Consider the following 72,089-nt stretch of genomic DNA (forward strand, 5'->3'; position numbering starts at 1 on the left):
ATTTGATAGGAGAAAGGAAATTCACCTGGGGATCACGTCAGTCACCCTGCAGATAGGGGTCCAGGGAAGTAAATAGTGTAAGAAAAATAGCCAGGGAATTGTTATGGCTAAGCTTATATAGGCCCTAGGGCTGATAGCCTAGTACCAACTTTTGAACCTATGAACCTTATGGCTACCATTGATTTAATTTGGTAGATATTTTCTTTACCACCATGTTTCAAGAGATCCACATCGTGCTTCATATATTGCTTCAGTGAAGTTGCCATTTTTCTCTGGTGTGACATTATGATGATTCAACATCTGGCCATGTACAGACATCTTACAATAAAATATAATAAACGTGAGAATGTTCATACATACCAAATAACTATTGCAGTATTTTTCTATATTAGGTCTTAAAATAGAGGCAGTTTCTATATTGTATGTATCTTTCTATGGAATAATGCACACTACCCTGCATTACAAGGTTTAGTAAGCAATGTTCCAATATTATTACACAGGTCTAATACAAATATAACTAAAATGTTTATAATATTGTGTCATGTCAACATGGATGTGAAAGTGATAAGCAGGCTTTATTTTTTCTTAAATGTATTTAATAAGTGGTCTGTTACCATTCTTAAAATAGTCATAAAATAAGACAGTCCTCAAAAAGCAAACAAACAAAACAAAAAAAGAATACACATCTTATGTTGTCCATATGTTAGGGACAGTTTGCATGTTAGACAATCGAAAAAAAATATCAGAGGCTTTACTTCAAATAACTTTAATTAAATGCATTCCTATTCCCCAATATATATTTCAAATGGTTTATTATACTTCTTTCTATTTTCAATTAAACACATGTATGTAAATTCATTTAGTGTAGATTGAAAAATCAAATGCCTGACAATGAGAATATCAAATATTTAAATCTTAATGAAATAATCTAAAGACTGGCATTTAAAAAAAAAGCAATAGACCCATTTCTTAATATAGTATATTCCACTCTCTTTTAACATGTACAGCAGTCTGTTATTGTTTATATTTAGCATCAAGTTAACATAAAATGAGAAAGATGTCCTTCCAATACACGGTTTCATCCAAAGTGGAATATGAAGTATTATACAATGGTAACATGTTAACATTCAAAAACGCATACACTGATTGATCAGCCCAACCAACATGCCCATTGAAAATCTAGCATATACCAATAGAAAAAAAGTCTGGTCACCTGGACTTTCTTCTATTAATGTATGGCAAGGCTTTGCAGTTTTTTTGAGCTAAGAAGTTGAGAGGTACATACAGAGGGCAGAGACAGTACAAGGAAAATCAAATATATTATGCAAAACTAATGAAATGTACCTGATTTTTATTTTATTTTTTTTTCTGAATCCCTCTGCCTGGATTTTATAGTTTGTTTGTTTTTCTTTCAAAAAAAAAAAAACAAAAGAAGAAGAAGCAACAGAGATCTTCCTTTCTCCATTGCTTGCCTTCTAAAGCACTGATGTACTGCATAAGCATGGAAACATACGTTCCATGCACATGTGCAGTACATCAACAAAAAGGAAGAATATAGAAGCAACATGGAAGAACGCCACAATACCCATTATACGAAGACATTATTTAAGAAAGTTAGTCATTGTATAATAGCAATAACCAATGAGTAGCTGTGGTATATTGAAGATTTACCCATGATTGGCTTTGTTTAATTATTCCAGATTCCCTGATGTAATTAAACTACACCAAACATGGGTAAATCTTCAATATACCACACTCACTCATCGGTTATTGCTCTAGTAATTAATCCACAGATTGCATATAAAGAAATTAAAAAAAAGAAAAAAAAAAGAAGTGCTCCAATCAAAGTATATATTAATAGAGTTCATTGTCAGTTTTATTCTTTCACGTTATTCGAATAGTATAGCCCTGTTTTATTACACCAAATTCACATTTGTGGACAAAGCCAACAATAGTACACAAATCATTGCAGGTTAAAAGTCATAGTATCAATACAGAACTTGGCTGTGAAAATAAAGACATCATGGAAACTTATCTAAAGTCTAGTTTTCACCATTTGCAACGGGGGTGAGTATTCATAATTCAGTAAAAATGCCCAATATCAACAAAAATTATAGGGTTATAGTTCAGCAAAATAAGATTTGTATTAATTGTTGCAAAGTTATATAACCATTAAGATTAATTTAGTTCCATATCAAAATATTTAGTCCACTGTTTTCCACTATTGATTTCATGGGCATATTCCAGTTAGAGTTATAGATACTACTGCTATTTTATTTGTGAAATTCCAAAATATTACTCATACAAGCATGATTTAAATACAAAGTAAATGTCCAATGCATTACAACTGATACACTTTTAACATATTTGCCTTTTAATATGATGGTGGACAAACAATGGGCAGGATTCACGAAGCCTCCGTGTAAGAGTTACAAGGCTTACACGGAGGCTGCAGTTAAACGGTGTGACGTCAGCATGTCATGCATATGCATGAGGGCATGCTGAATCACACCTAAGGCTTACACGGTCCGTGGAAGACAGTAGGGGGCATGTCCGTAGGCTGAGCCCTGCAAACGGACACGCCCCCAGAAGAGTAAAAGTGCCTAAAGTAAACCCCCACGACAGAGTCCATGGAAATGTGAATAAACACAACACAACACATGCCCCCACAGACTATGAACATAAAATTATATAAATGAACATGTTATATTTTTTTTAAATTGTAAAGATGTTTGCCCGTGAGTGCGCTCGTTTGCGCGGGCGTGCCTATAGCTTAGCCACAGTTAGCAGTAAGTGGAAAAGCATATAAGAACTAACTATGCAAATTAAGCCAAAAAGCAATAGTGTAGCAGTAGAGACATTGGCTGAAGAACAGGCAGTCATGGTTTGAGCCCCCAAAACATCAATTTTTATTTGTAGTGAAATAAGCACGAAACAAGTCCCTGACATATATGCACACATATAAAATTATATTTTATGTAAAATGTAATGAAATGGGCCATTTATTTTGAAGAAATGTGAGATAAAATAATAAAAGATTAAAACAAACTAATGAAAATAAACTGACTCTCTGCAGCAAACATGGATCCTGGTTCCACAACAAATCGGCCAGTAGCACAAGTCAGAGTACGTAAAATTGTTTATTTAAGTGTACGAAAAAATAAAATCCACTTTTCGTCAGGAATAATCTCCCAACTTCCTCAGAACAAACATGGGCATAATGACACCACGTATCTTATATAGTTAATTAACTTAGCACATGATGCACAAGTTAATTAGTCCATGGACTTAAAGTAATACTAACATGAACGCTGAACCGTACAATGAACAGTGAAAATTAAAATACAAATATACAAACAAATAAATCCCAGCTTCGTAATTTAAATATAATAAAAGATTTTTAAAAATTTTTTTAAAAAGCTATTAACAACTATTCTTAACATTTTTCTATACATTTTATTAAATACTAATTCATAAACTGACAATATAAGTAAACCTTCTAACAACTTACCAACAATTATTTCATATGTACTATAGAAATCTATATGAAATCTATAAAATACATATACATGAAAAGATATATATGTGTGGAAAGGTATATATATACCTATTTGTGAAAAAATATGTAAATATAAATATAAATATATATATATATATATATATAAATATAAATATATATATATATATATATATATAATAAATATAGTAATAATAAATACAGTTATGAATAACTATATAACTATTATTTAATTATCTATCCATTTATTTATTTATTAATCTATTTCTTTATCTATTTAATTCAGCTCATATCAAATCGCTGCTCAAGTAGTAATTATTACAAATGTCCTTGATCAATTGTTCAATGATGGAAGAGGTGGTGCTGAGTCACTAAAATTGGAAAGAATAGAATTACTTTGGCAACTTAGAGTGAATGCCTGCCAATACCCTGATCTTAACGAAATGTGTTCGATTATGTGTATTCTTAGACTGAAAAATTTAAATAGATAAGAAAAGAAGTGAGAATAGATGTTTTGTACATCAGGGAATAATTTTCTGGCATTATTTTAAAGTATACCAGAATATGCTCATATTAGTTGTGTCATTAGAAAAGGGGAGTTTATATTTTCACTTAATAATTGCTGGTTATACATATATATATATATATATATATATATATATATATATATATATATATATATATATATATATATTTTCCCTGTAGAGTTTATCATTTGTAATAACTATATAAGATACGTGTTGTCATTATGCCCATGTTTGTTCTGAGGAAGTTGGGAGATTATTCCTGACGAAAAGTGGATTTTATTTTTTCGTACACTTAAATAAACAATTTTACGTACTCTGACTTGTGCTACTGGCCGATTTGTTGTGGAACCAGGATCCGTGTTTGCTGCAGAGAGTCAAAATAATAAAAGATGCCAGATGTGCCTATAGCTGAGCTAGATTTTAACAAGTTGAGTGCATCTGCCCGTAGGTGAACAGTGGTTTAACAGGTGTAAAATGAGTGCCCGAAGGTGAGCAGTGGTATAACAGGTGCAAAATGAGTGCCCGTAGGTGAGCAGTGGTTCAACAGGTGCAAAATGAGTGCCCGTAGGTGAGCAGTGGTTTAACATGCTGAAACTGTGTGCCCCTAGCTGAGCTGAGCATAATATGTGTGCTGACAGCCAAATGAAGCATAAACCAGTGTAACCCGTTTGCGCGGAGCTGCGCACCGCGCCAACAAGCTAACCGACGGGCAACGTTGAGCAAGCTGTAACAAAACTGCCTTTACACAGACACACCTCCTAGACTGTCTAGACAGTCATAAAATATAAAAAGCAATGGCCAGATTCGAACCCAGAATACCATGCACCATAGTCAAGGTACTGAACCACTAAGCCATGACAGCTGTACTTAGAAATGCAGTAATAGCAAATATATAGGAATGAATAGAAAGAGGAGCATGACAAAGCAGGTTTTGTGAAGCTGATACAATTCCAAAATGGCCAATCACAGATAAGTGTGAGAAAGATGGCATATATAAGCCCCATAGGTGGGAATACACAGCATAACCGATTGTAGAACTAACTTGCAGCCAGAATGTCAGGAGTAGGTGAGGGTAGTTGCTTTCGAGCACAGAGGTGGGGCATTGAGGAGTCCAAATATATGGTTTGGCTCCTTGTCCACAATCCTGAGGCCCAACTCATGCAGGGCCAGTTTCTGTGGGGAGCATATAGGGCTGTGGCGTGGGACTGGTTGGCTCATGATCTTACCAGTGCCACAGGGATTCCAAGGACTGGTGAGCAGGTCCGTCACCACCTTGCGGACCTGAAGAGATGGAAGCAGGACCAACTGAACTTTTGGATCCAGGAGGCCCGGCAAATGCCCAACGCCCCACTACTGAGTAAGTTACATCCAATTATGTATGTAAGAAATTAACCTAGCTGATATTATGGAGATGTGTATTCCAATATTACTTTATTTATATTACAGCTGCAGGTGTCCATTCTGCGAACCGCAGAGCCTATGGCGATAGGCTGGTGCGTTGCCACCAGGCAGGTCAGTAATCCTCTCCCTGTAACTGTAAATAAATATAAAAGTATGACAGTTAGCAAAAGAGTGCAGTGTAGTCACTAAGTAATAAAATGTGCAAGTAATAGTGTAAGAGTGTTTGCAAGTATTGCTTGATTACAAAAGTGTGTTGCAGTCTGTAATCCAAACAGAAAAATGAAAATGTCTAAAATAAAGTCTGAAATAAAGATGTCCCACCTGTAATATAATAGTACACAACCTGCAGCAGGCTGAAAAGTACAGCTGCAGAAGATGAGCAAAACACATGTGTGAAATATATCCCTGTTGAAATACTGAAACATGACAGAAGTGAGACTGTTGGAAAGGATTGTAATAACTACAGGTAAAACATGTCAATAAAGCCTAGAAGTAAGTACCATCCTGAATTGTAAAAATAAAACAAGTGAGAGAGTGTGAGGAAGAGTTATGAATCCACCAATAAAGTAGTAATAACTCTTGAATAAAGTATACTGCAGTCAGTACAGAATGAAATGAATGTGACAAGCAGAACCAAACTGTGAAATGTGTTCAAAATGTTCCTGCAGCTGGAATGTGTATCCCAAAATCTGGATATGTTGCTCTCAGTCTGCAATATGCAGATAGTATGATTGTCTGAAATACCAAACATCCACAGTTGTCTATAGCTATATAAAGCAAATGTAGCAGGATGATGTAGCTGAACAGAGCCAGATATGAACGTGTATGAATAAAAATGAAAATGAATATTGATGTAGTAGTAACATTCCTATCACCAACTGGAAGTAGTTATCACACAGGAAACTGGTAGAACTGTAGTGTGTATATATCTGCAGCTATTAGAAATGTACAGCATATGTATTGGTATTTGAAGGTGTTAATTATATTTTCTTCACCCTACCCTATAACCACATATAATCCATTCCACGTGAAATTGGTAAGTGCAATCACAATTAACACCCCTGGACATTTGTCCTGTTGGGTCATACATATTTGCATGTACGTTGATGCATCTGCCCTGTTCATACATCCAAACCTGATGGCCTGTTGCCATCAATCAACCCTGCATGTTGTTGGACTGTGTATTGCTGTTCAAATTATGCATGTGTAATGCTCGCTGTTCAATGGTGTGAATATCTGGGTGTTTGGTTAATGGGAATACTAATGCATGCTGTTACAACTAATTGTGAATGTTATTGTATGTTACTAACCCAAACTCTCATGACATAATGCAAAATATAGGATGACAGGGAAGGCGGGTTCCAGCGGACCCACCTATCCCACCTCAGCTGGCGAGTGCACCTGGCATTAGTGCCCAGTCCGGACCCTCCTCCGGTGGCCCTGTGCCACCTGCGGGTGGAAGCACTGCAGGGGATGGGGCTCGTCCCCCATCTGTAAGTGTGGCCAGAGGAGAACCACCACTCACCCTCTGTAGCGTCCAGACTGTGGTGCGTAGGGAGATCCAGGAAGCTGTTCTTGGGTCCCTACGCCAGCTTGAGGCACAGGTGGCACAACTAACAGGCATGCCTGCTGCCTGGCCTACACAGCCCCCAGCACAGCCCCGTCCTGGGCAGTGAAGGCACAGTGGCAGCTGCCCATGGGTGGGGATATCAGTTCCACTGTTGCCATCTGTGGGCTCATGGGCTCTGAATATCCAAACATCCATCCCCGTCAATTGTGTAACCCCCCCACATGTGTCATACACTGCCCCTGTATGCGTCTTGTATGTCTTGTCTGTTGACCTACCCAACCTACCTCCCCAGCTATACCGACTTCCATTACCTGACATACCACTCTCACCTGAAAAAAAAAAAAAAAAAGGGCACTCTGTACCCACAAAAAAATTATGCCCCATACATAGCTGCCCATTTCGCACACATGCCTGCTGGACATGGAAAGTGTCAATTACAATTGGCTGTACAACAAGTATTATTATTGTCCTTACACCTCTCTCAGGGGTGGAAGGTTTCAAATCTCACACCAAATTACAAACATATGCACAGCTGTTGCTGATGAAGAAATGGGCAGCTATGGGCCTTACCTACATCCCTCCTGCAAAACCCAAGCTTGTTTCCCTACTGTCTTACCTCTTTGTGACCCCTTTTTCACCACTTTCCTGTCTCCCCATTTTCATTTCTTTCAAAGAAAATAGCGCAGGTGTGCGCAAGAGTAAGCACTTTTAAGCAGTTGTAAGCGGGTGTGCACGGAGCTGAACGCCAGTGCGCATGTGTGAGCTCTGCGCAAACCAGCGCTAACCCGGTTACAACTGCTTAAAAGTGCCTTAGTCACTCTGAATGACAAGTCCTGTAGTCTGTTCAAAAGCAAAATAAAATCCCACTTTCTGTCCCGAACCCAGGGCCTTGGAAACACTAGTCTGCATGACTTACCACTAAGCCATGACTGTCATATAAGAACATTGTGCTACAATAAATATATCATGTAATAGTAGGAATGAATGTAAAGGGAATATAGGATGTGTAGTACACAAAGCATGTCATGTATATTTACTGTCAAATCTAGTGAATTTCTATAATAGTAGTGTGCAAACAGAAACAGCCATGCTAGTTGGTAGCTAGTAGGTAATAATGTCACTGTAGCACCTTGCAAGCCACACACATACTCACAGCAGGATAATCACTGCCCATACCTTGCAACCTCTTACAGGAACACATCCGAACCAAGTAGTAAAATATGTGGAGCAAAGGGCCAAAATGTTACAACAAACTTAGACAGTTCAGAGAGTAACAGGTTCCGCATTTTGTTGGATGTTTGGAAGGGTATGAAGTCTGAAACTTAAATGTTTGTCACTATATTCTGACTTGAGCCCAGAGTGATTTGCCAGAAAGAGCTGTTCATGAGATATTGACCAAAATATGAGGCAGTAATGTGGACAACCTGCAAATATCTGCACACTTGAGAGGTCTGACACTGCCATATTTGAATAGTTAAGAGCCTAGACATAGCAACAGTGACTGAGTTACAGGGATGCCCCACAGACTCCATGTGAAATGTACAAACGGTAGGCAGAAAGGTGTTACAACACATGCAATGGTAACTATGAAGTCCTGAAAGTATGCACCACTTGCACGGCAGAAATAGTGTAGTAATACATATGCTCATGCAATCCCACAGTCACAACTGCAGAATACCAGACAATTTAATGGGTGTACCCCACTGATATGTACCAGTCCATGAGGCAGATAACAGATGCACCTGAGAGTCTCTGGGGCCTGGTCAGCAGCATACTCAAATACCCTAATAGATGTCAAGGCCCACACCATGGCCAGACCACACTGCATGCAGTAACACCCTAGCAGATATAGCAAGCATTCCAAGGTGTGAATGTACATGGAAAATAGGAAAGCCACAGCAACACACTACAGTCAAGACACCTAGCAGGCATACAAGTAGTGACAGTAAAGGGCAAATACTGAAGCCATAGCAACAAAGTGCAAGAGCCACTGCTATACACCAGTTACACCACATGTCCCACAGGAAAGCGCACACACCCACATTAACAGTAGTAGTAGTCTTAGGTGTCAGTGTACATACACACTTAGAACAGGAAACTGGAGAAATGAATGGAGAAATGTTAATCTACAACACAGCCAGAAATATGAGAGAGATACTAACCTTTACACTCACAGAACAGTGTCCACAGCATACCAGCATGGTCCCTGCCCTTAAAATCTGAAAGGGCTATGCCTATCTCACATACCTTTTTATAGCACTGTCCTGAAATCACAGTGAGAACTGCAATCAGTACACAACTGGCTGCATGCAATTAGCAAATGCTGGCTAACAATTGGTGCAGAGGCCATCACATGGACATATGCAGATACCTACAAAAGCATGCTGTACTCCCAGTCCACACATGCAATACTTTCATTGCACCCTGTGGAGGTAGGGAGAGACAGAGAGAGAGAGAGAGAGAGAGAGACAGAGAAAAAAATTAAACATACACAAACAAAACTGGTCAGCAACAACCACCTGAAAGCTGACAACTGGCAAGTGGAGCAGCAGGACACAAAACCAGACGGCAACACAAGCAGCTGTGACAAAAATAGGTAATGTAAAGTAATACTATAAAAGTCTACATACTGTGAACCCTCCATATGTGTCACTGGTCTGTATCCATATGTATATGAAGATGTGCAAAGGGCAGGGGACATACAGCAACTATCAGTGAAGGCTGTACATACATTTGTATGTGAGAGCATCTATGTGCACATATCAATGTAGGTTGAATGTAGGTTGTAGTGCAATGTACAAAGTAGGTTTCACAGTTATGTATGTTTAGCAGTATGTTAGTGTGTGCATACAGTTTTGTAAACAAACATGTTGATATACCTATCTATCATATGGATACGTATGTATGTCAATATATGTATGTATATATATATATATATATATATATATATATATATATATATATATATATATAATATGCATATATGTATACATACATAGAGAGAGATGTAGGAATACATAGACAGATGTAGATAGAATGTGTACAAACATATATATGTAATACACACATACAGATATAGATATATGTAGATACATATACATAGACAGACAGATCTGACTATCTACAGGTATGACTGTACATGACAATCTCACACTCCCCCTGTCCCAACCCCTCTGTCACTCTCACCCCATCTCTATCACACCCCCCTCTCCATATCTATAGCAATATATGTACATCAATATATATATGTGTATATGTATACAGACATATATATATATATATATATATATATATATATATATATATATATATATATATATATATATACATATATATATATATATATATATATATATATATATATATAGAGAGAGAGAGAGAGAGATGTATATATATTCTGAGTGAGGCACATGTGTACAGATGTACTGCAACAGGTGCCTGGTGACAAAGGCATGGAGTGAACACCAGTGTCAAAACTGGAGTACCATACCCCATTTCAAATCACCTACACCACTAACCACCAGATATGTGATTGGCTGCCCACCACTGCATGTGTCAGGGGTGAACAGGGTCATAAATGTGTACAATAGTCCCCCCAATGATATTCACAGTGGCAGACTATTCCTGGAATACCTGCACATGGTATGTGTCACCAGACATGGTGTGTCAGCTACGGACACGTAGGTCAGTGTACCCCTCCACACCACATAATGGCTGCCATGGTATGTACCTCACATGACAGCTACAGATATGGAGAAGGACACAGTGACATGTACAACATTGTGACAATGCTCTCAAACACATTACCAATGCACAGTGACTGACAACACCACAGAGTACACACATACTACCCACATAGAGGTTACAACTCCTGGATTTACATACTTAAGTCACACCCATGACAGATGTCCAACAACCATAGTAACACCTCACACCATCCACAACCTAAATGACTGCTGTGTGTCGTCCGTGACACTGTAATAGAGAGCACATGGTGGAGGTACAGGTTCCTACCCACAGATAAGACATACCCTGCAATATACCACACAGCGTTAAGAAGCAAGACTCCCCATGAGTACATGTCACACATACCCCTGCTGAATGTTAGTCAGATAGGTAATATGCCATATGAGTCACCCTGTGTAACTGTGTGACAGCAGCAGGTACCATCACATCACATGTGTCACAATGGTCAGGATAGCAGAACAGTATGCTGCTGTAGTCCCAGGGGCAATAGCATATTGTATTGTATTGTATTGTAATGTATTGTATTGTGTTGTATTGTAGTGGTATGTAGACATGCCTCCTTTGTGTAGTGGAACCACTGCTGCTGTGCGCCAGTGTACAGGTACATATCCTGTAGTCAGGCTGGTGTTACATAGCACTTCTATATGTATGTTTAGCTCCTCTTGGAGTTCATGTAGCATGCAACCGGGGATACCATCAGGTCCCATTCATGTTGTGTATCATGCTTTCCTGAGGGCGGCTCTCACCTGGACAACTGTGATGACAGGGAGGTTACAGTCAGCTGGGATAACTATGTCTTATTTTGTGGGAGAGGGAGGGGGGAAACCTGTACTGAACCTGTCTGCCACAATGTTGCCAATATCTGTGGGTTCAGGGAATTATTTGTTGTTGTGTACTAACTATGAGCATAGTGGAGGGCTTCTGACCAGGTTGCTAACATAACTGAAGAAGGCCTTGTGGTTATCTGTAGTGTCCCTGTTGATTTCCCTCTAAAAGTTGCCCATGGATGTTTGCATGTGAGAAAATAGCTCCTTACTAGTGCTGATCAGACATGCCTTCCCTTTATGGAATTATGCTCTGTCTTGCAGTAGCTTCCATCTTTTGTTATACAATCTGTCTATGGCTGGGGTCCACCAGACAGGATGCTGTCCCTTTGTGGAGAGTGTCTTGCTCTTAAATGGGATTGCATGATCCATGCATTCTTGGAGATGTCCATAGAAATAATTTGTGAAGGGGTCAGCATTGTGGGTTGTGTCTTCCACTGGCCCAGTGGGCTGAAAGGATACCATGTCACTGTTACAAAGGGTAACGTTTGCATTTGAAATGTTATTCACTATAGTCGTTTGTGCTGGTGGTGGAGGTGGGATATGTATATCCAGGGCAATTAGTTTGTGGTCAGCTCACAGTAGTTGTTGATGTACCCCATACAGTACCTCGATACAAACCCCCAGAGCGAGGAGGTGCTTTGGACCTGAATCAGTGTTCTGACTGCTGGGGTTTGGTAGTATGTCATATGGAGTGTGCCATGTACTGTTGCACAGTTGATGGCTGAGCACTGATACCTGGCCATTTACATGTGTATCTACCAATAGACAGACAGATGCTATATATGTGAGATATGTTGTATCACAACAGTCAAGTAGCATGTGTAATATGTGTGCCAAATTCTGCTGACATATTTAGCTGATATCCTGTTATTTCCTTTTACAGGACTATGGCTCACCAGCGCAATCCAGCTTACTCAGCAGCTGAGGATGAGGAGATACACCAGAGCCTGGTGTGGGATTATGCAATACTCTTTTCCCGCACCAGCCAGAATCAGCAGGAGAGGGCTGCACTGTGGCAAGACCTGGTCCGTCGGGTAAATAACATAGGCATGCATAATAGGACATATGAGCAGGTACGACATCACTGCAGTGATTTAATCAGAAATGTCCGTCAGCATGCGTCGGATATCCACAGGCAACAGGTTGCCACAGGTGGTGGGGTGGCTACACATCCCCCACTCACCAGACTGGAGGGACTACTCATAAGTGTTGTGGCTCCAGCCTGCCAACAACAACAGCAGCAGCAGACATGCATTATGATGGAGGCTGGAGCCACACAGCAGCAAGACTACGAGCGTGCAGGTAATATGCCATATGTATAGTTGACTGTTGTGTACACTGGTAGTTAATGCATGTGTGAGGTGTGTCCTTGGTTTATAGCTGTCATCATAGTATTTAATGTGCAAGTGTGATATTCTCAATATCAGCAGCTGACCTGTGAAAGGTGACTGTTGTACTACTGACCTGTATCATACTCAGTAACAATGGCACAGTTGTGCCCACTGACATTAGTTTCCTCACTTCTGCAGGTCCCTCCGGTGTAACAGCAATGCAGCCTATCCATGCTGGTGAGTGTGTATTAACAATACCTTTAATAGTCTTGATAGTAATAGTAATATTAGGCTCACTGAGTAGTGCTCTGTGTATGCATGCAGGTGTGTCTGTGTCTGTGTGTTGATATCTCGCATACTGAGTAGTGTGCAACTGTGTGCAACTGTGTGCATGTGTGCATGTGTGCAACTGTGTGCATGTGTGCAACTGTGTGCATGTGTGCATGTGTGCACCTGTGCATGTGTGCATGTGTGCACGTGTGCATGTGTGCATGTGTGCATGTGTGGACCTGTGCATGTGTGGATGTGTGCATCACTGGTAATATTGTGTAGACATTGTAAACTGTGTTTCCTGTTTCCCTTCCACAGGTTCTGGTGCTGCTCTGGTGTCATGCAGCAGGGAACCTGAATCAGGTGCCATGGGTACTGATAATGATGAGATCTGTGTAATGGCACAGGAAGGTATGCCAGGGTCCATCATTGGTCAGCCAATTGACAGTACACAGCTGTCAACCCCATCAATGCGCACAGTTATCCTGCCAATACACCCTTTGTCACCAATGTCCCTAGGTGATGGACAGGATACAGTGGGCATTGACCAGGGTAATGTGGTATCTGTAGCACATGCATCCCCACACAGCAGCCATGGGCATGGCCCTGAGATGGTACCACACAGACAGATGTCCAGGGGTTCTCGAGGGATCATCCGTGGGCGTACTGCCCCTGTCAGAAATGCCCACAGAGGTCTTACAACCTCAGCTATGTTTTGGGCTGTCATGCAGGCACAGTCACATATGGAATGGTACACCAGAAAGGGTCTGAAGGAGCTGACAGCATGTCACACAGCCATGACTGACAGTATGCGTGACATTGCGGCTGCCATCCGTAATTTCACCGATGTCATAGACAGACGTTGTGGGGACATATTAGACCGGTTCCACAACTACATGTCCATGAGCCAGGGCGATGGTGGACGGTTGAGGCGTCGACATGGGTGTATGCCAGCAACAGCAGCAGCTGGCAGTTGTCGGTGACGACAACAGGGCCGCGGCCACCCCCATAGTGCCAGCAGCAGCCCCAGCAATGCTGGGTCTGTGCTGTCATCAGACCGCCCCAGGAGACCACGTGCACATGGCTCTGGCCAGGCCCGACAGGGATCTGTGTCCAGTCAATGAACACCTGCTTCTGATGACAGTACCCAGTCTGGGTTGGTACTGGATATGGTCCGTAGCACCCCTGCAAGGCACAGGTACCGTGTCCGTGGCCAGAGACACTGATCTGTATGACCTGGCAGGTACAGTCTGTGGCTGTCCACAAACACCAGTATATGGCAGCCATGAGGTGGAACTATGTGCATCCATACACACATGTGAATTGACAACACCTAGGGCAACTGCATACACGCACACACTGCATCAATATTGCCCCACCTTGTACTGCTGTCCCTCACCAACACACATACACATACATGTCAATTGGTGGTATTGATGGCTGACTCAGGCATACCAAGTTCACACCCTGTGCATATGATGAAACTCTGCCACCTCCTGCAATCTGTAACATCAGTGCAGGTACAGGTTAACATGTTGCTGATGCACAGGGTGACTACATAGATGTGTAGTAATAGTATCATGTTGTTAACAGTACTGTGTGCTGATATAATTGTGGGTATATCCCAGCATGCCTGATGCAGTAAGGGTATGATTGTCATGTAGTGTTGTCTACACCCATGGTAAGTACCATAGTGTATCATCTGCACATGTTGGCATACTGGTGGTAAGGATGTCAACAGAAGGCTACATACATAGGTAGCACAGGGGATAATGTAATGAAAGTATTGATACGCAATGATGGACATGTAAACTGCATGTGGCATGTTGCCCACACTGGACTCTGCAATGCAGATGTATGAGGATGTTGATATGTGTGCAGTACTACATGACTGGTACAGGACACACAGGAGCACCCTAGCACTGCAAGCTCACATGTCATACCATGCTAGACAGCCCCAACACACAAAACTAACTGTCACAGGAGGGAGAGTCCCCATACATGTCAGGGATACTGTGGTGGCAGGCCAGGTAGCATACATCCTACTAAGTATGGAACCACTGAGTGAAGGCTCAGTGTCTGTTATTTGACATGTGTATTACTGCAGGTATGAGCACCTGGGTTTCCATCCAGTTATTGTACATCCTGACGGTACATGGTCTGTACACTTGTGTGCGCTGAAACTAGCCATCTGACCTGTGGATTTCCATGTAAATGTATATAGTGCCTGCATATTTGCACTGTTACCTAGTGGAAGTGGTACAGCTTGTTTGTTGTACAATGGACTACATGCAGCCCTGCTTACTGTAGCTTTGTTTGCATGCATGTTTGCTTGCAGTTACCCTGGAACACTGATCCCACCTGCAATGCACAGTTACAGAGCTTCTGTGGACTCCTAGTGACATCTGCATAGCTTACTATATGTATGTCCATGTCTCACTTGACAGAGCATCACTGTTTGTCCTGTTCACATATATGTTGCCTGTGACACATTGCATATGACTTACCTGGCATTTGTCCACGTGAGCAGTCATATATGCCAGTGCTAACTAATCACAGACACTACACCCAAATAAATCCAAGACCTGATCCTCCAAAGGCAGACGTCCTGTCTGGTGGACCCCAGCCATAAACAAACTATACAATAGAAGGAGGAAGCTACTAAATGATAGAGCAAATTCCCAAAAAGGGAAGGCATCACTGATCAGTATTAGCAAACAACTACGGGCACTCATAAAATTGTCTAAGGCCAGCTTTGAGAGGAAATTGCACAGGACACTAAGGATAATCACAAGTCTTTCTTTAGTTATGTTAGGAACCTGGGTGGTAATTCCCAGATATGCTCAGAATTAGTCCCAAATGACAAAAGAAACACCTAACCCACAGACATTGCCAACATCCTAGCTGACAGGTTCAGCGCAAACGTCTCCCCCCCTCCACACCAAAAGGGTAAATATCTATCCCAGCAGAGTGCTGCCCCCCTGACATCTCAGATGCTCAGGTAAGAGCCGCCCTCTCCAAAGCAATAAACACAGCATCAATGGGACCAGACAGTGTCCCGGGCTGTGTCCTACATGAACTCCAAGAAGTGTTAAACCCAAACATAAAACTACTGTTCGATCTCAGCTGTACTACAGGATATGTGCCCAAAGAGTGGCGTACGGCAACAGTGGTCCCTCTCCATAAAGGTGTTGCCCCAACGGATCCTGGAAACTTTCACCCCATAGGCCTGACTATCTTGGTCTGCAAAGCTATGGAAAGGATCATCATGGACCTCATAAATAAAGATATTGGGGACCTACAGACACTGGGTCCTACCCAGTTCGACTTTGTTAAGGGCAGATCCTGCCTCTTAAACCTGGTTGATTTCTTTGAAACAGTCACCAAGGCCATTGACGAGGGGAAGGTGGTCCACACAGCCTACCTGGACCTCGCAAACGCCTGCGATGCAATACCCCACTCAGACATTATAGAGAAGCTCACCAGTTTAAATATCAACCCCTATGTCACTAGATGGATTGCAAACTGGCTCAAGGACAGAACCCACATGGTTAGAATTGCTGGAGCCATGTCAGACTCCAAAACAGTTACAAGTGGTGTCCCACAAGGCTCAGTCCTGGGACCTCTCTTGTTTGGTATATATTTCTCAGCAGTACAGGCCAACACGGAAGGACTGTGGCTGACCATGTTCGCAGATGACTGCAAACTGGGCACCATAATCGACTCTCCAGCCGACACAAGCATCCTCCAAAAGGGCCTCATAGAAACAGACAACTGGTGCCAGAGCCATGGCCTCAAGCTAAATGCCAAACAGTGTATAGTCATCCCCTTTGGCAAAAACAAAGTGCCCACAAATTACCACATAGGTGGTAATCCATTAGGTACAGAATAAGTAATTAGGGACCTGGGGACCCAAGTTGATAGCAATCTCTCATTTGACAACCACGTGGCCACAGTGGTTAGAAAATCATTTTATATAGCCCACCTCATCATGAAGGGATTCACATCTAGATCAGGGGAGGTCATCGTGCCTCTTTACTCATCCCTCATCAGGCCCATAATTGAGTACAATGCCCCTGTTGGGATGTACCTTACCAGACACCTGCAGCAACTGGAAAGACCCCAAAAGTACCTCACAAAGAGGATCAAAGGGCTCAAACAGATGCCATATGCTGCCCGGTTAAAGAAACTCCAGCTCTACTGAGTGGCATACCGCCTGTTCAGAGGTGATCTGTGCCTGACATATAAAGCCATGTCCAACCCGGAATTAATGGACATGCTGCACCTCAGAATATCCAAATCCCATCGAGCTATGCGCCGAGACTTGAACCTCAGCACTGAAATAAATAGGACATGCTGGAGGGACAGATTCATAACCCAGAGGCACCCTTCACTCTGGAATACAATCCCAGTCCAGGTTAGGCAGAGTCCCTCATTGACTCTCTTCAAGAGGAATCTTGATGAGTGGATGGGAGATTGTAGGTTTACCCCGGGTATCACGTCTGTGTCACTGTTAGACAGAGGCACAGTATACTAACCTCGGAAAAGGGCATGGCAAATTAATTTAAAATGGGTGGCGAAAGCCAAACACATTCTAGCTAGGCTTATAAACGCCCTAGGGCAGATAGCCTAGTATGAACCTATGAACCTATGTACCTTGTTCCCCATTGGCCCTATGTGCTGTTAATCACCATGGCAATCACAATACTATGGTAGCATGTGCAAAGGTCACTTGTCAGTCACCTCTTTGGTACAGTTGTGGTATATGTGGGTCATGTGGCAATGTCACAGCTGCCACATGTACACAGTCAACCCTCTCCCCTACACATGGACGTACAACACATGTATGAGATGCAACCACATAGCCAAACTGGGGACTAAGCACTCCGAACCCAGTACTGGCATAACCTGTCAGGTGGCATGAAATACTACAGTGTCTACAATACCAGTCTGATGTAGACCTACACTGACAGCAATCCAAACACGTGAACACACTGGGCCATTCGTGGAGCCTCAAAATAGCATCCTGCCTGAGCAGCAGACACCTCTGCAGCTGGCACACAGGCATATGTTAAGCCAGAACACAGCACATGCAACACATAGCACACAAATCCTGTGTGCCAAACAGTCACAGCCTGTACGGCTAGACAACACACCTGCTACAGTTGTGTTAGGTACCTTTATTGTCCGGTACAGTGAGGTCACGCTCACCAGGCTGGACAAGGTGAAGGTCACAGTGATATGCCCGTGGGGCACTATGGTTCACCACATGACACAAGCATACAGGTCAGTCAGAGGCATGGACACATATGACTCAGTCATTGTCCATGCCACTATGGCTGACCTGTGATGTACCTCCCTGGACTACATGATAGGGAACATGGAAGGGCTCTCTGAACATGTGGCACAGGCTGGTATGACCCATGGGAACTATTGAAGGTCACAGGTACATATGTGTATTTGACACACACATACATCATCTGTGTCCATTGCCATTACTGGTTTAATCAATGTCATGCATTATTGTGAACAACAACCCACACACATGGGCATTCTGTGTGACAAAAACACACGTGGCATGTGTGGAATTCAAAGCCATAACTAACTGTGCTATGAAACAACCCACACACATGGGCATTCTGTGTGACAAAAACACACGTGGCATGTGTGGAATTCAAAGCCATAACTAACTGTGCTATGACAGTAGTGAGAGTCGCAGTAGCAGAGTGTGCTATTTGCATTACTGGGAGATTCTGCCTCTTCCGCTGTACTTGTAGGGTGCTATTTGCATTACTGGGAGATTTGGCCTCTTCTGTACTTGTAGGGTGCTCACATCATCTCTGTGTAGAGATTGGTATATGCAGCAGCTGGTGTGTTGTACTGGTTGGCAAAAGGGTCAGTTCTCTTACACACCCTACTTTCACCCCCCCCCACGAAACAACCCACACACATGGGCATTCTGTGTGACAAAAACACACGTGGCATGTGTGGAATTCAAAGCCATAACTAACTGTGCTATGACAGTAGTGAGAGATGCAGTAGCAGAGTGTGCTATTTGCATTACTGGGAGATTCGGCCTCTTCCGCTGTACTTGTAGGGTGCTATTTGCATTACTGGGAGATTTGGCCTCTTCCGCCGTACTTGTAGGGTGCTCACATCAACTCTGTGTAGAGATTGGTATATGCAGCAGCTGGTGTGTTGTACTGGTTGGCAAAATGGTCAGTTCTCTTACACACCCTACCAATGTCATGCATTATTGTGAACAACAACCCACACACATGGGCATTCTGTGTGACAAAAACACACGTGGCATGTGTGGAATTCAAAGCCATAACTAACTGTGCTATGAAACAACCCACACACATGGGCATTCTGTGTGACAAAAACACACGTGGCATGTGTGGAATTCAAAGCCATAACTAACTGTGCTATGACAGTAGTGAGAGACGCAGTAGCAGAGTGTGCTATTTGCATTACTGGGAGATTCGGCCTCTTCCGCTGTACTTGTAGGGTGCTATTTGCATTACTGGGAGATTTGGCCTCTTCCGCCGTACTTGTAGGGTGCTCACATCATCTCTGTGTAGAGATTGGTATATGCAGCAGCTGGTGTGTTGTACTGGTTGGCAAAAGGGTCAGTTCTCTTACACACCCTACTTTCACCCCCCCCCCACGAAACAACCCACACACATGGGCATTCTGTGTGACAAAAACACACATGGCATGTGTGGAATTCAAAGCCATAACTAACTGTGCTATGACAGTAGTGAGAGACGCAGTAGCAGAGTGTGCTATTTGCATTACTGGGAGATTCGGCCTCTTCCGCTGTACTTGTAGGGTGCTATTTGCATTACTGGGAGATTTGGCCTCTTCCGCTGTACTTGTAGGGTGCTCACATCATCTCTGTGTAGAGATTGGTATATGCAGCAGCTGGTGTGTTGTACTGGTTGGCAAAAGGGTCAGTTTTCTTACACACCCTACTTTCACCCCGAAACAACCCACACACATGGGCATTCTGTGACAAAACACACATTTGCATGTGGATTCAAACCCTACCTAACTATGCTATGACAGTAGTGAGATGGATGCTTTAGCAGTGTGCTATTTGCATTACTGGGAGGTTTCTCTTCTCCTGCTGTACTTATAGGGTGCTGACATCATCAGTGTTTAGAAAGAGGAATATGCATCCTGTAGTGTGTTCTCCTAGTTGCCAAAAGGGACATTTCTTTCATACAGAATTGCACACACTAACCCCCCTCCACACACACTGAGCATTTGCAGGATTCAAACCCCTACCTAACTATGTTATGACACTCAAGACAGATGCATTAGCAGAGCATGCTATTCACATTATTGGGAGGTGTTTCTTCTCCTGCTGTACTTATAGGGTGCTGACATCATCAGTGTTTAGAAAGAGGAATGTGCATCCTGTAGTGTGTTCTCCTAGTTGCCAAAAGGGACATTTCTTTCATACAGAATTGCACACACACAACCCCCCCTCCACACACACTGAGCATTTACAGGATTCAAACCCCTAGCTAACTATGTTATGACACTCGAGATGGACGCATTAGCAGAGTGTACTATTCGCATTACTGGGAGGTTTCCCTTCTCCTGCTTTACTTATAGGGTGCTGACATCATCAGTGTTTAGAAAGAGGAATGTGCATCCTGTAGTGTGTTCTCCTAGTTGCCAAAAGGGACATTTTTTTCATACAGAATTGCACACACACTAACCCCCCTCCACACACACTGAGTATTTGCAGAATTCAAACCCCCCTATGCTATGACAATCGAGACGGATGCATTAGCAGAGCATGCTATTTGCATTACTGGGAGTTTCCTTTCTCCTGCTGTACTTATAGGGTGCTGACATCATCAGTGTTTAGAAAGAGGAATGTGCATCCTGTAGTGTGTTCTCCTAGTTGCCAAAAGGGACATTTCTTCCATACAGAATTGTTTATACACTAACCCCTTCCACACACACTGAGCATTTGCAGGATTCAAACCCCTACCTAACTATGTTATGACACTCGAGACAGACACATTAGCAGAGCACGCTATTTGCATTATTGGGAGGTGTCCCTTCTCCTGCTGTACTTATAGGGTGCTGACATCATCAGTGTTTAGAAAGGGGAATGTGCATCCTGTACTGTGTTTTCCCAGTTGCCAAAAGGGACATTTCCCTCACACACACACACACACACCAACCCCACTCACCCACACATGCTGAGCATTTGCAGGATTCAAACCCCTACCTAACTATATTATGACACTTGAGAGAGATGCATTAGCAGAGCGCACTATCCAAATTACTGGGCAGCTCTTCTGCACCTGCAGTATTTATATGGTGCTGACATCATTATTTCTACAGAGGTATGTACATCTAGTACTACCTGTCAGGTGGGGGATAGCATATATATGCATTTGCAGCCACCTACTTCAGGGTCAGTTATGCACATCGCACTGGCAGGTTATGTTCTATACCATGCTTCGTGACCACAGGACCTGTAACACACAACACAACCAGTTTGGACCACCCCTCCCACATCCAGGAGACACACTTTGCTTCCCTGGGAACAGTGCCAAGATATGCAGGTGTTCACATACACCATTCCAGTTGTTAACATCAGGTACAGGTATGTTGTGTGTGGAAACTACTCAGGCCTCTACAACATTACCCTACAGCCACTACAATTTGTGAGTCCATGTGCTATGGCAGGACCACTCACCACAGCCACAAGGGGAATACATATTGCACCTGACCATCTACAACATGGGTACTCACTGTTCCACACCAGAGGTAGACCACCATTGTTGATATGTGGCCATACCCACCTTTCCTTGGACATCCATATCCCATCCCCACCCCCAGGCAAGGTTGTCACTGCAAACAAAGTGTATTTATCAAAAGCAGACTTTACACTTGTGAAGACTGGGGTGGAAGACTTCAAAGGACCCATGCTGGGGGAGTATACAGGCCACTTTGCATTCTATGAGCATGTGGAAGGTTTGCATTGATCATGCTATCCCAAATATACCCATTACTGCTCCACAACAGGACACCTGTCAGGTGTACACCAGCCATATATGAGCTGTCCAACAGACAGAGTGAGCTAATACATTGCAGAGCAGTAGCCCACAGAGGGAGGACATCTCTGAACAGTACTGACATGACACTTCAATCCCTCATAATCATCACGACAAAGTGTTGACAGTGAAATTGTCCAGACAATGCAGATAAGGCTCCCCTCAGTCTGTTATTGATGCCCATGTACTGCTAGAGGTCCTCAGCAACCCTCTTCCAGCACACACAAACAACATGGATGTGGCTTAGCAAATTCAACCCCTGGGATCTCCACTGTGTCCCTGCTTGACAGAGGCACAGCACACTAGCCTCACACGGTGCCTTATGTGACCTACTTTACAGTGGCACAGTAGCCTACTGTACTGGGGAGGCAGATGCCAAGCACACTCTGGCTAAACTGTCATTCCCTAGGGCAAACAGCCTAGTGTTGACCTCTACACCCATATGTTTAATTGTCAGATGCACAATATTTGTTGCTGATAGACTGTTTGCAGGTCTTTATTGCCATAGCATGCCCTGTTTCTATGAACAACTTGTGTATCTGTGGAAGATGTTTGAATATGGGATGGATCCACTATATCACGTATGTCTCTGTAGTCATTTAACTGTGTGCACTGGGCAGATTGCTGTAATGTGGTTGGTTCCTGGAATTACACGTACAAATACCAGATATGTGGGGCCAAATGCTAAACTGAGATTTGGCCTAAGTGTGTGAGCATGCCCAGTTCAGGCTTCCCATGGCATGTTGTCTGACATATGTCTCATTTCTCAAAGTGTGCGGGCATGCCCAGTGTGAGCTTTCCATATGTTGAACTCTGCAGCCCACCACATTTGTGGATGAGTGTGAACTTCAACAATATCTCACGTTTATGGTTGTGTGTTGTGTGTCATGTTGTGTAGTTACTGTCCATCTGCTTTGTGTCTGAACACAACAGAGATTATACTCTGCCTGCAGGGTTTGCATGGGATACTTTGCATACAGTTGTCAACATCCTTTTATACTGACCTAACACTGTTGTACCGTATAGTGTACTGGTTCAGTACTTTCACTGCGGTGGACAGTATCTTGGCCTTTAGTCCTATCACTGCTTTACATTTTCATAGTGAGCACAACAGCCTGGTTAGGGGCCAGTTGTGTACATCTGACCATGTTGCATTATGTTCAGATATGAACTACTTAAACCAGGCTTGTCCAGCATTGGTAGTGTATTCTACAACATAGGTGTACATTGGCAAACACTAGCGATGTGCCCTAGGCCATTTCTAATGCTAGTCGGAGAGTGTGTTTGTCCTTCGACACACATTGTAGGTGGAGTTTGCCATGACATATGTCATGGTTAGTATACTGTGCCTCTGTCTACCCATGACATAACAGTGATACCCAGGGTAAACCTACCATCTCCCATCCACTCATCAAGATTCCTCTTGAGGAGAGTCGATGAGTGATTCTCTGGCTAACCTGTACTGGGAGTTTACTCATGAGTGGGGGTGGCTTCTGTGTTATGGATCATTCTGTACAGCTTGTCCTATGTATGTCAGTGCTGGGGTTCAGGTCTCTCATGTGCATAGCTCACTGCCATTCAGATTGTACAAGGTGCAGCATGTTCATTGATTCCAGCTTGGACATGGCTTTATACATCAGACACAGCTTGCCTCTGGGTGGGCAGTATGGCAGTGTGTGGAGCTGCAGTTTGTTTAATCAGGCAACACATGGCATCTGTTCAAGCTCTTTGATACTCCTGGTGAGGTACTTTTGGGGACTTTACAGTTGATGGAGGTGTCTGCTGAGGTACATCCCACAGGGGCTATTGTAGTCAATTGTAACGCTGATGAAGGATGACTGCAGAGCCACAATGACCTCCCCTTATCTAGATCTGACAACCTTCATGGTAGGTGGGTATACGGTATGTTTCTGTAACCACTACAGCCACATGTTTGTCCAATGCAGGATATCTATCATCTTGTGTCCCCAGGTCTCTCATTACATGTTAAGTACTTAATGGGTTAACACCTATGTGGTAATTGGTGGGCACTTATTGTATATCCAAAGGGGTTGACTATACACTTTTCTGCAATTAGCTTGCTGACATGGCTATGGCACCAGTTGTCTGTTTCTATGTGGCCCTTTTGTGGGATGCTTGTGTCAGCTGGAGGGTCAGATACGGTGGCCAGTTTGTAGTCCTCTGCAAACATGTTCAGACACAGTCCTTCCATGTTGGCCTGTACCTATGGGACATATATACCAAATGAGGGAGGTCCCAGGACCAAGCCTTGTGGGATGCCAGTTATATCTGGTTTGTAGTCTGACATGGCTGCAGCATGTCTGACCATGTCAGTTCTGTCCTTGGTCTGGTTTGCAACCCCTCTACTGACATAGGGGTTTATATTTAAGCTGGTGAGCCTATCTATAATGAACACGTGGGGTATTGTATGGAAGCCTTTGCAAGGTCCAGCTATGCTGTGTGGACCACATTGCCCTCATCAATGACCTTAATGACTGTTTCAAATGAGTCAAACATGTTTAAGGGGCAGCATCTGCACTTAAGAAAGCCACACTGGGTAGGGTCCGGTGTCAGTAGGTCCCCAATATCTTTATGTCTGCGGTACATGCTGATCCTTTCCATAGCTGTGCAGACCAAGCTTGTCAGGATTCTGGGGTGGTAGTTTGCAGTATCCATTCAGGCAACACCTTTGTTGGGAAGGACCACTGTTGTTGTACACTGCTCTTTGGGTACATATCCTGTGGTAAGGCTGACATTGAGCAGTAGTGTGATTTGGCATTCCATTCTTCTTGGAGTCCATGTTGGACTCAGCCCAGGACACCATCTCATACCATTGCTGCTGTGTGTTTTGCTTTGTAGATGCTGGCTTTTACCTCAGCATCTGCAATGTCAGGGGGCCAGCATTCTGCTGGGATAGATATTTTGCATTCTGGGGGGGGGGGGGGGGTTGCACTGCACCTGTCAGGTTGTATGTTGGCAATATGTGTGTGTGTTTGGTATGTTGTTTGTAATATTTGAGTGATTCAGAGCATATCCATGAATTCCCAACAAGGTTCCTACCATCAGTTAAGACAGCCTTGTGATTATCCTTAGTGTTCTGTACAATTTGTATCTTCATAGGTTCATAGGTTCATACTAGGCTATCCACCCTAGGGCATTTATAAGCCTAGCCAGAGTGTGTGTGGCTTTTGCCACCCCTTGCTATGTGAATATTATGGCCATTTATGATTTACTTTACTGTGCCTCTGTCTGGACGTGAGACAGTGAAGACCCCCAGTGTACATCTACGATCATCCATCCACTTGGCAAGATTCCTGTTGAAGAGTGTCAGTGAGGGGCTCTGCCTAACATGGAGTGGGATTCTGTTCCAGGGTGTAGGGAGCCTCTGGGTTATGTATCTGTCCCTCCAGTACATCCTATTTCATTATGTGTTGAGGATGACATCTCTCACTCTCACAGCTCCGATGGCTTTGGGTTTTCTGGGGTGGAGCATGTCCATTACTCCTGTGTTGGACATGGCCTTGTACAACAGGCATACAATGCCTCTGTGTAGGCAGTATGTGACTGCATTCAGCTGGGGTGTCTACAGCCAGGCAGCATATGACATATATTTGAGACCCTTTATCCTCTTGATGAGGTACCTTTGAGGTCTTTCTAACTGCTGCAGGTGTCAGGTAAGGTACATTCCAAATGAGGCATTGTACTAGATTATGGGTCTGATAAGAGAACAGTAGAGGGGCACAATGACCTCTGTTGACGTACATGTGAATCCTTTCATGATACGGTGTCCAATATAGACAGTCTTCCTAGCCAGATTGGCAATGTGAGTGTCACATAACAGGTTACTGTCCACTTGTGTCCCTAGGTCCCTGATTACTCCTTCCATACATAATGGTTTACCACCTATGTGGTAATTTGTGAGTACCTTGTTTGGTATTTGGTGGGACATTCATACTGTCCAGTGTCTTCAGGACGGCTGGGTGGGGTTCCTGTGTGTGAGAGTGTGGTCTGTAGCATGCTACAGACTGTACAGCAGTTTTGCCTATGGTTAGGTGCACATGGGTGGTCTCCGATGCTTTGTGCATTGTCAGTTACCTGGACATATGGGTGTCTGTGCTGAATATGGATACTCCCCCTCCTTTTATGTTTTGGTCCAGGTTTTGGGGCCATAACGCATGATATGAGGTATAACCTGGTAGTGCTGGTGTGCTGTCAGGAGGCTTGCAGCAGGTTTCTGTCACTGCACAGACATCGATGTTCTCCATACTGGGGAGGGCCTCCAGAGCATGCATATTGCGGTTTACACGTCTGGCATTGGTCAGCATTACCCTTATGTTTCTTAACAGTTATGTTTTCTAGGGTGGTGGGTTAGTCTTTTCAGCCTTGCCTATGTAAGGTTCTATGGAGGTGGCAAAAGCCTTATCCAATATCCAGACGCCCAGGGGTAACAGGTGCAAGCCATCCCTGGAACAGCAGCATGGCTTGTCAAGCATGACATCCCAAGCAGACAGACATTAGATCCTCTTGGAATGACAGCAGTAATTGTGCCACTTGTTAAAGCTGATCATTCTGTGTTTGTACTGTGGCATCATTCTTGGTGAGGGTAGGATGCTGCAAATGGTCAGTGTCATACCGGCCTGGAGTACATACTCAGAGAGCTCATCTATGTCTCTTTTCATGTAATCCAGGGAGGTACATCTCAGGTCATTCACGGCAGCATGGACAATGACTGCATCATATTTCTACTTGCTTTGGGGTGACCTGCGTACTTGTGTTATGTGGCGTATTGTAGCAGCCTACAGGCAGCTTACTGTACCCTTTCCCTTGTTCAGTCTGGTGAGTGGGACAGCAGTGTGTCTGACTATGGAGTCACCTATTACAACTGTATCAGGCATGTTGTTTCTCCTTCTGGCCTGTGACTGTTTGACACACCAGCTTTGTGTACTATGTGTTGCATGTGCTATGTTTGGTGGTTGTGGTTGCTTGGGGGGTCTGCTTTGGAGGCCTCTGTTGGTGTGGTGTGTTTGTAATTAGGGCCTGCGGGAATGTTTTTCTGTGTTTATGTCTTTGGTTTGCAGTTGTGATAGGTCTATGTGGGACTGGGTTTGTGGTGTGTGTGGTTACCTTCTCCTCCTGACTAGTTTTGACAGTACTGAGTTGAGGGAGCTCAGCCTCCAGTTTGGATAAATGGTTGCATCTCTCACATATATTTGCATTTCTTGGGTGGAGTTGAGGGTTGTTTGTGTACTTGGGGCAGGTATAACATTGCCTCAGGATTCACAGATTCAACTTGTTGTAGCTGGCCTTAGTGGGCTGTATGTGTGGACATATTTTATTGCCATACTACTGATCAGTGATTACTTCCCTTTTTATGTTTGCTCTATCATGTAGTAGCTTCCTCATTCTCTTGCATGGTTTGGTAATGGCTGGAGTCCCGCATGCCGGATGCCTGCATGTATGGCATTGTGTCTTGTTGTTATTTGTGATTGCATAATCCAAGCATTCCTGGCTGTGTTCATGGAATGCCTGTATAACAGGTTCTGAGGTGTGGCCCATATTTTGCACCTGCACAGGGCCTTTAATGGATTCCACATGAGTTTAGAGGAGTGCAACTTTTGCTTTACACATGTTTTTCACTGTGGTTTTCTGGCCAGGGACTGTGGTCAGGATGTGTATATCCAGTGTGATTACTCTATGGTCTGGTCTTACCAGTGAGGGATACACTTCTCATCTTGCCATCCAATACCCATGTTGCTGATTATCATATCCAGTATGCTTACCCCTCTTGTGGGAGTGGTACATTGTTCCTGGGCATTTTGGTTTATGGATTCTAGGAACTTTTCTCCTACAGTGTTGGAGCTAGTATAATGCTCCCAGTCTATGTCTGGGTATTTTCAGTCAACCAATATAATGTGGTTTGGGGGGCTTGATATATTCATGTATTGCAACATAGGCCAGGTGCAGCTCCTGGTGTTAGGACGGTAGTCTGTAGCAGGCTATAAACTGGGAAGCAGTTTTAGCCACTGTTACTTGACCATGGCTAGTCCATGCTGCTTCTTGTTGTGGTACCAACATGGGGGTGTGGTTATCCTTGACAATTATTGCTAGTCACCCTCCTTTTGTAGCTTGTTCCATGTTTTGAGGCTGTACAGCACAGTATGAGGTGTAACCTGGTAGTGTTAGGGTGATGTTGTGAGTCTTGACCCAGTTTTCTGTTACAGGACAGATATCAACATTCTCCATACTGGGTGAGTTTACACTGCATGCATCTTGCTGTTTAGACTTCTGGCATTGGGTAGCATTACATCTAGGTTCTTATCCCTTGTGATACCTATGGAGGTGGGTTTGTGTTTTGAGCCTTACCTATTCAGGGCACGCTGTGGGTAACGACAGCCTTTGCCAGTATCCATAAGGCCTGGACTGATAGGTGCATGCCACCCCTAGCAGGTGGAGCATCATGTCATTCTCAGCATGTCATCCCAGGCTGGCACACATTGGATCCCCTTTGACTAACTGCAATACTTCAGCCAATTATTGCAATTAATCATCCCATCGTCATATTGTGGCATCATGCTTGGTGAGGGTAGGATGTTAGTCAGGGTCCTCAAGTGTGCATATACTCCATGGTGTTACATTACTTAACACATGGCATTCATGCCTCAGGTGGTGCTGCAGGGCTGCCTCTGTCGGATGCACATATTACACTCCCTGTACATGTTTGAGAGCAGGTTATGTCATTGTAGGCATCCATGTTATTATATGAGTGAGTCAGAGAGGGGTATCATTCCCAGGGTTCCTACTGAGCCAGTGTATGTGCTATGTGTTGCCTCTTTGCCAAGGCCAGGGCATACTGGGCACGCCTCCTTCTGCCTACTGGGGCAGGCTCAGGTTGTTCCTCCTCCGAGTCATGCTCTGCCTGTGATGGCCTTGGCAATGGTGGGGGGCTGTTTGGCCCAGCCCTATGCTGGTCCTGCTGCAGCTGTTTTCGCAAGATCATATTATGTAGCATAGCACATACCATGACAATTTGGGTACATGTAGTTGGTGAGTACTGCAAGGCTCCACCAGATGTGTCCAGACACCGGAACCATAACTTGAGCAGCCCAAACACACGCTCTATTACATTACGTGTTTGTGCGTGTGCCTCATTATGGTGTTCCTGTTCAGGTGTGTGTGCGTTTCTGATGGGTGTCATCAGCCACGGCTCCAGTGCATAACCTGCATCCCCCACTAGGTGTCCGTGTGGGATGTCCCCATTGGCAAATGTCTGGTACAGCTGCGTCAAATGCCAGATATGGGAATCATGGTAGCTCCCAGGGCAGCCAGCACACACATTCGTTATTATGCCCTGGGCATCACACACGACCTGGCAGTTGATGGAGGGGAAGTCCTTGCAGTTAATGTAGGCCCTACCCCGCTCACCGGCTGGTGCTTTGATGCATATGTGCGTGCAGTCTATTGCACCCACTACCTCAGGGTATTCCGCTATTTGCTGGAAAAGATGCATATTGCTGGCCAATACCCCACGGGCATTGCGGAAATATACATGATCACCGACATGTGCTGACATGGCATCCAGGAACCGGTGCAGTACCCTGGAGGCTGATGCCTGTGATATCCCCATCATATCACCAGTTGGTCTCTGGAAGGTACCTGTTGCTAGTATTCTTATGCCAACACATACCTTGGTTTCCACTGGGATGGGTTCCCCTCTGTTGGTTCTGTGTGTGAGGCGTGGCCTGCACAGCTCGACAGTTTGCTGCAGGAGGTCTCTGTCCACTCTATAGCGCTCTACTATCTCCAGCTCATGTAACCCGTGGTAGATGACCCTGGGCCTGTACACTCTTCTCCGTCTCCTCACTGTGGGTTGTCTGGCACCATCTGCATTGTCACCACCCTCAGCAAATAGCCTATGTCTCCTTATGACAGCTATGGCAGCCCCTAGCATTTCTGCTCTGAGTTCAGCTTTTTCAGTTTTCACTTCTAATAGCTTACTCCTGTCTTGCAGTGTCTCTTGAGAGAAACATCCTGCACTGCTGTTTGCAGAGTTTTAAGTGCTGGGCTGAGCTACTATTCTGCCTGTGTAATTGCCTGCTTCTAATTGTTTTCACCTGCTAGCTCCAGCAGTATTCCCTGTTAGCTTCCTAATAATTCTGTTGCATCCTTTTTCCTTTCTGTTTCCTCAGTGGGGAGCAACGTGCATACTAGCAGAAACATGCTCACAGTGGTTTACATGCGCACACATGCTTACATGGTTCAGAATCTGCTTATTCGGGTTAAAACGCGTGCACACCAGTGCAAACAGTCTTACAAGTCTGCCAACAGGCTCCCATATGCTCAGTCTGCCTTACACGTGCGCACACTTCCCTACTTGCGCTTCATGGCGCACACACGTGCGCATGCATGCCCAGCAAGAAACATTGGTGTAAGCAACAGTGTACACCTTCCATTTCTTGACTTTCCCATGCTTGTGTTGTGGCACTCCTCTTTCCATGATATGTGTCTGACATCTGTCATGTAACACTGACCTCCAATGAACTGCATTTCTTTCTACCATTCCCCCCTGTGATGTCACCTATCTCCTACTCTATTCCTCCCCCTTATGTATCTCTTACACTACTCAGAATGTGCTCATTTGCTATGTGACAGTGGAATTCAGTATCCTAACACTCATTTACATCAGATTGCCTACTAATGCTTAGTTACATGTCTTAGACTCAGCTTACCCCCTTAGCAACCACTAAACGGTGGCCATGTTGTTTTTGGTCTGCTGGTCCCTCCATTGTAAATCCATGTATTGCATAAAACACACATTTGTGGGTTTATAACCTTCATTTTTATGTTTTATACAGCACAGCCCGTTTGTGTGGGGCTGCACTGCATTTAAACATCGAAAAAAAAAATTATTTTTCATATTTGCATCGGGGTACCTTGCCAATGGCCACATATTTGGCCATTGGCATGCTGCCCGACACATATGCATCCTTTATTTGAAGCTGACAGGGCTCCGTTGTGGCTTTTGCAGAAACGTACTCAGTTGTCAACTGAGTACATTTCTGCAGCTAAAACGGCTCTTACACGGGCTGCTTTGGGCTTCGTGGATCGCTAATCTACCTCTTTTGCATGCCTTTGGGCTGCAAGTGAGGTGATTAGCATATCCACGCCCACTCCGTGTAAGAGACGTTTTAGATGGTCTCTTACACGGACTTTAGGGCTGTTCCTGGATTGCGAAGGCTGCATGGAGTCTTACACTACTCTTAGACTCTGTGCAAGCCTTCGTGAATCCTGCCCAATGTGTTTAAATACCTGGAGAATATATTCACTTTTTACTTATAGTTACTTGAAATAAGGTTTTCACATTAGGAATTAAGATAGCATTCTGCTGTAACATCATAGAAGATAAGCTTATTAAAATAGTATTAAAAATCCAACAACTACAATTGGTCTTCTGTGTGGAGACATGCATGAATGGGCGTACCTTTGTTGAAGGTTGTGCATCAGGGCTGGTAACTCGGCACGTAAAAATCAACTACCAATCATTAGCAGACCGGAGTTCCGCTGTGGTGACCCCTAACTGGGAAAAGCCGAAAGATACACACACACATAACTGGTATATTTTTCAAAACATTTTTATTATTTCTCAACTTCCACTCAATTACTAAATGTGGTCAAATAAAAGTTAATAAATTAATAGGCAAAAGTATGAGAAGTATACTGAAGTGTTACAACATTTAGAAATAACTTTGTAAATGTATAATATTCTAGACAAGGTTCAGTCATACAGCGCAAGAAGGTTCTTAGTCATTTCCTTATCCATAAAAATGTCTAAAATGTTCATTTCATATTGCTGACACCAACAGGAGAATGGAATGCAGGAATGTTACTCTAATAAGAATTCAAAATAAGGAGACGATAAAGATCAAGCCTGTTTATTAAGGCCAGTATAGAAAAATATGTTATTGAATGAGAATTTAAACTAGTCTTAATTTGATTTAAATATACACAGTAATTATTATTTTTCATTTGTGTGAAAGGCTGATATATCTAATTCCATGTAAAGTTAATTCTGAAACAAGTGGGATTAAGTCTGAACCTTTATGTCTAAATATTTGATAAACGATGTTGAGTCATTTCTATTTTTATACTATTTATCTCATAGCCAATAGCTCCACTGTAGTATTGAACTTGTTTTACTTGATGTATATCTGATGTATATCAAGATTATACTACAACAAGATCATCTGCATATGTTATTACTACAGCATTCTTGTTAAAATGTTTGCATCTTCATTTGAAGTTGAGAGAATATCTATAATATGGACAACGATCTCTCTCAAAATATGTTTTGCTTCTTTTGACAAGTTGTATTGCCATGATCTCCTGTGATGTGGTACTGAATTATTTATCTCTTCAGTGCAAGCTCTCTTTGAAGTAGTAACCAAGGGATGCAGTGCCCGATTAAAAGTATTTTTCTACAAAAATCTTTTCTGTTTGGGTTCAAAATCACTTCATCATTAATGTTACTATGTTTAACGTATATTGCTAAATTTAATTTCCTAGTAAATACTTTCAGCTCCACAACTGTCAGCTATGTCCACATGTCTTTGAGGCATAAATCTAAAACCTTTCTCAAACAGAGAAAAATGATCAAGTGGAATCTTGATCTCACTATAACTGACAATTTTGTAACTATTGTGGACCATTACTGAAGTGTTCTGTTAATATTGTTACTTTTCCCTTTCTCTTTTTCTGATGACCTGTTGGATACCTTCTGGGAAAAGTCTGATCCTTGTTCCAATACTATGGGTTCCCTCGGCCCTGTATTCCTTATTTGGGATAGATTGGTTACCATGTGATCTGCCTGCCTGATGGGGGAAAATCCTCCAAATAATCCTGAAATATCATGGTGTCACCTTCCCTGTCATGATCAATCTTGACCATTTCATCCTCCTTATTGTAACTGCCAGTTGTTCCCCATTATGGGACCATATGCATCATTATTAAACATGGAACATTCTGTATTGTTAGTTTTAATCAAATATGCCCTTCTGGACTTGTACGTCTTATTGGTTTATTAGATTTGTTTGCTTGATTAACTAATTTATTCTCATGGGCTTTGGTTGTTTTGATATAAAAGAAAATGACATCACTGTTTTTCTTTAAATGGTTCTGATGAAGTCCTGTGTACTGGGTTAAAAGCGTTAAACATTTAATAAATGTAGTTTGGTATGGCTATTCCTGAATTTTCCTATATTTCTTGCTGTTGCTGGTCTTATTCCTGCCATCAGATTGCTACCTGGCATTTTGGTTATAAGTTTTTCATTACGGGTAGAATGCTCATTTCTTGTTTTGAGTATTGCTTCGTCAATGTAACCTAGCCACTGCTATGCATGAGAGATGCAAAGTAAAAGCAGTGGTTAGGATGCCAAAGGTTCAGGCCTTTTTTGCCTCAGGAGAAAGAGGGAGACAGTATAGCCCTGTCAGATGGAAACATAAAAAATATAAATCCCACACCCTGGTAAATATTTGGAAAATAGAGGGAAAGAGGAGCTGCTGTAGAAGCAATCTATTCAAACATTTACTGTTATGGTAAGTTTACTTACACAGCTGTATTATGTTCATCATTAGATGATTGCTGCAGTAGCCTATGCCATATCTGATGAATACCAAAGCTTAGAAATTAAGAGGTATAAAGAAGATGTCTCTAAGTCCAAACACTCCTTGATAATAGGCTTTGAAAAGCTTGCTCTAGACCTAGAGAAGGATTTTAGTTTACAGTGTTTTGTAAAGATATGAACAGTTGTCCAAGCTGCTGTCTCTGGTAGACTTCCAAATTTTACCTGTTTCCAACACACCACAGAAGTTGCCAGAGCCATGGTTGAGTGAGCCCTGGCTTTGCCTAGAATTGCTTTGTTATGGTGAAAATAAAAAAAATGTAATAGCATGAGGAAGCCATTTAGAAATAGTTTGCTTAGACATAGGTTGTCTCTTTTTCTTAACTTCATAGCAGAAAAAGGGTTTATCAGACGTCTTGAAAATCTTTGTTTTTTTCAGTGCTGTATCTGAGTTTCCAGTAGATATCCAGAGTGTGTAGAGTTTTTTCTCTCTCATTTGTTGACTCTGGAAAGAAACCATGGAGATGAATACCCTAGCTTAACGTAAACTGTGAAATGGCATTAAGCATAAAGGAAGGTGATATTCTCAAAGTTGCCCTATCTTTGTGAAAAATAAGATAAATGTTACTCACCATAAGAGCTTGTAACTTAGATATGCTTCATACAGAAGTCAGAGCAATAAGTAACACTGATGAACAAGCTAAGAAATTCAAATCAGCCTTATGAGCAGTTTCAAGAAGGAAACAGTGTAAGTCTTTCTAAAACAAAATTAACATCCCAAGCAGGAGATATCCATCTTCTTGGTGGTTGGATATGTAACACCCCTTTCAGAAACTGTATCACAAGATATAGGGAACAAAGTGGGGATTTATAGGAAGACAGGAAGATATGGACAATAGATTAATTCTAATGGTAGAGTAAGAAAGGCCACAGGATAATTACTCACAAAAATATTGAAAACTCATAGGAGTCTAAGACTTAAAATGATCTTGGTTGTTGGTTTGGCACCAACTTGAAAATCTTTTCTGTTTTCCCCAAATATGATTTTCTAGTACCAGGTTTTTCAAAAGATGGAAGAACCATTGCTGTCTGGACCAAAATGTAGTCACTACAGTTATCTTTGGAGAGTCCTTCTGAACCTTTAGAAGAACTCTGGTTATAAGAATATAGGGTAAAAAAACATAAAGTAACATACTCATCCATAGAAATTAAAAGGCGTCCATCTTCCAGGCTTGCTTGCAAGAAAATTTCATCTGCTTTGTTTTGCTAGAGACAAATAGATCTGCTTGAGGAGTTCCTCACAGATGGATCAATTCTTGGATAACCCTCAAGTGTAATTTCCATTCATGAGGGTCTGTCATGGTCCTGCTCATTTTGTCTGCCACAATGTTTTTTTCTGTGACAGAAAGTATGCAGCCCAGTAATGACAAACAAAATGAATTGCTAAGTCCCAGACTACCTCAGACAGTCTGTAAAGCGAGTACAACCTGGTTCCCCTTGTAAGTTTAGGTACCAGATCACTCACTGTGGTGTTGCCTGTGATAAATAAGAGAAAGGCCAGAGTCCAAAAATCACACAAGGATTTTATAGCATTTATATTACAGCTATCATTTGCTTGACATTTATATGTTTTAACATGTCTTGTTTGCTCCATAAGCCATGTAATGTCATTCCCTTGGACACAACTCCTATGCAGACCTGAATGAAGAATATGTTGCTACAGACTGAGTGGAGGCTGGTAGGAAAAGTTTTTCACAAACCTCAGCACTGAAATCAGAAAAGATAGTTGGTGTTGGTGCTGAGTCCAAATTAATTTGAGAAACCATTGAATCTTTCTCACGTGAAGTTAGGTACAAGAATCATGATTATAGTTAGGGACATAAAACCTAGAATTCTGAGAAATTTTTTGGCAGATAACTGAGTCTACTTTGAAAATGTCAGAAATTGTTGTATACAACTCTTTACTTTGTTTTGAGGAAGAAAAGCCAACATAAGTGTTGTATCTTGAAGACATCCTAGAATTACTATGTTATGGGAAGAAATGAGGCAAAATTTCTCTCAGTTCACCCAAAATTCCAGGCTGAGAAATAAAAACTATGAAAGTCAGAGATTCTTGACAAAAAGTGAAGGAATCTACAAATATCAATATTTAATTAACAAAAAAATATGAATGCCATGTAACCTGTAATAGGTTATTTCGGGGGGCAGACACTTTGTAAACAGTCTGGGAGCTGTAGATGAGCAAAACATAGTACTTACGTATTATTGCAACCAGATTTTGCGGCATCTTTTACTTTCTTGACTTTTACTAAAACAGCATCACTGAAGTGTAATAGGGAAGGGTAGACTATCAGAAAGTCTGCTGGGATATCGGTGGTAGTTTTAAAAACTATTTAGACTTATAATTTTAAGATTTGTGGGTAGCATCCTTTAAAGAAGTCAAGTGTTGAATTCAGCAATGACAGTGGTTGTGTGTGTATGTATGTTGGGATGAAAGGAGTGTGGGAGTTAATGTACGATATTATACACACACAGAGTTTAAACAACAGATTAGGTGCTTTCATACTGTGGAAAGGATTACTTTTACTGCAGTTCTTGTGGCAAAGGATTATTTCTCAGTTTTACCGTGTTCTTTTTGGATGTATTAAAGTATTATGAAGGTTAGAAACAGGTGTTCTGTAATGTTTTTGTAGTCTTAGGTAGGTTTATCATTGAAACGGCTGATAAAATAATAAAGGTTTGAAAACAGATTTCCTCCCTTACCGACAGCATGTGAAAGAAACGCATTAAAGTAGAATGGGACTTGCTTAACTGACATGAGATGCTGGCAGTAAAGGGGAAACTTATTTTCAAACCTTAATTTTTTAGCCGTTTTAATGCTAAACCTTCCTAAAACTACAAAAACATTACAGAACACACGTCTCTAACCTTCATAATACTGTATTGCTACTACTTGACCTGAACAGAAGTAACCAGCATTACCGCAACAATCTGGTTGTGATAATACATAAGTACCCAAAAAACTGAAAGGAGAAATTGGATTACCAGGACTGTCGAGAAAGCATTTTGAATTTTGGAATTACAATGTAAAGGTTTACAAAAGAGGGGCCTAGGACTGGTCTCCAGGTTCCTTGTCTATTTGGCAACAGAAAATTATTGAATAAACTCCTTTCCCTCTTTGATCTGTGGGAATATAGAATATTATCGCTGAAACAGGACTGGATAAAGAACATAAGAGAATAAAGCAGTTTGGCTGGGGGAACGTGGAAGGTTCCTTTGAGAAAAGAAGAAAGGAGTCTCACTGCTTGTAATAAACTTCTAGAATGATTTTCAGTACCCAACTATCTAAAGTTATCTCATGCCACAAAGGATAGTGAAGCCCTAAACTCTGGAACATATTTACTAAATTGCCAAGGCTGGGAGGGGGGAGCATAAGGGAGGCATACAGATAGTCTGATTTCTTAGATTGACTATTCTTCTAGGAGGATCCACCTTTCTTGTATGAACTTCCCTGCCACTGTTTTTTTTTTTCATTTCTCTGAGCCTTGTTAGGAACATTTGTTCTGCTACCTGCAAAGGGAATTTGAAAGCAAAGAAAAGTTTCTGTTATGTTTTGTAAATGAGGACTGAAAAATCTGGATGACCCCCTAAATTAACTTTTCTCTTTCTGAAACCCCCTTAAAACTTTATTCTCTCCCAGCTACACACAACACACAAAATACTTTCCCATCCATTTAAAATACCCCCACTCTCAAATCTCATCCAGTGGCATGTATCAAATAGAACCCTAAGATCCCAGAACTAATAAATCAAACAATTATTATGGTTGCTTGCTATTCTCTGTCACCATCTCCAATGCATGGAACAAACTTCTAAACCAAATCACACTTTTAAATGACATAAAACAATTCAAAACCACCCTAAAATATCACCTGGCAACTTATAAACGATGCAGCAGTGCCACACCTAGAATTTAAAACATGTATTCTTAACTCTGGCTGCTGTGGATATGATACAGGTGTATTAATAAAGTATTTTTGATTTTATTCACAATATCTTGAAACATGTATTTCCTTAATCTGATATGGTTTATAAATAATGTTTATTGACCGTTTGCTTTGAAATGCTATGGAAATAATGCTAGTTGACAGTTTTTTTTGTTTGTTTTTTTTTTTTGTTTTTGTTTTGTTTTTTTGTAATTCTGTCCTTGTTTTGGAGCTTTTCTCTGTGGGACTCCAATAAAAATGGGCACTTCAGTTCCAAGACAAACTTTCTCAGTAAACAAAAGCAAATAAATAAATGAGTAAAAACTACTAGCAGAGGAAGGACCAAATAACACTTCTTTAGCTAGGGAGCATTTAAAATTTAAGGTTTTAACACTCTCTGATAAATTTTACGTCTGCAACTAAGCAAGTCTTCTCAAAATAGAACCAGTGGTAGCAGCTCTGGAAACATCGGCAGTGTCATAAGCACATCTCAAAGAATGCTTGATTATCTGAGGCATAGCATTCACCACAGGAAACAAAGCAGCTTTAGTACCTGATGGAGGGAGATCAGCAATTATTTCCTTAAATTATCATAGAAGATGTGTTCCAGACAATGTACAGTTCTGTAGGTCCAGGTAAAAACAGAATAAACTTTTTTAGCAAATGTAAAACCTTTCCCAGCTTTTCAAAAGGGCTATGGACAGCTGCTAAAAGAAGTTTGATTGAAGCTGATTTTGACAGAGAAATTACTGCAGGAGCTACCCTAGGATTAGAAGAAAATGACTTGTGGGACTGAGGTACTTTTTTAAGAATTTATCAGACTTTTTTTGGCGTAGTTGGATAACAGTCAGGGAAACTGCACGCTGCTACAAAAGCATCCTTCTAGGCTGGTAACACATGAGGAACAGCTGCAGGTTCTGAAAAATTCACCTTGTTGAGATTCAGAAATGTCTTTTTGAACCCATTGAAAAATTTCCATTCTAGCAATAGTAACAGCAAAAGACCATTACACAGGAGGGGAGTATAAAGAAAAGCTCTCTTCAGAGTCAGATTCTGCATACTACAAAGAGGAAAACTGTGAAATATATTCCACATCCAAATGCTGCCCCTCCAACTGGGAATCAGTATCTAATAGTGAAACAAATATTCTCTTTTATGAGGAGGAAAATCATAATTCAAAATCTGAATGGCTCTCAACAACCCTTACACTAATCCCATCTAATGTTCTACTTTATAAGAGGAAACTGTATGCATGCCTTCATTTCTAGGAGATCCAACATGAAAAGCAATGGCTAAACAGATTGTCCTCACTGCAGGAAAGAGGCTCTGCAGAAAAGCTAAGTGAATGATAATCTCCCAGTACATTACTTGAAGCCAACAAGGGTGGTTCTGCCTTACCCAAACAGAGCAAATGGACAGCCACAGAGGGTATGCCTGACTCCCATTACATGGTAACATCTCCAGGAGCAACACCAGATTGACCAGGAGAAAACAATGAGTGGTCTGAGGAACAACTGACGGCCATAGCTGAATAGCATAACAGTGGCTAAGACAAGGAAGAAGTGGGCTTAAAGACAAAGCTTCCTAGATAGTGTTTTCTTCTTCTTCTTCTTGCATCTCAGGGAGAGATCAGTAGCTTTAGTGGATCCCACTGTTCATGTCCTAGCCACAAAACGTGGAGACAAAAAGATTTGGCAATACCGCCTGCCTAAAAAAAGTTTTGTGGTAGAACTTTTAGTGAGGATACATGTTTATGCATAAGCAAAAGAACTGTACTCACAAAGGATAACAATAAGTTAGGGAATCCCCATGGGAACTCAGAAACAACTTACAGTTGAGGGCTACTGCCTAATCAGTAGACAGAATGACCTCGTAAAGTTGGTCATACAACCAGAAAACAAAATAAATTGTGTGGAAAAAATTAGCTCTGTTCTCTCAACAATAATCTAGCATACGTTTCAAAAAAGCTGAGGGAAAAGATAGTCATAAAGACATAAAAACTCCATTTTACTCAGAAAAGGCTGTTAGTGAAAGGAGACACTGAGTAAAGTAATTCTGTCAAACACACTCAGAATGGCAGAAGTGCCCTATAAGACACTTATTAAACAGAAAAAAATACTTTTTCTGTAAAAAAAAAATAAAAGTGTAAGGTAATCCTTAATGGAGAACTTATCTGAACATCTTTGATGAAGCATTATCCAACCATCAATCACCCAAACCCTGCGAAGCAGCACACTGTTTGGTAGAAAAAAAGTTTGGCATCATATGCACTGCTTTTGATCTACATTTCCCATATAGAATAGGTGCTAGAGCATGTAGAAAGAGCTCTAAAGCTTTGGAAGGCAGTCTGTCTGGTCCAGTCCTTGGCAGGGCATCCCATATAGCTTAAAATACCACATCACTGATCTAATGATGAATATCCTCTTTTTCCATGCATGTTTCTGACTTACATAAATGAACTCAGGTTTTAGTAGACTGGGTCATAATAGCACTGTTAAACATTTTTTGCATTGCTTCACTGTTTGATTATCTGCTTATCGAATTCCAGCTGGCAGGAAAGCAGAAGCTTGTCCTAGTGGACTGTATGTGCTGCATGAGACCCCAATCCATCACAGAATGCATTTAGAGTCGCACACGGCACAGCCATACTAGAGATATAAACAATGCAAGCCAGCAGGGCACCAACATTAACTGCAGCACCACCTTGACAACCAAATGCAAGCATTTCCTAATACAGAACTGACGGAAACATATAAACATACAAGCAACCATTAGTAAATAAACATAAGTACAGCTTGGTGTAATGCAGCTCTTGCTATTGTCAATACTTCTGTTACTTTACAAAACCTGTAACTATTACACTTGAATTCTTCAATACTTATGCATTACTACGCTTCTTAAAATTATATACACCACACCAACTTTAGTTATTATTAAATTAATAGTGAAAAAACAACCATCATCTTAACATGAGAAATTCAACTATTCAGCTTGTGAAGATATAAACAAAAATAACAGAAGAGTGTGACTGACATAAAAGCAACAATCAAACTCAAAAAATGCCAGTGGGTATGAAATACTAAAAGAAACATTGAATACATTTTAGTGCTTTCTTCATATGCTAAACAGATGCCTTCAGAGAAATACATTCTAGAACTTTACAGCTGTAATTAAAATGCCATTTCATTTAATTCAGTCAATTGTATTAACTATTCATTTAGCCACAGAAATAAGCAGACACATATAACATCCCACAATATGCAATTAAATTAAATACCAATCAACTATATAGACTAAAATAAACTTAAATTATAGCCAAGATGAAATATGATGACAATTTAATGTGCACAAAACCATTTCCACATAACTATTATCTAATAATAAACAATGTTGATATGGCGATAAAGATAGCACAACTTTTCTGCTTGTTACCAGATCTGCCACTGAGGTTCCTTCACTTATAATAAGTTATTAAAATTACCCCCTCTTTTTTATATTATGGTGATCGACCAGTAATAATAGAATGATCCATAAACCCAAGTGAATGTCAGTTGTAGAACAGGGAATTATTTTTATCATGGTTCCTAAAACTGGGATTATGTTTGTATAACCTCTGCAACAGTTCTCTTGTGGTCTCATAAATATATAAACTGTTATGGGCAAAACACCTTGGCAAACATCTACACCAATAGAATAAGATATATAGTGTTCAATAATTCTGAATGCTTTAGATAGATGAGGTAAATTCACCATGAAAATACATTTAAGAGACTAGATAGAAATTCAGATCTTCTAACTTCATCCCTATTTTTGGATCTATCCAAGGCATTCAACACAGTCAATCATCAAATTCTCTTAAGTAAACTCTCTTCCTATGGGCTGTCACCCTGCTCACTTAACTGGTTTCTTAGTCACCTCACTAATGTGTCCCAAGCAGTGAAAAGGCAAGATGATTTCTCCATGTTCCTTTCAATATCTGTGTGAGTCCCACCAGGCTCCATCCTAGGACCTCTATGTTAAACTTGTTAAGATATATAATAACTTTCAGATAACACAGTTCATCAGAGAATAATAATTATATTTATTGCAGAGAACACTCATTCATGAAAAACCAGGAAATTAAAGTCCTGCCTCCCAGAGCTATGAGAAACATGAATATTATATACTAAAGAGAACTTCATAGTCTCATTTGCCCATTCTTTTTGAAGCTTCTGGCCTCTATGGGTAATGGTACTGCATTTTTACATTCAATGTCTTACGTATCTGCTGTATTACTTGACTAGCAAAATTAGCACTATCTGACTGAATACAAAAAGGAACACCAAATCTTGGGATAATGTCATAAATCAGTTTTTTGGCTACTGTTGTAGCATAATTTTTTAGACATTAATACACCTTTATCCATCCAGAAAAAATACATCAATCACAACAAGGACATGCTTCAACCTTTGTATTTGTGGGATTTCAATGAAGTCCCACTGTATCGTACAAAATGGACCCATGTCTTTTTCAAGGTTTGTGTGGGTGCTGTGAACAGTCTTTGAAAAATTATGTCATTAATAAATTAGATATGTATTAACAGAGTGTTGAGTGACTTCTGAACGCTGAGGGGTAAACCAGGCATTGGAAATCAGTTTTATTAAGGCATTTTTCCCAAGTGGAGAGGTAAGTGGTGCACTTTTATGAACTGAATTCGAAAGTTCTGTGGAGATACCAGCCACCCATCTGGGTGGTACCACAAATGGTCAGGAGAATGGCTGCAACCATTAGGAATCCACCTCACCTGTTCAGAGTCCTTAGTCTGATTTTGGAAAGATAAAAATGTTTTTAAAGAAATATTGTATTAGTTTCCTGTAAAATGAAGTCTCAACAGGATAAGACATTGTGACTTGTCTTGCCACCATATATGCAAAACTTTTACCTTCAGAGATGCAAGAATTATTAATTTTTATGTGTGGCACATTTTACAATAGTGATTTCCTTTGGTAATAATAATGCAATTAGTAGTCCATGAACAAAAACAGCATTTTTAATAAGACTCCATGCTGAATTCAAATATCCCCATTCTCTCCATAGTGTCCCAAAATCATAAACTACCCAATAAGCATAACACGTCTGTAAAGTAGTAACTGGCATGCCTTTGGCAGTTTTACAGGCTTTAGTAATAGCCACAAGTTCAGCTATTGGAGCAGACACATTTCCATTTAACTATCTGGTTAGTACAATTTGCCCTAGGTACAAATGGAAAAGGCTGCAACAAGCACTCCATCTTCTTTCCAAACTAAAGAGACATCAGCAAAAAGAAACAATTCTGAGTTCAGTAATGAAGTGCCTTTTATATCTAAGACGAAGCATACTGTTAACAACAACTACAATGCAGTTATGTAGTTCCCCTTTGTCAGCTGTAGGGGATTTAAAAAAGTAGCATTGAGTAGTGGGCATCAATCAATCTGCAAAAAGGATTATTAAGCAAAGGCAATTCCAATTTAAATGATCATGCTGCAGATAAGCATTGTTTCTTAACTATTTAGTAACAAAATCTCTACTGAATATGGAACTGCCACATAAGTCTTGTGCTCAAGAGTTAGGGCAGCTGCCATTTCCACTACGATCACCATCCCTGCCATTGCCCTGAGGCAGTAGAGAAGTGCTGCTATGGGTTCCAGATTAGCACTGAAATAAGGAAATTATCTAAAACCATTATTTTTATATTGTGCTAATAAATAATGCTACTTTGTTTCTTTCACAAGACAACAGTAGCCCAAGTACAGAAGCATTTGAAAGTCATGTTTTTAGTTGAACAAAAGCTAGTTCATAGTGGTTTTGCCAGGGTAAAAGCTCAGGAGTATCTTTTTAAATTGGCTTGTAAGGTTTTACTACTTCTGCAAAATTAACAATTCATTGTCAGCAATAGCCTGTCAGACCCAGGAAAGCTTGTAGCTGTTTCAGTGTAGTTGGGCATGGTACGGTTTGTATTGTGGTGATGCATGATGCATACCTCTCAACCTCTTAGAGCAGGAAATCTGGACAAAGCCAACAAATAACAGGGGACAAAGGTCCAAAAATAGGGACACTTTTTAAATATTATTCTTACAAGCTTAGAAAGTTGCTACAGTAACAGGTTTTGCATTAGCATGAATTGCTTGAAGGATATTAAGTCTGAAAGTGAAATGTCTGCCATTATCTTTTGATTTCAATCCTCAGTGATTTGCCACTTATTTGCTAGAAAACTATAATTTTATAAGAAATGGACCAAAAATATGAGTCAAAAATTTGGACATTCTGTGAAAATCTGGATAGTTGAGAGTAATGGCAAAATCTGTCTAGAACCTTTTGAAATAAGATGTTCCAAGTAACATACTTCAGGTTTCCACAATTGCAATATATCTTTGTTAATCTTAAATCTTAATTCTGTTAGCTTAATTAAAATAAATAAAGTATTCTGCTAATATTGGGGAGAAGATGTGGAAGCTAAGAGTGAATCATCTACATAATGAACTAATGTAGAACCACATGGGAATTCAATTTTGTCTAGTTCTTTCATCCACCTAGAAAAAGTGTAGATCATTTGACATAATCTTGTGGTAATCTGGTCCGAATGTATTGTTGTCATCTATAGTTAAATGCAAACAGATACTGACATCTGAGTATGTAGGAATAGAAAAGAAAGCTGAAGAAATCTATCCTTGAGAAGGTGGTGACACTTAATAGGATGGAGCTAAGTATCACCGCAGGGTTGGGAACTATGTGAAAAGTTGGTATTACTAACTTGTCATAAATGTTGTACAAATCTGTAATTTTTTTTCCTGGCTTCTTGACTAACAAGATATGGACTTTGAATCACAATTATTGTGTTTTGTTGTAGTAAGGCAGAAATAACAGGTTCAATTCCCGTTTCTGCTTCAGCCAGCAAATGATAATGGACTACCATAGGCAGATACTTAAAGGATATTAAAGTTCTTTACACAAGCTGTGCATCTTTTATTAATCCTACCTCATTTTCATATACAGTTCAGAGCTGTGAAGAGATTATTTCTAATGCTTTTAATTCAGCAGTGTCTGGGTCTGATATGACATTAAAACAGCAAAAAAGGGCATCTTCATTTGTATAGATTTTACTTGAATACAATCCAAAAGGTTCATTTGAGATTTTAAGAAAAAACACTATCTGGTGTACAATAAATATTATTTCTCATTTCATATAACAATTTCTACCAAAATGATTTAAAGGGGCAGCATTTCCTACATTAGAAATATGTTGTTTGATTAACAGTCCAATTTTAATTGGGACAGGTTTTGTTTCTGGACAATCTAAAGGAACTAGAGACACTCCTACTCCGGGGACTGTTTTGGTAGAAAGTGGGTGATTTTCAGCATCTGCTTAAGTAGTCATAGATGTATGCCTTTACTCCTACTCTGTGGCAAAATTATGGAACACACTTCCCTTAGATATCAGAATGACTTCAAGCTTCAGGACATTTAAGTTTAAACCAAATGGCTTCTTATTCAGGTCATGTACTTGTCCTTGTACCAATCCAGACTAACTCCCACCCTAGATCAACTTCTTTACTCCTTCATCTTTTTCTTCCATCCTGCTTCCTGTGTTCCACCTTTATCTATACTGCAGCTTCTTATCTCCCCTCTTCTGTCCATCCTTTGACAGCCTTCCATTTCTCCCAACATTCCACATCTTCTTCAACATCCCCATTTTCAGCTCCATCTACACCTCTGCCACTTCTACCAATAACTAAAGATTTCTACGCTAACTTAATTATCCTGACCATTTGTATAAGTTCTCATTTCCAACTTGTCTAACCAAGTCATTATTTCCTTATGCAACCTTAATCTGTATAACAGTAGCTCATATACCATGTACCAGTAGCATCCTATGTAAATTATATATATGTTATTATGAATATTAGTCTTTTTTTGTAAATTTTAAGCTTTGTTTTATATTGTTTTAAAAATGTTTATTTTCTACTATATGTAAAAATATATATATATGACTCTTTTGGCAACATTTTGTTAATTTGCTTTTCTGCTTTTGCTTTTCATGGCAATTTTTTGTAAATCTTTATTTTATTGCTTTCTTTGTATTGGAACTTTTCTCCCCAAGCGTCTACTGAAAATGGTTTTCTTACCCAGTTGGACTTTCCCAGTAACCAAATGTCAAATAAATAAATGGTTGCTTCTGTCTAGACAAAACATGGAAGAGATTAATTTTGCATTGTAATATTGACAAAAGGACCATGCACTGTGATATTGACGAAAGTGGGAGATGTTCAGCATTTGCTGAAGTAATCATAGATATAGCTGCTCCTGTGTTGACAAAAAAAATGAAGAGATGAATTTTGCACTATAATATTGACAAAAGGACCTTCTTGGTCAACTGATAACAAAGCAACTAACTGTTGTTCCTGTTTATGGCTGTCCTAATGAGATAGCTGCCATGCTGGTGGCTGACAAGCAGTATTCCACACAGGAAGGTGTCATTCTGTTTGCTGTGCATCTGGACATTTGACAAATGTGTTTGTTCTAGTGACAATGGGCATTCATTTCACCAATATCCAGAATGACCACAACTGAAACAATTTGCAGTTTGAAAAATCTAAATCTACCACTTTCTCCATGATTCCTTCTTCCTCTCCCCCATAAGTCAGTGTTGAACGGTTGGAGTTAAATGTCTACTGTTTTTTTTTTTTTTTTCTCAGAGTAAGTTATCTGCTGCATATTGTGTTTGATTACCAGTTCATGGAAACCTAAACTAGGCCAGTTTAAGAAAACTTTTTTTGATTTGTTCTTGAATTGGTGGTAATAGATTCATAGGTTCATAGGTAAGTACTAGGCAATTAGTCTTTAGACTATTTAGTCTTCAGACCATTTCAAGCCTAGCCAAAAACACTTATTCAGATTTAATTCTAGCCTCAAGAAGGGAACACCAAATAGACTGGGAAAGAATTTTGAGGCTGTCCATCCAAGCATTTAGGTTTACCTTGAACATAGCAAGAGAGCCACTCTGCTTGACGTGTATTGGAAGTTTGTTCCACAGGTGAAGGATATATTGGGATATAACACTATCATGCCCATGTGTCTTATTTATCTGCTGATAAAGGTTTAGTTCATTTTACTGAATATTTGATATAACATTAGTTCTGCAAAGGAAGTGGAGATCAAATAGAGTTGTATCTTTCATGGCACAAAAGGCTAGACATAGATCTCCACAGAGGGGTTTTTAAGAGTGAGTATAGAGAAAGGGCTTACAGTCTGTCCTGATAACTAAGATTTTTTCAGATCACTGATCTTTTAGTTATGAATCTCTGACATCTCTCAAGTTGTGTGATGTGTTTAGATAAATGCATGCCAAATGGTACATTATATTCAACAATGTGTTTGATAAGATATGAGTAAAGGGGGATTAAGATATCTTTGAGAGATTCGTTTGGAAACTAGATGGGCCAGATAAAAGGTTTATCCAGATCCCTTACAGCAGTCTATGATTGCAGGGGTTATTCTCCTATACAGTACAATAAGCTATTTTGTTTACTAATAATCCTTCTACAAAAACAGCTGATAACCTGCTGACTGCCCACTCTTTCTTATGTAGTTTATGGATGTCCAGAAAAAGCATCAAATGCATGTACTATGCATTATAAATATGTATCAACAGATTAATTTCCTTTCTGTACAATGGATATGATTCTTGTTGAGTTAGGTATTGTGGGCATGCTGTGGTAATGACTTTTAATATGTTATTCCTAGTAGTAAGTAATCTTTCATCTATGTGTTTTAGAATATTATCGCCTGTATTTGATTTTACCCATATCTTGCTAAAAATGTCAAGGGGTATTAAGGCTTTCAAAACTAATCTCAGATCTTCAGTACCTGGATGTTGTAATTGTATATGTCCTTCTGGTATTTTGGTATATTTAGCAGAAGATGTCCAAACTGGAGAGGGAATCTACAATAGATCAGAAATCCAAGGGTGAACCACACTGATAGATGATTGGGCTTCACTATTCTGAGTGGTTGCAGGACTAGGTACCTCTCTCCCAAGGTTGTGCATTTGATGTGTCAGTCTCAGAAGGAGACTCAGAATCTGTTTCTTCCTGTGACTCCTGTTTAGAAGGGGTATCCAACAATATTCCTCTCCATCAATAACTATTGGAAACAGCATCAACTATTTGTTTGATCTTTTTCAGGGTATTGGTTTTGGTGGAACACTTTTTTTAGCAAATCATTTTAATTGTCCAACATGTTTAGTATTAGCTCCATGATAACTGTTTTCCTTCATCAATTATTCTTATTAACATTTGGTTTGAAAGTCACATTGTTTTGATGCTGTTGTCTAAGTCTTGTATTATAGCATGACCAACTGAGATGAGCAGTAGTACTAGAAGTAACTTGTGCTCCGTCTGAGGAACTAGTGGATGTTCAGGAAAATGTATCTCTGTTCACCCTCTCAGTGAGGGAGCACTGTCAGGTTGTTATGAAGTAATCTGCTCATAAGGTGAAAATGGGGCAGAAGGAAGTGGAGGCCAGTTGTTGTCTAATGATTCTGATTCTATTACTGTTAATTTTAATAATTCCCTTAAATGATACATACCCAGGAAAGAGGTTTTTCATGTGCACATTTTTTTGCAATTAATTTACTGTTCTATTAGCTGCCTGCAGCTGTGACTTTAATCTAGATGAATTATATTTCACATTTGAGTACAGATTGATTTTCCTTATTTTTAGCTTCTTCTTGCCAGTCATTAAAAGCTGAACAAGAGGCCAGTACTGTGTTACTTTTAGTTTCAACTTATTTTTAAGATTTTCTAAAATGTTCTTATCAAAAGTTTCTTTTTCCAGAAACTTTTAAGCACTATCACTTTTCCTGAGCTCACATCATTTTACTAAATAATTAAAGATGTCTCTCCTATACTTATTAAACATATGCCTGGCTGGAGTCCCATACTCCATTTATTTTAAAATACCCTCACTGGTACCCATTATACAACTACACTCATACCAAAGGGATAGATATGCAACTATCATTTGAAATCCACTCTCATGCTAATAAGGAATTCTCTCTGTTCCTTTTTCTTTCTATTTTGATTAGAACACAGACTCATACATGAGAAGGATTCCCCATACATCTTGCAAGGATACTCTGTCCTTGTTATTTCTTTTTTGATTTAAAATGTTTTATTAATGAATTAAGGATGAATCACAGTAATTCAAAAACATAAACAAGTAAACATTTAAATTATCAAATTTACAATTAACACTCTATTAGCTATTTACAACATATACAAACAATGTCTACCTAAAGATTTTTTCAGACTCTATAATAAAAAAAAAAATCTTCATTTATTCAATAACTGATGCCTCTTAGACCATGGACTGAGGATGATTATCGATGCTGATTTTTTTTTTTTATTTCACATTCTTTGTTGGAAACTTTCTATTGACACAGACAAAAATTCTTTAAATTGTAGAGAGAGTTGTCTGATTTCTATTTTCCAGTAATGGTCTTTCATTCGACAGCTTTCCATTTTTAGTAATGGTCTTTCTTGCAACAGCTAATGTAGTCCATAAAAAGGGGTCTATATTATGAGATCGAAAACCTGTTTCAGCTAATTGGAATTGAGAGACACCTATAGCGAGAACAACGGTAACGGCGAACATCCAAAACCGCAAAACACGAAATGTCGAACTGTCATGGTTGGCCCATCTGCTGTATAGCTCCATAAGGTAAGTGTGCGATAGTTATGGACCTTAGGGGTAGGGTGCAGGTTAATGTAAGTGCATAGGTAGGTAATGTATGTAAGGTTTAGTGTAGGGTTAGAAGTAGGGTTTTGTTAAGTGCATGTGTGTGGATTATTTGTTTTGTTTGGGTATATGTCTGTAGGGTAAGTGTGCAATAGTTACGGACCTTAGGATTAGGGTGCAGGTTAAGGTAAGTGCATAGATAGTAATGTATGTAAGATTTAGTGTAGGGTGAGAAGTAGGGTTTGGTTAGTGTATGCATGTGTTTTATTTATTATGTTTGGGTACATAGTATGTAGCGCGTGGTGGTGTTGGCCGACTATGATGAATTGAAATTTTAAATTTTGCGGTTTAGGGGGTTCGGCGTATTTGCGGTTCAGGCTATGTGTGTCGGTGTTGTGGTATTCGCTGAAACGGGTTTTCGATTTCATACTATAGACCCCATAAAAATAATAACATCTGTTTTTGACCATGTTTGGTACTGGAGAATTGAAGATAATCAAAACTTTTGAAATTGAAAATTTAGCAGTCCATGTTGTCTATAAAAAGTTGTAATTTTTTTGGCACTAGAATGAAATGCAAGAACAATCATATACAGCATGTGCCCACTCTGCTTTGCAGCTTTTTATATCTCCTACAACAAACAAATCATTAGATATACATATTTTTGTTAAAGTGGATGGTGAATAGAAGGACTAATGTACACATCTCCATGTGAAGATTTTCCAAGAATGAGCTACAGATAGTTTACATACTGCTCTTAACATTAATAATCTGTCATCATAAGATAAAATGTCAGATCTATGCTGTAACAGATGTTTCCATAGATTATCATTCAAAATTATTTTTTTCCTGAATCAAACTCTCTTATAAATCAAAAAGAATGGAAGAATATATAGGATAGTATTCATAGTCAGTACTGCAAATGAGTTAGAGAATTCAGGGGCAAGCACAGGCAGGTGCAGCTAAGCAAAGATTCATAAAGGCCAGTTATGTGAATCTGCTGTGACTCCAAATATAGGTATGCAAATGAGCAGATAATGAGATGGTAAAGAGAAGTGACGTCAAATTTTTTATTCTTATTAAGGCTATTTTATACCAATAGCAATTGATAGTCAGTATTTCCCACTTTCCTGCTCTTGTTGTAGATGATATATAAAAAGGAAATACTTGACAAATGTATCAGAGTTGCAGCTCATGAAAATGTTATCTCTTGCAGTGAGCTTTGCTATTACTTGGTCAGAGTTGCATGCCTCGGCCAGGCCAAAACCACTTGTGCCCAGCTGCACTTGCCCATAAAGAAGGTGGAAGTACAGACATGGGATTACTCATTATAACTTTGATAATCAGGAAATCCTTGCTAAGTTTAGAGTGAACAGTAACATTACAAGAGTCTTAGTGGGCATGATTGACACCTATAGGATCAGTGGAAGAGTGTGTGGAATTCCTATCTCTATGGACACCAAAGTATGTGTATTCCATGAGGACCTTCCAGAGACAGACTCTGGACACTTTGGGGATCCACAGACATTTGCTTTAATGATATTGAAGGAGTTCCTGTATGTACTTTTGGAACAAGCGGACCAATGCATCCATTTCCCAGTGTTACCTCAGGAACACGATCAGAATATGTGTGCCTTTTATGGGATGGCAGATTCTCTGAAGTAATCGGTGTGATAGATTGCACCCATGTTACAATTAGGGACCTTGCTGGTCCACTAGGTGAGCGGTATCACAATAGGAAGTTCTTCCATTCCAACAATTGCCAGGTAGTGTGTGATGCATGGGGTGCATCACCAATGTCTCCGCCCAGCATGCTGGCATTTCCCATGATTCCCATATATGGGACACTAGCTCACTTAACCACTTCTTCCTGTATGGTAGTTTGTTCAGTGGCCAACTTGTTGGTAACTGGAAACATTTTTTTAAGTATGTAGTTATTAATGTTAATGGTAGCTGCTGTATATTAATCATGTATTTCCTTATTTTGTTTTCTCTTCCCTTTCTCTCATTTTTTTTTCTTTTGTAAGTGGATTCCATATATTCACTAAAGCCATAGCTCATGACTCCAGGGAGAAATCCATCTGGATCTGTGGAGGAGAAATATAACACATCCCTTTCTGTCTCTGCAGCAAGTTCTTTTGATATCATATACCAGGTTAAAGTCCTTTGAGTGAGTGATTCATGTGTCATTTGACGTATGAATGTGCAGCATTTCCATTAAAGCTGGGTCAGAGATTGCTGTATATGCAAGACACAGGTCACCTCTGAGTAATCTGTACAACAAAAAGTAATTTGATAATGATTTCAGTCTGTCTGCATAAGACAGATCTTGAAGACTCTGAATTTTCTTTGTAAGGAATATTTGTAGTCTCTCCAATTGTTGGAGGTGTTTGGAAAGGAACATAGCAAAGGGAGTGTTGTACTCTATTATTGGCCTGATGTGGGAAGACCACAGGGGGGGATATAACCTCTTTTTTTCCTGGAGGCAATGCCCTTACTTATTAAATGAGCAATATAAAATAACCTTCTTACCATTGTGGAGACATGGTGATTGAATTTAAGGTTGCTGTCAACCGGTGTGCCCAGATCTCTCACTACTGACTATAGGCTTAGGGTATTGCTATTGATATGGTAGTTTTCAGGAACATCACGCTTGCTGAAGGGGATGATAATGCATGTTTTGCATTATGTTTAAGACCATGAATTTGGCACCTGTCATTAGTGTCCGTATGACCTTCTTGCAGGATGTTTACATTGCTAGGGGTTTCACTGATCCCTCCTGGTTTGCAGTCATTAGCAAACTTTGTCAGCCACAGTCCTTAATTTTAGCCTGTACTTTGGAGAAGTAGATTTTGAACAGTCAGGATCCCAGAACCGATCCCTGTGGAAAACCACTGGTTATGGTTCTGCTGGAGGAGGTGGAGTCCCCTATTTTGACTGTATGAGTTCTATCAGTGAGCCAGTTTGCAACCCACCTGACAATATATGGATTGCTACCCAGCTGGGTGAGTTTATCAATGATGCCTGAGTGGGGGATTGTGTCAAAGACCTTGGCTATGTCTAGGTAGGACTCATCTAGGGCTTTGGTGACTGTTTTGAAGAAGTCCTCCAAGTTTAACAGGCATGATCTCCCCTTGACAAAGCCAAACTGGTTGAGGTCAAACATTTGGAGATTTCCTACATCTTTGTTAATAAGGTCTATCCCTTTTTAATTTCTCCAAATCTTTTGGGTTTCTAATACCATGATGGGAATGGACCCCATTCCTAAGTCAAAGTACAATTAAAGTTCATGAAATTAGTATTGTTTCACTCTTTGATGTCAGCCCAAAAGTGCTCTTCTCAGCACCCACAATGTGTGTAGTAATGACTCCTTCTGTAGTTTGTATGGAGTTACGTGCATTGGTAGCATATCTAAATATGATGGTAGACTCTTTTTATAAGACCTGTTGCTCCTACTACAATTGGAACTATCTGGGTATCCTTCTTCCACATTGCTCTCCTTTCTGCTTGCAGATCCTGATATTTTATAACCTTGTGTCTCTCTGTATGCAGGACACTGTAGTAACTGGGTGTAGTGATTTCAATGTTCAATGCTGCTCTTGTCTTTTTTCTTGGACTACTATATCTGGTTTTATAGCATCTATCTTTTGAATTGCTGGTAATGGATGATCCCATGTGATGTAGACTTCATCATTTTCTATGATGCTTGGTGGTTCATGTTTCCAAAGCTTCTCAGCCACTTCAAAACCATAATGTTTGCACAATCCCCAGTGCAACAGTCTTGCCACATTATTGTGCCTTTCAGTGTACAGGCACTCAGCCATTAGTATGTCATAACCAGCAACAAGGTGTGCGACTGTTTCCAGTTTAGTTTTACAAAATCTACATTTGTCTGTTTGTCCCACATATTCAATGGACATTGTAAACCAGCATGCATGTAGACCACTGTCTTGGGTTGCCAATATTAACCTTTCATCACTTGGTTTGAATTCACCTGTCCTAACCCATTCATGCATCCATTCCTGATCAACATGAGGTTCTTCCAGACATTTTCTATACTTGCCACTATATTTATGATTTCTCCACATTTGTTGCCTTTTCATCTGGTCCTTCACCTTATATTCTTACTTTTGTTTTTTGGCACATTCAGTTGCTGTCTGATTTTTATCTACTTCTGACTTAATTTCCATTCCTGCTTGATGGTGATATGCTTCTACTAGGTTAAGCATAGACCTTATCTTAGATTTATTCTCCTCATGTTTCAAAACTTTCACTACATTTGGGTCTTGTGAGGTCAGCAAATATGTGTGAAGTCCCATGATTGCAGATCTGTACATGTAATCAATTTCAAGGAGGCCCATCCATCCTTCAAAATGAGGAATATATAATCTTGGTATGCACTGATCTTTACACATCATCTGGTGAGCATGAAGCATCCTTCATTTTAATATCTAATCTATCCATGTTTTGGGGCCAATCAATCACTTCAAAACTGTAAATTAGGACAGGCAGAGCAAATTGGTTTCTGGCTTGGATTTTGTTCCTGGACATCAACGCTGTTGTCAGGATTAATTTAAGTCTTCTAAAGTGCTCCTTACTAAGTTTTATATGCATTTGTTCATGTTTTATTGCCAATCCATCATCAATTCCCAAGTATTTATACACACCCTCTTGTTCAAGTTCTTTTATATCACATTCTTGTCACAAGCTGACGTTTTTCTGGTGCTGCAGTTTTCCTGCTTTAAAGGTTGCTTTTGCACATTTATCAAAACCAAATGACATTCTAATATCATTTGAAAAAGTTTTAACACCCTGCAGTTCTGCTTTCAGTTCCTCATCTGAGGAGCTGTATAGTTTTAAATCATCAACAAAGAGAAGGTGAGAAGTCTTTAGACTTTGTTTTCTAGGAGCCACATCATAGCCATGGCCTAAGCTGTTAAGTAGCTTAATGGGTTAAGAGCAAAGCAGAATAGTAGGGTCTATATTATATCATCGAACGCTTAAAAAAGTGAACGCTGATTGATCGATCTAATTTAAGCTAAAGCTTACAATCTCGAACTGTCAGATCAGTGATTTTTTTCCCAGGGGAAAAAATCACTGATCCAAAACACATACACACAACACAAGCACACCAAACAAACAGAAATCCACACACATACACCTAAAATCTGATACCTAACCCTACACTAAACTATGCACACACCACTAACTACCCACTTACCTTAACCCAAACCCTAACCCTAAGGTCCGTCACTATCGCACACTCACCTCACCCGCTCCCTAACCCTAACTCACTTAAATCTGCCCTAACCCTCATGTCCACTCAATTGCACACACACCTAACCCGAGCCCTAACCCTAACTCATCTAAATCACCCTAACACTCACATCCACACAATTGCACACTTACCTGAATCCGACCGGTAACTTTCCACCATAACACTGAAAATACCGAAGCAACAGAAACGGACAACCGAATTCTTTCCCTAGGAAAAAAATCGAGTTTCTGCTGCTTCGATATTTTGCAGTTTCGCAAAAATAAGTTCGATCAATCAGCGTTTGCTTTTTTAAGCATTCGAGGATATACTATAGACCCGAATAGTAATGGTGACAGAGAGTCACCCTGGAAAATCCTCCTTTGAATTGTTATCCCTGGGATAGTAATTTGTCTTTTATCATGACTTTTACAAAATAGTCTGCCATTGTTTCATGGTCACTGTAACGTAGTCGATCAGTGTAGATGTATCTTATACATTTTTAAGCAATCTTTTATCCAAGCATATTGGATACTACCAAATGTTTTTTTTTTGCAGTCAATCCATGCCATACTTAGATTCTTCCCCTTTTTGCAGTTCTCCACTATGACTTTATTTATCATCAGATGATCCTTTGTTCCATATGACTTTCTTTTATTGCCCTTTTGTTCTACTGCCATAATTGAATTTTCTTCTAAATGACTATAAACTCTGTCTGCATCATTTTCCATGTATAGTTTATATGTTGTCTGTAGGCAAGTATTGGTCTATAATTTTTGGGGAAGCTTGCAGGTTCATTCTTAAGTAGGAGCATTGTTTTACCTGTTGTTAGCCAGGTTGGTGTCTGTTCGGAATGCTCATACAAATAGTTCTTACTCATGCCTAAGTCTTCGTGAAAAGCTTTTAACTAAAAGTAAGGTACTGCATCTGGTCCTGGTGTTTTCCATTTAGAGGCTTTTCTTAACTTTGTTGCAATCTCTCTGGCTGTTATTTCATCCCATTTCTTCTCTTGTAACCTTTAAACTTCGTATTCTTTCTTTTAATTCTTTTATCCATTTAGCATCTTTGTTGTGTTCCACAGGATCTTCATAGATACTTCGCAAAAATGTATCTATTTCTTCTTTTTTTGGTAGTCTTTCAATTCCTTTTACCTTGTTTCTCAATTCTCTATAAAACTTTTTTGGGTCATCACTAAATTGCTTATTTTGTACTTTTGCTTTATATTTATCTGTATATCTTCTAGGTTTTTCTACCTGTGCTGAAATGTTTAGTTTGTTATTACAATAATGCAAGATAGATCCTGGTCTGTTCTAATACTGGGCACTGCTTTTATCACATCTATCTTTCTTAGTATTTTTGTTGATCTATTTCCTCTTCTATAGTTTTCTAACAGTGACACTTCTTGTCTTAATTGCTTTATAGTTTTCTCTATTCAATACTTCCATGATGGTGTTCAATTTCTCCTTTTCCTTTGCCTCACTACCCTGTGCTCTTGTGGAATAAATTTACCTGTTATTAATTTAGCTGCACAGTAACATATCCTGTTTACGTCTGTTATATTGGATGGATCTCTATGGACAGTCCTAATTACTGTGTTCATTTGTTTTATCAGACGTTGGACTTTTGGGTTTTTTTTGACATTCTGCAGTCTATTTCTTTCATTGATTTTAATGTATCTATCTTTGTCCATTAAATCAAGCAAGTCTTCCCTTAGTTCATTTTCTTCCAAACTAAGGGCACATCCTTTGTTTTCCACTTCTTGCTAACATTCTAAAGAAAGTTCTATAGCATCTTCCGGTGGCACCTTATCTTCAGTTTCATCCTCTGCCATCTGTTGTTTTGTCATATGGGAACTCACTGGCCTATCACTCCTCAACATTGACTGCATCAGAGTTTCCATATTGTCCTGCCCCTTCCCTTGCTGTCTAGCTTTAATTAAATGTTTATACTGGTTTGGAAGGCTACAAAATATATTGATATGGCACCTGACCAATTGCTTCCTTTTCCACTGGTTTCCCATTAATTTGGATATCCATTACTCTATCCTGTTGTGGTGCTTTCTGCATTAGATTTTCTACACTGAATCCTTCACTTTGCAGGTGCTCCATAACCTCAGTTTATATTTCTTTAGCTTCTCCATTACTGGTCTCCTTTTCTACTTTTCCTCTTTGTCGTCTTATTTTTTGTATTGTAAGTTTTCCATATCCAGATTCCTTTGCCTGTATTTATCTTCAAATATCTTTGGTGCTGCTCTTTTTGTATTGGTTAGTTTTGCTTTCTCATTTGAATAAATATTACACCATATTAAATCTCTTTTTCTTTCCCATGCTCACATTCCTTCTTCAGATGTCTCCTGATCTTCCTGCTTCTCCTTACTTTGTGGACTCACTCCATCATGCTGTGATACAGTCTGTGTTAGACTTTCTACATTAAATCCTTCGCTTTGCAGACACTCCATAACTTCAACTTCTATTTCCTTAACTTCTGCTTTACTAATATTCTTTTCCACATTCCATCTTTGTTATATTAATTTTCTTATTGTGAAATTTTCGATATCTGGATACCTTTGCCTATATTTCTCTTTGAATAACTTTGTAACTGCTTTCTCTATATTAGTTAACTTGGCTTTCTCCTTTGCATAAATATTGCACCATATCAAATATTTCTTTCCCGTGTCCATATTTCTTTTTTATACTTTTCAAAAAATATCTAGGTTTTGTTGTTTACATTTTTGTACTTCCTCAGATGCTTATTTTTCCAAACAGCTCAAAGTTCCTTGATCTATATACTGTTTTTCAAAAATTTGTTGTATTAATGAACACAGATTTTTATTTGAAGCTTCTGACAGTTTTTCCTGTGAAAGTATTTTTCTTTCTTTTAATTTATCTCTTAATCTCTTTGTCTATCCTCTGTCTGGCAATTCTGGGCATTTTGCATAACAGTAACACTACATAATTTCTTTCTTATCCTCAACAGTCCACTCTATTGTCTTTATGGCTCTTCTTTGGCCTATCAGTTTTTGTGATTTTTGTAGACTACTACTTTTTTCTTCAACAGGGGTGCCATCCTCCCCTTGGGCCTGGCCTAGTTCCATTGTAGGAGTGTTTCCGGATTTTGAGGATTCTACACTGTCATTTTTTCCTGTTCTAGCATCAGTGTGCCTACCAGGATTGGGCACTTTTTTATCCTGGGACTTGTGCATCCAGCTATCTTTTTTTGTTTTTTACTTACTTCTGTCCATGATATATGCTATATATGTATGGTCTATATATCAGTGTTGCCTTGGTGAGATTTTGTGAAAAACAGGGTCCACCTCATGAAGGTATTCACCAAGACTTGGGGATGAATTCAGTTTCAGCACTACTACTCTCCTTTTCCTGCTGACTCTACATCTCTCCATTCGGACCCCTCTCCATTAGGACCATGATGATTCATTCCATGGCCATGCAGATAAGGATGGTCAAACTAATGGTTCTATAGTTCCCAGGGTCCATGGATGCACCCACATTTGTGCAAAGGGATGATGGTAGCTGTTTTCCATTCCACTGGGATGAAGCCAGTGCTTAGGTTATGATTGAAAGATGTGCTCAATGGTGATGTTAATTTTTGTTTTAACACATATAGAATATAGCCTGGAATGTTATCTGGTCCCATAGAGGCTGTGTTTTTGGCCTTGGAGAGGGCATTTAAGACTTGCTTCTCAGAGATACTAGGTGGGGGACAGGTGTTAGTGATGCTTTGGGGTATATGTGGTGGGCCACCAAATAAGAGACCAAGTCACTGGAAGAAATTTATTCAGTCTATATTGCAAGAATAAATTTCTTCCAATGACTTGGTCTCTTATTTGGTGGCTCTGAGTGAATTGCGGTTTGGTTCATAGTCCTAATTCCACTGCCATCCTTTTTTTGTGTATATGTGGTGGGGACAGGGGAGTGAAGTTTTCACTGAAACTGTCAGCCAGCAGGTTGCTATATCCACAGATTCTATATATGTAGTACCATTAACTACAAGTTCAGAGCAAATCTGGGGTTACCTTTGAGGTTACAGATGTAACTAAAGAATGCCTTGTAGTTATCCTATGTTAGGAAAGCTAATTTGGATTCATAGTTAGCTTTGAAGGACTTCACTAGGAGTCCTATTTGCTTGTTTAAGTTGAGGAGGGAGTGTTTCCAGTTTTGAGACCATTCCTTCCTACTCTTAGACAGCAATTTCTTTCTCCTATTGTATAGCTTATTAATGGCAGTTGTCTGCCAGGCAAGTTTGTTTTACCTTTAAGATTTTGCTTTGGTTGTATCACGTATGGCAGAGCCAATACAATTGTACAGGTGCTTGTAAAAGCATTGATGTATAACTCAGCATAAGTGTCTGTTCCATCATTGGAGGGGTGGCTATGAATCTATTTATGGAGTCATGTAAAAAGTTGTAATTAGCCTTGGAGAAGTTTTTAGTTTAGATGTTGCTAAGGGAGGCTGTTGAGTTATAGTTACTTCTAGCGATACTGATTTGTGGCATATCTCACCAGGAATGGCCACACACTGGAGGTGGTGCAGTGGTCCCCCATGTTGGTGAGCACCAGGTCCAGGATGTTTGAGTCACTTGTGGGTGTGTCAACCAGTTGGTCCAGGGCACTGAAGTTAAAGAAGTCCAGGATCCTTTGGGCAAGTGAGTTAAAACATGTATAATTTACCCAGTCTATGGACGGGTAATTAAAGTCCCCCAAATCCAGGATGTTTGGTTGTATCTTGACTGACTCAAGTAGATCCAAGTAGGCTGAGTGAATGTCCTGATGCATGGAGGGAGTTTTATAGCTGGCACTGACCTGAAGAGGGGTCTTACCTACTGTTATTTGGACCTGAAGTAATTCAAGGGAATCATGCTGTTGAACTAATCTAGAAGTGTATTTATCATTAATGAATATTGATACACCACCTCATTTAGTTCTCACACCTTCAGTTTGTGCTCTGAATGTGTGGAAGGAAATGTAAAGTGGTATAGCTGGGGTACTCTCCGCAGCTTTAAACCAGGTCTCAGTGACGGTACAAATGTCAGCATCTTCCAGAGTGAGGACTGCTTAGACTCCTAGCATTTAGCAGCATAATCTTGAGATTGTTTTTAGTGGGCAGTTTTACGTTTGGAATTGTGTTCTAGTGACATTGTCTAAAAAGGCACTATGGGGATAACAATAGCTTTAGCCAATAACTGAAATCCCAGGGGTGACAGATGAAAACCATCTCTGGCAAAGCATCAATGTCTGCTGACTGTTTCAACCCAGGCTGACAGATAATGGATCCCCTTTGAATGATACCAGAATCTAAGCCAATTGTTGAAGTCAATCATTTTTTGTTTGTATTGAGGTATTATCCTAGGCGAAGGTAAAATGCTGCTTAAGGCTAGGGACATACCTGCCTGAGACACATAATCAGAGAGCTCAGTCATGTCTCTCTTCATGTAGTCCAGTGAGGTACATCTCAAGTCGTTCACACCACTATGGACTATGATGGAGCCATAACAATGTCTAATGTTGAGATACTTGACTGTGTGTATGATGTGGCAGATCCTGGCACTTGGTAGACAGCTGACTGTGACCTTTTTCTTATCCAACCTGGTGAGAGGGGCATCTGTGTGTTTCACAACTGAGTCTCCTGTGACTATTTTCAGTGCAGGCCCGGGAAGAAAAGCTCCGCATTATAAGAAATTAACAATTTGAGTTACAAAACTGAATATGAAACAAGAAATTAACAGTTTGAAATACACAACTGAATGCAAGTAATAAGTATAGGTTCATAGGTTGGTTCTAGGCTATCAGCCCTAGGGCCTATACAAGCCTAGCCATAACAATTCCCTGGCTATTTCTTCCCACACTATTTACTTCCCTGGACCCCTGTCTAGCAGGGCGACTGACGTGATCCCCGGGGTTAATTTCCTTTCTTCCATCCAATCGTCAAGGTTTCTTTTGAAGAGAGCCAAAGAGGCACTCTGCTTGACATGTATGGGCAATCTATTCCAGAGTCTGGGGAGTCTCTGGGTCAGGAACCTATCCCTCCAGCATGTTTTGTCTATTGTGATGACAAGGTGTAGATCCTTGGAGCATGTGGCTCTGAGGGATTGGGATTTCATTAAGTGTAGCATGTCCAACAGCTCTGGGTTTGACATGGCCTTGTATGTTAAGCAGAGATTGCCTCTGAGAAGACAATATGCAACAGAGTAAAGCTGGAGTTTTTTAAGGCGGTCAGCGTAGGACATCTGCTTTAGGCCTGTGATTCTTTTAGTGAGGTATTTCTGCGGCCTTTCCAGTTGTTGCAGATGTCTTGAGAGGTACATACCAAACGGAGTGTTGTATTCTATAATGGGTCTAATGAGGGATGAGTACAGTGGGACAATGACCTCCTTTTTTCTGGATGAAAAGCCCTTAGTGATGAGGTGTGCCACATAGAAGGTTTCCTGACTGTTGCGGCGATGTGGTTATCGAAGGTGAGACCACTGTCCACCTGTGTCCCTAAGTCTCTTATCACACTTTCGGTGTTTAGTGTACTGCCAATGGCTCCCAGTTTGCAGTCATCTGCGAACTTTGTTATCCAGAGTCCCTTAGTGTTGGCCTGTACTTTCGAGAAGTAGATGCCAAACAAGAGTGGTCCCAGGACTGAACCCTGAGGTACTCCACTTGTTACTTGTCTGGAGCTGGATTTGGAGTCAGCTACTTTTACAGTGTGGGTTCTATCAGTAAGCCAGTTAGCAACCCATTGGGTGATGTAGGGATTAATGCCCAGCTTAGTAAGTTTATCTATGATTCCAGAGTGGGGGGTGGTGTCAAAGGCCTTGGCAAGGTCTAGATAGGCTGTGTGCACCACCTTACCCTTGTCCATGGCTCTGGAGACTGATTCAAAGAAGTCAATAAGGTTCAGGAGACAAGATCGGCCCTTAATGAACCAAAACTTGGTGGGGTCCAGTGTTTGAAGTTTGCCAATGTCTTTGTTTATAAGTTCCATGGTAATACGCTCCATGGCCTTGCAGATAAGGCTCGTCAGACTGATGGGGTGGTAGTTTCCAGGATCCAAGGAGGATTTCCCGTTGTGGAGTGGGATAACTGTAGCTCTGCGCCACTCAGTAGGCATGAAACCTGAGGTGTGGCTATGATTAAACATGACCCTTAGGTGAAGTGCCAGTTCATATTGTAGTTCATGTAGTAGACAGCCCGGGATGTCATCTGGTCCCATGGATGCTGTATTCGTAGCTTTGGAGAGTTAATTTTTTTTACCTGTGTGGCTGTTATTACCGGAATTTGGCAATCTTCCAGTATTGAGATGGGCCATTTAGGGGGTGAGAGGGGGGTGAAGTTGGCACTGAATCAATCTACCAGGATATTGGAAATATCCTTGGGATCATTATATTTAATGCCATTCTGTTGTAGCTCAGAGCAGATCTGAGCATTGACATTTAGATTCTTGACATAGTTATAGAATGCCTTGTGGTTGTCTTTGGAAATCTTTGGCAATTTTATTTTCGTAACTAATTTTGGAGGATTTTATGAGGGATCTCAGCTTCTTACTGAGGCAGGTAAGGGAGTTTTTTGCATCCTGGGATTTTCCTCTTTTCTGCAACTGTTTCTTCCTTTTGTTGTAAAGTTTGTTTATGGCAGGGGACCACCAGATTGGCTTCCTTTTTTTGGATGAGATCATCTTGGTTCTATTTGGGATGGCACGATTCATGCATGAGTGGATGTGCTCGTACAGTGCCTTATTGTAGGATTCAGCAGTTGAACTTTCAGTTCCCATCTGCATGGGTGTCATGACGTTTGTCACTTCTGACTTGAGTAGCATGAAGTTGGCTTTGGAGAAGTTTTTTATGGAGGTTTCCTTACTGAGGGTGGGGGTGGGATGTGGATGTTAAGGGTGATTAGCTTATGGTCAGACCTTACTAACGAGGGGGTGACCATGGGTGTGGAGCATCGATTTCCCATGTTGGTAATGACCAGGTCTAGGATATTGGAGCCCCCGGTGGGACTATGGATTAGTTTATCCAGGGTGTTGGGATTTATGAATTCCAAGAACTGTTGGACAAAGGTGTTGGTACACGAGTAGTTTTCCCAGTTAATGGCAGGGTAGTTAAAATCACCCAGTATTAGGGTGTTTGGTTCTATCTTAATATTTTCCAGTATGTTTAGAAAGGTGTAGTGAAAATCTTGGGGCATGGTGGGGGATCTGTAGCAAGCTACAATATGGATTGCAGTCTTACCTAGTGTTAGTTGCACCTGGAGAATTTCAGATGCACTGTGTTGGGCAACTAGCCTGGTGGTGTGAATATCTTTGGTGAATATTGACACTCCTCCACCTTTAGTGTTTCGGTTTTGGTTTGGTGGCCGAAAAGTGTGGTAAGAGTTGTAGCCTGGTATTGCAGGGGTGCTCTCTGGAGCCTTAAACCAGGTCTCAGTTACTGCACAGATATCGATGTTCTCCATTTTTAGGAGTGCCTTGAGAGAGTGCATTTTGAGGTTTATACTTCTAGCATTGAGTAGCATTACCTTCAGATTTTGCATGCTTGTACCTGTTATGGTGGTGGTTTTGTCCTTTGAACTTTGCCTAAAAATGGCACTATAGCGGTGGCAAGAGCCTTAGCCAGTAACCTGAATCCCAGGGGCGAGAGGTGCAGACCTTCACTGGCAAAGCATCATGGTCTGTTGATCATGTCATCCCAAGCAGACAGATACTGGATCCCCTTTGAATGACACCAGAAGATTAGCCAATTGTTGAAGTCAATCATTTTGTCCTTATATTGTGGTATCATTCTGGGCGAAGGCAGGATGCTACTCAGGGCTAGGGTCATACCTGCTTGGGCCACATGATCCGAGAGCTCTTCCATGTCTCTTTTCATGTAGTCCAAGGAGGTACATCTCAAGTCATTCACTCCAACATGGACAATGACAGAGTCATATTTGTACTTGTTGTGGAGTGACTTGAGTGCATGAGTTATGTGGCAGATCCTGGCACCCAACAGGCAGCTCACTGTAATTTTCTTCTTGTTCTGCCTGGTGAGTGGGACATCAGTGTGCCTGACTATAGAGTCACCTATGACTAAAGTGTTGGGTACATTGTCTTGCCTTAGGGGCTGTTGTTGGGTGGCACACTGATGTTGTGAGCTATGTGACACTTTGGCTGTGATTGGTGTTTGTTTGCGTTTCAGCTTCGGAGGTCCTTGTTGCTTGGGCAGGTTACAGTTAAGGGCCTATGCACAAAATATGGAGGAAATACAATGGAGAAATGTATAGTTATATAATCTGAAACAATCTGTGTAGAGTAAAGATCTCCATCATGTACTATCTCTATAAACTATATCTACAGAATTATCTCACAGAAAATAAATGAAAATAAGATTAGCAAGATATAGTGCGGCATATGCTTTCGGGGGGGGGGGTAAGGTACACTTCCAGCTATCGGATAGGTGATCATGAAGGGAAGTCTTGAAAGAGGTAGGATGTTGAATTGTTCTAATGGATAGAGGCAAAGCATTTCAATTCTTGGCTGCTGAGAATGAGTATAGAAGCTGGCCGGGTGGGAGGTTGGGTTTGTGAACCTGCAAAAGCTTCTGATTCTCTGATCTAAGGGCCTGTTTGGGTGGTAGTAGCTGAGTGTAGAGCTCAGGGCAGGACAGTCTAGGGGTTTAAAGAGTATTTTGTGAGCAGTGGATAATTGCAAGTAGGAGAGATAGCTTGGTAGTTATAGCCATTTCAGAGACTTAAGAACAGTGCAGTGATGAGTGGAGTATTTACAATTGATTGCAAATTTGGTGATTGTATTGTACCATGCCTCAAGTTTGGATTTAGCAGAGATTTGAATATTGTTAAGTAGAAGGGCACTGTAGATGAGACAGGGAAATAGAAACGTGGTGGATAGGGTTATTTTTGTGGCTGGAATTAGGAAGTGATTATGTCTATAGAGAATTCCAAGTTTAAGATGTGTATTGTGAATGTTGTGTTGTATATGTAACTTGAATTTTATGTGTTTGTCGGTAATGACTCCAAGGAGCTTTGTGTGGTTGATGGCTTTGATTATAGACTTACTATGACAATAGATGGTGAACTCAGTTTTATTTAATGTGGTTGTTTTCTTAGGGGTGAAGAGTAAGATTTTGGGTTTATTTGGGTTCCCGGCTAGGTGGTGATTGTGCATCCAGGATTCAGTGGAGGAGAAGGCTTTTTGAGTAAGTTGAAGTAGATCAAGGATGGAGGTCTAAGGTAATATATGGAGGACTAAGATCTTTGCTTTTGTGTTATGCTTTAGGGGCTTGACTGATGAGACACTAGTGTGTGATATATTATGTACTATGCACTGCAGAGGATTTATTACGTGAGGTGCGCTTGTGTTTGTGTTTTGGAGTTCTCTGGTGTTTAGGTAAGCTTCTTGTAAGGACATCTGCATATGTAGGATTATGTGTTGTTGGTTTGGTAGTTGCAGGATGTGAGGTATGCATGCTGACATCCTGCTTAATATTAGATGAACTGACTGTTGAGTGAGAGAACCTGGATTCTAGGTTCTTGATATAGCTGCATCTCTCACATAATGAATTTGTGCGGACTAGAAAAAGTGGGCTGTCAGTGTACATGAGGCAATCACTACATTGCCTCAGGATGCCCATGTTGACCAGACAGGCTGAAGAAACTGTGGGGAATTGTCTGTACATAATGCTAGCTAAGTTGATCTTGTCAGAAAACAGGGAGAGGACAGGAAGGACCAGGTTAAGTAGAGGACAGGAGACGTGGACAAAAATATGAATGGCTCGTGGGTTAGTTTCTGTGTTGGTACCTCAGGAGCTTTGCTGAGTGCATCACCTGTTAGTGAGGGACAATCATGAGAACTTACTGACAGAGCACCAGCAGAGTATGAAGGGAAAACTTGTAGGTAAATGTGTTTGCATCTACAACCACCAACTGTGCCCACTGCTCTGTGGTAGTGAGCAATGCGCAAACATGGTGCTATATAGCAAATGAGCACCAACCAATCTAAAGAAATTAACCAATAAATAAGCTCAAAATTGAGCCCTGTTCCAGCAACCTTCAATCAGATGAGTTCTAACTGCACATTCGTGCAACTAGGGTCCAGGGGAACCCTCTCCAACAAAAGATGGCCTGGTTTAGTGCTCATGCTAAACAAACATAATTATATTCAGCATGTCTCAATCTAGTCTATGCTACAGCAAATAAAGTGCAACAATTTCAGAAAAAAATAGTTCAAAGAAGCAGTGATATGGTAAAAAATGCAGTTCAAAAGTGCAATATATAGTGACAAATTCTATGTTAATTTTTGAAGAGTAACAGATGGCTTGGATTTGTTTATGCAGCAAATGAGAGCAAACTAATTTAAACAAATTAAACAATAAAAAAGCTCAAAACTGAGCCCTGTTATAGCAACCTTCAATCAGATGAGTTCTAATTGCATACTACTGCCACTAGTGTGCAGGGCAACCCTCTCCAACAAAGATGGTGTGGTTTACTGGTCAAGATATACAAACAGTTAGATTCAGGAGTTTTGAATCTAGTCTATGCTACAGCAAAGTGCACTGATTTAAAAAAAACAGTTAAATAAGTAGGCACAATAAGCCTTTAACCCGCAATACCCAGCTGAGAAGGGCAGAAGCTGCCCCTCTCCTCCCACAAGAGTGTAGATCACAAACCTCCTTAATGTAAAATAACTGGCCTGAAGCCCAAGTGCTTAAACCAGAACTAAGACACTTTTAAAATAACAGACACACTAAGCCTTCTACAAGCAATTCCCAACTTATAAGGATGTAAGCTACCTCTTCTGCCACAAGAGTATGGACCACAAACCTTCTTAATGCAAAATAACTGGCCTGAAGCCCAAGTGCTTAAACCAAAACCAAGTGTCTTAGAAAACAGTTACTATTTAATCAGGCCACTATCAAGCAGTAATAAATGCAGCAGAATAAATGCAATTAAACACTTTTAAGAACAGGCAGCAAAAGGGAAATAAAGTAATAAAGTAGTAAGAAACACAAATACAGTAAAATCAACTGAATAAAGTGCAATTGTTTTTAGCTTAAGTGGGAAGGGAGGAAACAGAAGATAATTCCAGGTTGAGAAACTAAGGGGGGAGCTTCCTAAATGATCTCTCTGTACTCAGTAGAATGAGCTGATGAGATGGGACTGGGAGGACTGTCAAAAATCAGATTTATAGTAGGGGCAGGCAACTCAAAAGTCACCATGTTTAAGAATACAACAACAATTGGGGGGGGGGGACTACAAAATAAAATGCAACCAGAAATCAGCAATGTTCAGGCAGAGTACAGTGAGCAGGCCAAATGAACACTTCATCTAAACAGAAATATTTCTAACTAAAAGAAATGCTGTTTCTCAGCTCCTCCCATTAATTAACTGATGTTGTTCACTGTTTGTAAAGGAATCCTTTGCTAACTTTTCTAACTGACCCTAGCCAAGACATCTTAAAACTTCAACTGAACAGAAAACGTAAAACAAAACAAATGTAAAAGAAGAATAAGATACAGAATAGAAGTTATGAACCTTTAAATGAAAAGCTTCAATTCAAAATAAAATGCAGACAGAGATCAGCAATATTCAGGCAGAGCACAGCAAGCTGGCCAAGCTACAACTAACGACAAACAGCTGGCAGCTGTAGATGGAAGCCTTAATTTGGTTTGAAGGTGTCATATTTTGTTGCTGTTGTCTAACGCTTGACTCACTGAGATGAGCAGGAGTAGTAGAAATAACTTGCTCTATGTCTGAGGAGGTATTAGATGTTCTGCAAAATGTACCTCTGCCCGCCTTCTCAAAGAGCGGGCCCTGTTAGCTTCTTAGGAAGCAGATTGATAATAAGGTGGAGATGGGGCAGAAGGAAGTAGAGGCCAATTCCTGTCTTGAGTATTCTGATTGTCTTACTGATGATTTTTCTAATTCCCTTAAAGGGTACTTACTTCAGGAATGAGTTTTTCATGCACACATTTTTGCAATGAATGTATTGTTGCATTAGCTACCTGCAGCTGTGACGTTAAACTAACCAAATTAGATTTTGCATTCCTGGATACAGATATTTTGTCATTATTTTTAGCTTCTTCTTCTTCTTGCCAGTCAATAAAAGCTGAACAACAAAAGGCTGGCACAATGCTACATTTTTGCTTCAACCGATATGTAAAATTATCTAAAATTTTATTATCAAAAGTTTCTTTTTCCAGAAATTGTAAAATACTATTGTTTTTGATGAGCTCAGACCATATTACCAAATAATTAAATATGTCTCTACCATACTAACTAAACATATGTCTGACTAGAGTCCCATACTCCAGTTCTTTTAAAATACCCTCATCGGTGCTCATTATAAACCTACACTCATACCAAAGTGGTAGATATGCAACTATAATTTGAAATCCAGTCTCATCGTAATAGGGAATCCTCTCTGTTCCTTTTTCTTTACATGTTAATTAGAACACAGTCATACATGAGAAGAATACACTATCCTTCATACAAGGATACTCTGTCCTTGTTATTTCTTTTTTTATTTATTTTTTTATTAATAAATTAATGATTAATAGTAATTCAAAAACATAAACATGAGTAAACATTTAAATTATCAAATCTACATTTACAAAGAATACATACCAAAATATAATTATAAATTATTTCAGATGTTATAATAAAACATATTCATTTATTCAATAATTGATGGTTTTTAGACCATAGATTAGGATAATTATTGATGTTGATGTTAGTTTTTTGATTTCATATTCTTTGTTGGAAACTTCTTTTACTATGGATAAAAATTCATCAAATTATGGAGAGATGTCTGATTTCCATTTTCTTCTAATAGTCTTTCTTGCATGAGGTAATTTAGTCTATAAAAAGTAGTAGTAGTCTTTTTTGACAATGTTTGGTATTGGAGAATTGAAGATAATCAAATCTGTTGAGACTGAATACTTATCAGTCCATGTTGCCTGTAAAGCCTGTTAATTTTTTTGCCACTAGAACAAAATACAAGAATAATCATATACAATATGTGCCCACTCTGCTTTGCAGTTTTTTTACATCTCCAACAACATAAATAAATCATTATATTTACACATTTTTATTAAAATATGTGACGAATAGAAGGATCTATGTAAAGATCTCCATGTGAAGATTTTCAGAGAATGAACTACAGATGTTTTACCTACTAATCTTAATTTCTCTTTATAAGATAAAACATCAGATCTATGTTGTAATATATGTTTCCATAAATTATCATTCAAATTTCCTTTTTCCTGAATCAAACTATTTTATAAATCAGAAAGAATGCAAGAATGTATAGGGCAGTATTCTGAGTCAGTAACACAAATTAGTTAGGGAATTCAGAGGCAAGTGAAGACAGGTGCAGTTATGCTAAGATTCATAGAGGCAAATTATATGAATCTGCTGTGCTCTCATCTGTTTGTGTGGCAACGAGCGGATACTGAGATGGTAATGAGAAGTTACATAAATGTTCTTATGCTAATTAAGGCTATTTCATGCCAGCTGCAATTCATAGTCAGTTTTTTCCCACTTTTCCACACCTGTTGCAGATGTGGTATAAAAAGTGAAGTCTTGCCAATTGTATCAGAATTACAGGTGGCAAAAATGGTATCTCTTACTGTGAGTTTTGCTATTTCTGGGGGGTGCATCACCAATGTCTCAGCCCAGCATCCTGGCAGTGAACAGCTCCCAGTTTTAGTCCAAATACAACTAATGAGGACTAGCTGGCAGCAGTAGTAAGCAACCCTATGTGACAGGCTCATGTACAGCATGCAACTGCACAGAACTATGGACCAGGACATTCAGTTTAATGTTTCTCTTTCCCCCCCCCCCCTTTTTTTGAAACTCATGCAGTGACACCTGTGGGCTATGCTGTGTGGTGCATGTTCTACTATAACTGTTCATCTGACATTCTCGCTCATCTTACTATGTAGTAATGCTGAAAGACAGCAAGTCAACAAATAATTCTATAGTTTTTTTAATTATGTATTTAGCATTCAGTAAAAATTATTAAGTAGGTCAGAATCTCTCTTCAATTTTGCAGTGATGAGGTATCTATGTATTTAACATATGTATATAGACTTCCCTCCTCCTCATAACATAATTGCATTTAATCATAAATGTACAAGATTGCAGCTTCAGAATATGGTGAAAGCAATAGCCGGAAGGGGAATAACCTTGCATATATATCCACCCCACTGCCAAAAAAAAAAAATGATCCTTAAGTTTCATCACCCAAACATACTTATAAAAAAATATTAAGTCACATTAGCTCTAAATCAAAGGAGTCACACATATCTCCTACTGATAGGCCTGGTGATGGTGCAGCAGATATGGAGGATGGGATTCCATGGGAACTGTAAGGTGAGTTAGTCCAGTGATGTGATCTAGAAGGAGGAAGGCAATCTTCCTGTCAGTGTTCTGACAGTGCTTTACAGACATGACCTTGACCTGGAATATGAGGTTCTCCTAGCTGTAGATGGCTGTGAGAAATGTGTTGTGATTGCTCACTGTGAGTGCTGTCATTGCTATCTCTAGAATCAGTATTTATATCATGTGATCTTCTTTCATGTGTCTGGATTATAGCCCATTCCCTTCCCCTACTTAAACTGAGTCCAGCTTGACTCTGGTATGCCCAAACCAGTGTACAAATGGATGCAGCAACTGATGATTAGTGTGCCACCTTATCCATCAGAGAAACTATGGCATCTCTTCAAATTCAAAGTACCATTTGACATCTTCATGCATACCAGTAAGATTCTACCCATTTCTGTCTGACTCCCTGTTGCACTGGTTTGAGCCCTAACTATGTCATGGCACATTTCCTGTTGTGCTGCCAATGTTTTACCTATTTCCTGAGGTAGTTTGAAGTAATTTCTGCACCTAGCACCTCTTTGTAATGTTGTCACTTTGGGCAAAGTTGCCTGAGACTGCCTGCCTTCATCCTGAAACTGATTTCCTACCTATGGTAACACTGGTTTAGAAGTGCAGGTTTGCTCCTGACATACAGTCTTCAGTGAAATGTCAGCCTGTGTTTGACTTTGTGATACAGTGTCATTTTCTGTAGAGTTACTAAAATGTTATGAGGTGAGAGAGCCTGCCATTACACTGAGACACTGCCTGCACTTCCCCCATGGTGCCTTGTAAATACAACTACATTATCAGCAACAGCATCAACACCTATTCTACTGCTGACTTCATCCATATTTATTGGTACAGTTTGTTTCTGATGTTGACTCTTTAAGACAAATCTCTACAACAGATTAGTAATACTGTAACAGCATACATAGGTTCATAGGTTCATAGGTAGGTACTAGGCTATCTGCCCGAGGGCATTTATAAGCCTAGCCAGAGTGTGTCAGCTTTCACTGCCCCATGAGCCCCTGTCAAGAAGAGCCAATGAAGTGATCCCAGGGGTGTATTTTCTGTTACCCATCCACTCGTCAAGGTTTCTCTTGAAGAGTGTTAGTGAGGGGCTCTGCCTAATGTAGTTAGGAATTTTGTTCCAAAGCATGGGGAGTCTCTGTGACAGAAATCTATCCCACCAGCATGTTCTATTTATTGTTGTGGCGAGGCTTAGCTCACTAGAATGAGTGGCTTGCAGTGACTTGGATTTCTTTAGATGGAGCATGTCCATCAATTCTGAGTTGGACATGGCTTTGTAAGTCAGGCAGAGATCACCTCTGAGTAAGTGATATGCCACTGAGTACAGCTGGAGTTTTACCAGTCGGGCTGCATAGGACATATGTTTGAGACCAGTAATCCTCTTGGTGAGGTACTTTTGTGGTCTTTCCAGTTGTTGGAAGTATCTTGTGAGGTACATCCCAAACAGGGCATTGTACTCTATGATGGGTCTGATGAGTGACGAGTAGAGGGGCACTATAACCTCTTTATTTCTAGATGTGAACCCCTTAGTAATTAGATGGGCTACATAGAAGGATTTCCTAACTACTTTGGCAATATGATTGTCAAAGGAGAGATTACTATCTACCTGGGTCCCCAGATCTCTTATTACCTCTTATTACCTCTTCTATATTAAGGGGGCTCCCACCTATGTGGTAATTCATGGGTGTTTTGTTTTTCCCAAATGGGATGACTATGCATTTTTGGCATTTAGCTTGAAACCATGACTTTAACACCAGGTGTCCATCTCAGTAAGGCCCTTTTGGAGAATGTCCGTGTCAGCCAGAGAATCAAT

The sequence above is a fragment of the Protopterus annectens genome, chromosome 4.part0 (assembly GCF_019279795.1).
Source record: "Protopterus annectens isolate FY-2018-M chromosome 4.part0, PAN1.0, whole genome shotgun sequence".
NCBI lineage: Eukaryota > Metazoa > Chordata > Ceratodontiformes > Protopteridae > Protopterus > Protopterus annectens.